Source organism: Simochromis diagramma, unplaced genomic scaffold, assembly GCF_900408965.1.
Source record: "Simochromis diagramma unplaced genomic scaffold, fSimDia1.1 OVJJ01000343.1, whole genome shotgun sequence".
Classification (NCBI taxonomy): Eukaryota; Metazoa; Chordata; class Actinopteri; order Cichliformes; family Cichlidae; genus Simochromis; species Simochromis diagramma.
In genome coordinates, this window is record NW_024386831.1 from 9,367,196 (window position 1) to 9,438,757 (window position 71,562).

Consider the following 71,562-nt stretch of genomic DNA (forward strand, 5'->3'; position numbering starts at 1 on the left):
CCGTTCTTCGTACGTCGCTTACTACATCCAAGATCAATGACACATCCAAGACCAAACCATCGCGCTAACCGTGAGCTCGCTAATCCGGTTCCCCGAACACACCTGCTGTTGACGATCAGTACAGCTGGATGAAGTAATGTGAGATCACTGGGTGTCGTAAAAGGGGCTACGCATCGATAGTAGAAACATTGATCGGCAACCCTCTGATTGGTCGGCGAAAATGTCGAAGGAGCGCGCTCGGTATTTTTCGGCAGCAGAGCAAGAACTCTTGAGTGAGGGATTTCAGGAGTTTCAGAGTTTAATCAGAACGCAAGGGAACACTGCAAGGCTGCAAAAGCAAGGAGAGAGGGCTGGCAGAAAGTTGCTGACAAATTAAACTCGTAAGTAATTTAATAATAACAATAATGGAGTGGATTGATATAGCACTTTTCAAGGCACCCAAAGCGCTTTACAATGCCACGATTCAGTCACTCTCACATTCACACACTGGTGGAGGGCTACGGTTGTAGCCACAGCTGCCCTGGGGCAGACTGACAGAAGCGAGGCCGCCATATCGCGCCATCGGCCCCTCTGGCCAACACCAGTAGGCGGTAGGGTAAATTTATTATATTATATTACATTATATCCTCTTTCACATTAGAGCCACGACAGGACCCACTAGAACATGGGAACAAGTAAAAGTGAAATATAAGAATATTCTACAGAATGGTAATATTTATCACTTATATTGCTTTTCGTCTCTCTGAAAGAGACCCTGGAATAATCTGTTTGTTTGTTCATAACAGCAACCAAGAAAAGGGCAGAGCACAAAAAGACAGGTGGTGTCCTGCACCCCCTCGTCAACAAGTTGGTTAAGTAAATAATACCCTCACGGGAATATCGATATCTCTCAATGAGCACACTGTCGCGCTGAGGCTAAAGGATCCTGTGTATCCCGCAATGTACGCTGAATTCTGATAACTCTCTTATCAATCTTGCACCTTCCGCAATGGGCTGCTCGCGTAAACGGACAGGACATGGCTGCGACAGGACTTCCCAAATCCACCTTCGCTTTTATAGCCGTGGTCTCTCATCTTGATTACACAAAGTAATTTGCAATTACTACTCGACATATGAATTACATCTGTAATAATCACATACATGTAATAGAATGTTAATAGTACATTTCCTGTTTTAGGAAATGACCTGTATGTATCTGTGTGAAATCAATAAATGGATCAAGTGCTGCATTATCTTTAGTTTACATTGATAATTATTTATTTATGGTTGAAACAGTGGTGGAATATCGCTGTTGCTTCGGATACATGAAGCGGACATACCTGCGTGGCCGCGATCTAATCCTGTTTACATGAAGTAAACCTGCTCCCGAGCAGGTTTACGCTTACGGCTCTGTTGCTATGGCAGCAGGTCCCGGATGAGCTTCGGGGAACCGAACGATCCAAGATCACGCGAAATCGTCAACAATCAAATCCAGCTAACTTACTTAGCGAGGTATGAAGAACGGGCCCCAGGTGGGGCACACAGGTCTGCGTAAACTTTAACCTGTCCTCTCTGGCCCTCGCACATGTTTTAATAAGATATATGTAAGTCCAAATTATAAAAAGCCAATGACACAGATAAACAATAAGTGTTTACATTTGCACTGATGTTTTTTCTAAAGGTGTCAACATCAGGACAAGCAAGTTTAATTATTACCAGTTTAGATACAAGACTCTCTGAATGTTTATATCACACAACTTGAGTCTTGATGTTAGCAGGACATTGATGGAGAAAAGGCAGAAAGGTGTTAGCCAGGAGAAACACACCAGCTGAGAGAGCCTCCTTCCTAGTTAAGGCGAGGAAGGAGTAGAAGAGAAGGGAGTTACTGTTAAATATACTATTATTGCATTGTTTTTTGTTGTTGTTGTTTTTTTTTTAATTTATGCTATGGGATTGAAAAAACTTCAAAAAACAACAACAGCACAATTTTATGCTTGATATGATAAACAAAACTTTAATTTTAAAGTAGTAAATACTACAGTATGTCAAGCAATGGAGGATATATGATCAGATTTCAAAAAGTACAGAATTATGGTGTCATTAATGTCCAGAGAGAAATTTACTATAAATTTAAAAACAAAAAAAAATGCCAAATAAAAGTAGGTAACAGTTCAATTACTATTACTATTTTTCCAAAATAATAATAAAAAAAACCTATATATATAAATAAATAAATAAATAAATACTACTGAAAAAATACAACCTAATAACACTGATCCTTATATTTATACATGTAACGTGTTTATTGAAAAAAAAGAAACATTAACATTGTTAACTGATCTTTGTGATAACTGAGAAATGTAACACTACAGGGATGCCTGCACTAACCAGCCATTTACAACAGAATATTTCATACAATATTTTGTTTACTTTAAACCTAAAACACTTTGAAATAAACCTGTTTAATCAACTTGCATATATATCAGCTAATATACCTTGAACATCAAGACACAGCAAGGCAAAGAAATGAAATATCAATTTGTGATGATTTCTGAATGGTATATAGATGAATTTTACAACAGTACTTAAAAATCATGCAGAATCCTTTTTCAAATGAAATTCTTAGTCAAAAACATGAAAAAAATGTTGTTTTCATTTAACGTTCGTGCTGGATTGAGCAAATATGACATATATGACAATATATGTCATATTATGACAAAATAACAAAGAATATTAGTAAAATTAGTCTAGTCCAAATATATGTTTGCCTTAGACAAGGCAAACATGACTAAATGTTTCTGAATCAGTGCCTTCAGAAAGACTTGTATTATATTGCTGCATCTGTTTTGAATATTTTTGAATTATTTTAAATAAGGAAATCTAACCTTAATGGAAATCATTTCCCTTTCATAAATAAACTCAAGATTCTGTTTCGTATTTTGGTGAGTTTAAATCCATACATGAGAGGATTCATAACTGGACGGATGATGACAAATTCAAGAGTGATGAAGTTTTGGAGGCTTTGGGATAAATCCCTGGAGCCAAAGCGCAAGTACATCGAATCAAAAACAATTACAGTGAAATTTATGATCACAGAAGTCAGATGGGGCACACAGGTCTGCGTAAACTTTACTCTGTCCTCTCTGGACCTCACACATGTTTAATAAGATATATGTAGTCCAAATTATGAAAGCCAATGAGATACATTAATGACAAGTATCACATAGGCACTGATGTTATTTTGAAAAAAGTGTCAGCTTCAGGACAAGCAAGTTTAACAATTAACCAGTTTAGACATAAGACTCTCTGAATCTTTATACCACATAACTTGAGTCTTGCTGTAAGCACAACATTGATGGCAAAAACACAGAAAGGTGTCAGCCAGGAGAAACACACCAACTGTGAAAGCCTCCTCTTAGTCATGAAAGAGTGGTAGTGCAGAGGTCGACATATAGCCAGATACCTGTCAAAGGCCATGACAGTTAAAATAGAAAAATTACAGCACACAAATGAATACATGATAAAAGCTTGTAAAAGGGCACCCTTCATAGGAGATTCTGTGAGAAGACGACAGTAAATCTGAAAGGAATTTTGGGTAGAAAACCTGTGGTCCCATAAAGTGCATTAATGCAAAGGCTACTCAGGAAAATGTACATAGGTTCATGGAGGCTTTCATCCAAGACAATGAGCAGCACAAGAGAAATATTGAAGAACAAAATCCCACAGTAATACAGTAAAGTAACTGAGAAGAGGGGTACTGTGAAATTCATCGTCTCATTAAATCCTGACAGAATGAAACTGTCTTTCATTAGACTGATTATCCATGATCAGAGGGCACATCTACCTTTTTAAAATAACAACATAACAGAGCACTGAGCTGCTGCGTCTGTACCTGACTAATGCCTGCTGTCCCTCTTCACCTCCCTTAATTATAGAATAAAATAAAAATACTATATACAGTACAATAAATAGAATAAAATATACAATAGGATAGAAATAGAATGCAAATGCTTTATACAACTGAGTAAAAATACAACTTTGTCAGAAAAAGAGTATTGCACTCAGTGTGTGTGGATGTGTGTGTTTGATCAGTTAAAGTCTTTGTTGTGGAGTCTGACAGCAGTGAGGAGGAAAGACCTGCGAAATCTCTCCGTCCACACCGTGTGTGCCGCAGCCTGCCACTGAAGGAGCTGCTCAGTGCTGTCACAGTCTCCTGCATGGGGTGGGAGATGTTGTCCAGCAGGGATGAGTGTATGTTTCTGTTCTGTGTCCTGTTTGTTTCTATATGTGTCTTTCTGGCTGCTGTTACAAACCAAATTTCCCCTTGTGGGACAATTAAAGGATTATTCTATTCTATTCTAATGCTGTTTCTATCAAACTATTTTTCTCCTACAGTTACACAGAGGCCTGACAACAATATTATACATTCACATTATAATGCAGCAACCTAATGTTATCACATCATATCACAACTCCATACTGTGTATTTAAGCCCTCAGTTCCCAGTCTTGACATTCCGTCCATTCCTCATGTGTTGTTTTCAGTTCAGTCCATCCAGTCAGCCAGCCAACCATTAATTTATTAATTCACTCACTCCCTCACTCATTCGTTCATTTATTCAATTGGTATAGTCAGTCCGTCTTCTCATGTTCTGTTCATCCTGGCTTCACAACAAACATCATCCACATCCTTCACCAGCCTGCGAGTCCTGAGTTTGAGTCCTCTCTTCCTTCCACACATTACATTGTGTCACATATATAGAGACTGTTTATACATAGGGCCCAGAATTCTGTGCTAACATGAACCTTGTACAATCTGTGGTGCCAACTCATAAACAAAAACACACTTGCTGTGTATATAGTACTGTCAGGCCTTTATTTTTTAACAGCAGCTCTGTGGAAAGAAGGTAGTTTTAAAGCAGCATGAATCTATAACCTACTAAGCAATCACTTCTTTCTTCCCCTGTCTTTGAATTAATTTGCAAACTGTGAAACTGATATTCTGTTAAATATAGACATCATCATGTCAGTTATATTTTCTGAATTAGCTTTGTGATATAAGTGTACAATGAGCGAGACTACAGAGGCACCCGAAAAACTGGCTAAACTTTGAGCCACAGTAAACACGTCACTCATGAGACTCAAACATTTTATGCTTGAAAAAAGGATATAAATATGAGTCTGTTACTTGAGAAACAAAAACCTATTTACTGTAAATGACAATAAATTGACCAATTTACATCTTAATGGAACGTGTTAGAGATATGGCATTATGACACCTTAAGTTCAAACGATAAGATGACCTGGATTAAACCTAAAACCAGAAGTGGAAATGCATTTTAGTTTACATCTGAAAAAATGTAAAAAAACAAAAAACAATAATAATAAATTTTTAAAAGGTAAAATATGTGTTAGTTGTCTTTAGATCTTGATAGTCTAAAGGTCAAATTTAAGTAAACAATATGCTTTTTACTGAGACTTGGTTGTCTTGGTGCATTTATAGTTAATGTTATGAGGCCTTCATTTGCTGTCATGTACAAGAGAATAATGTACATTTTTGAAATTTTATTTTGCTCTATTTTTATTTGGTGAACAAGAAACTCTTAATTTTGAAGTTCTTTTAAAATAAAATAAACCCAATATCCTGTTTTCGTATTTTGGTGAGTTTAATCCATATATGAGAGGATTCATAACTGGAGGGATGATGAGAAATTCAATAGTGATGAAGTTTTGGAGGCTTTGAGGTAAACGTGTAGAGCCAGATATCATGTACACGGGATCAAGAAAAAACAGGAAAGTCATCAAAGAGATCAGGTGGGGGCACACAGGTCTGCATAAACATTAACCTGTCCTCTCTGGCCCTCGCACATGTTTTAATAAGATATATGTAAGTCCAAATTATAAAAAGCCAATGACACAGATAAACAATAAGTGTTACATTTGCACTGATGTTTTTTCTAAAGGTGTCAACATCAGGACAAGCAAGTTTAATTATTAACCAGTTTAGATACAAGACTCTCTGAATGTTTATATCACACAACTTGAGTCTTGATGTTAGCAGGACATTGATGGAGAAAAGGCAGAAAGGTGTTAGCCAGGAGAAACACACCAGCTGAGAGAGCCTCCTTCCTAGTTGAGGCGAGGAAGGAGTAGAAGAGAAGGGAGTTACTGTTAAAATACTATTATTGCATTGTTTTTTGTTGTTTTTTTATTTATTTTATGCTATGGGATTGAAAAACTTCAAAAAACAACAACAGCACAATTTTATGCTTGATATGCTAAACAAAACGTTAATTTTTAAAGTAGTAAATACTACAGCATGTCAAGCAATGGGGATATATGATCAGATTTCAAAAAGTACAGAATTATGGTGTCATTAATTAATGTACAGAGAGAAATTTACATATAAATTTAAAACAAAAAATGCCGAATAAAAGTAGGTAACAGTTCTATTACTATTTTTCCAAAATAATAATAAAAAAACCTATATATATATAAATAAATAAATACTACTGAAAAAATACAACCTAATAACACTGATCCTTATATTTATACATGTAACGTGTTTATTGAAAAAAAAAAAAGAAACATTAAGCATTGTTAACTGATCTTTGTGATAAACTGAGATGTAACACACATGGATGCCTGCACTAACCAGCCCTTTACAACAGAATATTTCATACAATATTTTGTTTACTTTAAACCTAAAACACTTTGAAATAAACCTGTTTAATCAACTTGCACATATATCAGCTAATATACCTTGATCATCACGACACAGCAAGGAAAAGAAATGAAATGTCAATTTGTGATGATTTCTGAATGGTATATAGATGAATTTTACAACAGTACTTAAAAAATCATGCAGAATCCTTTTTAAAATGAAATTCTTAGTCAAAAACATGAAAAAAAATGTTGTTTTCATTTAACGTTCGTGCTGGATTGAGCAAATATGACATATATGACAAATATGTGTCCTATTATGACAAATATAACAAAGAATATTAGTAAAATTAGTCTAGTCCAAATATATGTTTGCCTTAGACAAGGCAAACATGACTAAATGTTTCTGAATCAAGTGCCTTCAGAAAGACTTGTATTATATTGCTGCATCTGTTTTGAATATTTTTGAATTATTTTAAATAAGGAAATCTACCTTAATGGAAATCATTTCCCTTTCAAATAAATTAAACTCAAGATTCTGTGTCGTATTTTGGTGAGTTTAAATCCATACATGAGAGGATTCATAACTGGAGGGATGATGAGAAATTCAAGAGTGATGAAGTTTTGGAGGCTTTGGGGTAAATCTCTGGAGCCAAAGCGCAAGTACATCGAATCAAAAACCATTACAGTGAAATTTATGATCACAGAAGTCAGATGGGGCACCACAGGTCTGCATAAACTTTACTCTGTCCTCTCTGGACCTCACACATGTTTTAATAAGATATAAGTAAGTCCAAATTATGAAAAGCCAATGAGACACATTAATGACAAGTATCACATATGCACTGATGTTATTTGAAAAAGTGTCAGCTTCAGGACAAGCAAGTTGAACAATTAACCAGTTTAGACATAAGGCTCTCTGAATCTTTATACCACATAACTTGAGTCTTGCTGTAAGCACAACATTGATGGCAAAAAAACACAGAAAGGTGTCAGCCAGGAGAAACACACCAACTGTGAAAGCCTCCTCTTAGTCATGAAAGAGTGGTAGTGCAGAGGTCGACATATAGCCAGATACCTGTCAAAGGCCATGACAGCTAAAATAGACAAATCACAGCAAGCAAATGAATACATGATAAAAGCTTGTAAAAGGGCACCCTTCATAGGAGATTCTGTGAGAAGACGACAGTAAATCTGAAAGGAATTTTGGGTAGAAACCTGTGGTCCCATAAAGTGCATTTAAGCAGAAGCTGCTCAGTAAAATGTACATAGGTTCATGGAGGCTTTCATCCAAGACAATGAGCAGCACAAGAGAGATATTGATAATAAAATTACACAATAATACAGTAAGGTGGTTAACAAGAGCGGGTACTCTATAATTCATTGTCTCATTAAATCCTGACAAAATAAAAATTCTTACAATAGACACATTATCCATGATCAGAGAACACATCTACCTTCTTTGTGTAACAATATGTAAGTGTACAGAGCACAGAGCTGCTGTATCTAGATCCCTAACAGTATCTGTTCTCCCTCGTCACCTTCCCTTAAATGCTGCCTTTGGCTCAACAACAAACACACACCTGGGAATTTGACCTCTGTTGATTGAAGGGCAAAAAAGTTATAAAATTGATGATGGCACAAGTTTATATAATATAATATAATATAATATAATATAATATAATATAATATAATATCGTCTTCATGAATGCTCAATCGTCCAGGTAAGTAAATCTCCAAAAGTTGATTCTGTTTATCTGGACGTTGCGTTTTTCAGTGGGAGAAATGTTTTGTCAGTGGGATGAATGAAACATTTCTCTCATCTCACTTGGATGAGGCTGGACGGGCGACTCGGCCCTCCAGCAGACGACACTTGAGGCTGGATGGGCGTCTCGGGCCCTCAAGGCAGGACGACACTTGAGGCTGGACGGGCGACTCGGGCCCTCTAGAAGACGACACTTGAGGCTGGACGGGTGACTCGGGCCCTCCAGCAGACGACACTTGAGGCTGGCTGGGTTCACCTGAACCCCCAGCTAACATGGCTTGAGACTGGATGGGCTCCTCTGGCCCTCCAGTGGAAACAGACACTGAAGCAGCAGGTACAGAGTGGACACTGGCTGGGACTAAGCAGCACAGTGGCTAGACTCAGGCAGCAACAGTGGGATGCAGTCCTCAGAGGGCTGAAAGTGTTCCCCAATACACTCAGCAGAGGACGGAGGCGGACGGGTGAACTCACTTGAGCTCTCAGGGGGTGCTGAGAGCTGACACTGTTCTGGTGAGTTCTCCGGTGAGGCTGCTGGCGCTGGCGTCTTGACCTCTAGGGGTCCAGAGTTGGCTGTTGACTGACACCCAGCCTCTGGGGAGGCCCTAGAGGAAGCAACTGTCTCTGACATGGCCAGCTTAAGAGAACCAGCAGATATTGTGGTGAAGTGTGTTCCCTGCTTTGAATGAGACAGTGAGGATGGTGGCTGAGTAAATGAGCGGGCAGACAGCTGAACTGGTGGCAACAGAGCAATAGGCAGCGAAGCGGCTACAGACTGACCTACAAGTAGCGGAGACGATTGTAGTGGAGTTGTAATAAGTGGTGGAGTGGCTGACTGAACTGAGGGCAGCGCGGCTGCTGACTGAACTGAGGGCAGCGCGGTTGCTGACTGAACTGAGGGCAGCGCGGCTGCTGACTGAACTGAGGGCATCACGGCTGCTGACTGAACTGACTGAACTGAGGGCAGCGTGGCATTTGACTGGGATGGAAGTGAGGATGAGACAATGGAGCGGACACGGTCATAAACATGGAACGAGGGTTCAGAACAGGCAGTCTTACAAGCTATGGCCATGGGTGAGAAATCATTGTTATCCTCAGTAGAAACACAAAAAACAGCTCCAGAAAACACAGTCACAGAGTCTGACGCAGCAGAAAAAGCTTTCCTTTCACTCACCACAGCCAATTGCTTACATGTCCCGACATCCGGCTGTGGGGTGCCACGCCGACGGCGCAAACGTCGCTTCTTTCTTGGAGACGGCTCCGACAGGCCGGGTAATCCCTCGTCCGGCGATTCGGACGGCACGTCCTCCGTTGAAGCGAGCAGGCGAGCGGTAGCGGCGGGGGGGTGTAGGTGAAGCTCGTGGAGAACGAAATTCTGCACGAGCGGATGCAGAGAGTCCAATAGCCAGGGATAACCGGAAATAAGGTATTGTAGGTTGGCTTCCACAGTGTAAAGAGAGGCTTCTCCCTCATGCTCTAACCACTGGTTAATTAATCTAGAAGCAGAGTCGATAACGGCCTCCCAAAGCTCCCTGGGTGGACTGAATGCCGCTGGATCCATAGCTGGCTGGTCCGTACTGTCACGGCGAGTGAGATAAGCCGTATAAAAATAATAAATGAGGATCTAATCGCAGGCCGAAGTGGAGGAGTGAAGGTGGTTTATTGAACACAATGCGCCAGTGGAAAAACGGAAACAGAGATCACGCTAAACTATACTGGAGACAACTAAACTACTGGATACAACCAGAACTCAAACATGAAGCAAGGTGGACGACGGTACAAGATGGTGACGGCAGGGAACACACGGATGAAACATGTTGAATACGCAGACGGACCAGCAACTACAATGACAGAGGACACGACTTAAATACACACAGAGAAACACAGGGGAATTACACACAGGTGGAGACGCAGACCCGACACTGAGAGACAGACAAAATGACACATGGAACCTGAATTAAACTAAACGTGGGATACAACCAAGAACAAATCCTTAACATGAATAAACAGAAACATAGAATTCTAATAATAATAATCATACTCATAGCGCCCAAAACCACAACAATCATTCAAAATAAACTAACAATCAAAACTCAAACTACTGGGTCGAACGGACCCAGAACCGTGACACCAATATCCTGTTTCGTATTTTGGTGAGTTTAAATCCATATATGAGAGGATTCATAACTGGCGGGATGATGAGAAATTCAATAGTGATGAAGTTTTGGAGGCTTTGAGGTAAACGTGTAGAGCCAGATATCATGTACACTGGATCAAGAAAAAACAGGAAAGTCATCAAAGAGATCAGATGGGGCACACAGCTCTGCTTAAACTTTAACCTGTCCTCTCTTTCCCTCGCACATGTTTAATAAGATATATGTAAATCCAAATTCTAAAAAGCCAATGACACAGATAAACAATAAGTGTTACATTTGCACTGATGTTTTTTCTAAAGGTGTCAACATCAGGACAAGCAAGTTTAATTATTAACCAGTTTAGATACAAGACTCTCTGAATGTTTATATCACACAACTTGAGTCTTGATGTTAGCAGGACATTGATGGAGAAAAGGCAGAAAGGTGTTAGCCAGGAGAAACACACCAGCTGAGAGAGCCTCCTTCCTAGTTAAGGCGAGGAAGGAGTAGAAGCGAAGGGAGTTACTGTTAAAATACTATTATTGCATTGTTTTTTGTTGTTTTTTTTTTGTTTTTTTTTATGCTATGGGATTGAAAAACTTCAAAAAACAACAACAGCACAATTTTATGCTTGATATGCTAAACAAAACTTTAAATTTTAAAGTAGTAAATACTACACTCCTCCTTGAATTGCTACCTTATCGTGGTGGAGGGGTTTGTGTGTCCCAGGGATCCCAGGGGCTATGTTGTCTGGGGGCTTTTGCCCCCTGGTAGGGTCTCCCATGGCAAATTGGTCCTGTGTGAGGGACCAGACAAAGAGCGATTCAGAAGACCCTTATGAAAAGAATATCGAAGGAACAGTTTACCCTGCCCGGGATAGGGTTACCGGGGCCCCGCCCTGGAGCTAGGCCCGGGGAGGGTGCCCGAGGGCGAGCGTCTGGTGGCCAGGCCTTAGTCCATGGGGCCCGGCCGGGCACAGCCCGAAACGGAGACATGGGCCCATCCTCCCGCAGGCCCACCACCCGCAGGAGGCGCCATAGGGTTCGGGTGCATTGTGTGCTGGGTGGCGGCCAGGAGCGGAGACCCTGGCGGACTGACCCCCGGCTGCCAAGACTGGCAATAGGGACATGGAATGTCACCTCTCTGGTGGGGAAGGAGCCTGAGTTAGTGCGTGAGGTTGAGAGGTACCGACTAGATATAGTCGGGCTCACCTCTACGCATGGCTTGGGCTCTGGAACCAGTCTCCTGGAGAGGGGCTGGACTCTGTCTCAGTCTGGAGTTGCCCCTGGTGAGAGGCGGCGGGCTGGGGTGGGTATTCTAATATCCCCTCGGCTTGCTGCCGGTGCGTTGGGGTTTTTCCCGGTGGACGAGAGGGTTTGTTCCCTGCGCCTTAGGGTCGGAGAACGGGTCCTGACTGTCATCTGCGCTTTTGCGCTGAGTGGCAGTTCGGAGTACCCAGCCTTCTTAGAGTCCTTGGGGGGGTGCTGGAAGGTGCTCCACCTGGAGACTCTGTTGTCCTGCTGGGGAGACTTCAATGCTCACGTGGGTAATGACAGCAAGACCTGGAGGGGCGTGATTGGGAGGAACGGCCTCCCTGATCTGAACCCGAGCGGTGTTTTGTTATTGGACTTCTGTGCTAATCACAGTTTGGCCATAACGAACACCCTGTTTGAACATAAGAGTGTCCATAAGTGCACGTGGCACCAGGACGCTCTAGGCCGTAGGTCGATGATTGATTTTGTAATCGTATCACCAGACCTGCGACCATATGTTCTGGACACTCGGGTAAAGAGAGGGGCTGAGCTGTCAACTGATCACCACCTGGTGGTGAGTTGGATCAGGTGGCGGGGGAGGACTGGTGGACAGACCTGGTGCACCTAAACGCGTAGTGAGGGTGTGCTGGGAACGTCTAGCAGAGGCCCGAGTCCGCAAGATCTTCAACGCACACCTCCGGCAGAGCTTCAACAGCATTCCGAGGGAGACTGGGGACATTGAGTCCGAATGGACCATGTTCAGCGTCTCCATTGCCGAAGCTGCTGCATTGAGCTGCGGCCGCAGGATGGTTGGTGCCTGCCGTGGTGGTAATCCCCGAACCAAATGGTGGACACCAGAGGTGAAGGGAGCCACCAGGCTGAAGAAGGAGTCCTATTGGGCTTGGTTAGCCTGTGGGACTCCGGAGGCAGCCGACAGGTATCGACAGGCCAAGCGGAATGCGGCTCGGGCAGTGGCTGAAGCAAAAACTCGGGTGTGGGAGGAGTTCGGAGAGGCCATGGAAAAAGACTTTCGGACTGCCTCGAAGAGATTCTGGAAAACCGTCAGGCGTCTCAGGAGGGGAAAGCGGTGCTCTACCTGCACTGTGTATAGTGCTGGCAGAGCGCTGCTGACGTCGACTGAGAAAATTGTCAGGCGGTGGAAGGAATACTTCGATGACCTCCTTAATCCCACTGACACGTCTCCCGAGGAGGAAGCAGAGTCTGGGGATGAGGGGAATGACCCGCCAATTTCCGGGGGTGAGGTCACTGAGGCAGTTAAACAACTCCTTGGTGGCAGAGCCCCTGGTGTTGATGGGGTCCACCCCGAGTTCCTGAAGGCTCTGGACATTGTAGGGCTGTCCTGGTTGACACGCCTCTGCAATGTTGCATGGAGATCAGGGGCAGTACCTGTGGACTGGCAGACCGGGGTGGTGGTCCCCATCTTTAAGAAGGGGGACCGGAGGGTGTGTTCCAACTACAGGGGGATCACACTCCTCAGCCTCCCTGGGAAAGTCTATGCCAGGGTGCTGGAAAGGAGAGTTCGTCCACTAGTCGAACCTCGGATACAGGAGGAACAATGCGGTTTTCGTCCTGGTCGTGGAACACTGGACCAGCTCTTATCCTCTCGAGGATACTTGAGGGTGCATGGGAGTTTGCCCAACCAGTCTACATGTGTTTTGTGGACTTGGAGAAGGCATTCGACCGTGTCCCTCGGGGTGTCCTGTGGGAGGTGTTGCGGGAGTATATCCCACCGGGAGGAGGCCCCGTGGCAGACCCAGGACACGCTGGAGAGATTATATCTCTCAGCTGGCCTGGGAACGCCCATTGCTACGGGCCATTCGATCCCTATACAACCGTTGTAAGAGCTTGGTTCGCATTGCCGGCAATAAGTCGGACTTGTTCCCGGTGGGTGATGGGCTCCGCCAGGGCTGCCCTTTGTCTGCCTTTGTGTGAGAAGTTCGGCCATCCGGGAGGGGCTCAGAGTAGAGCAGCTGCTGCTCCGCATCGAAAGGAGCCAGCTGAGGTGGTTCGGGCATCTGACAAGGATGCCCCCCGGGCGCCTTCTGGCTGAGGTGTTCCGGGCATATCCCACCGGGATGAGGCCCCGGGGCAGACCCAGGACACGCTGGAGAGATTATATCTCTCAGCTGGCCTGGGAACGCCTTGGTGTTCCCCCGGATAAGCTGGAGGAGGTGGCTGGGGAGAGAGAGGTCTGGGCCTCTTTACTTAGGCTGCTGCCCCCGCGACCCGGCCTCGGATAAAGCGGATGAAGATGGATGGATGAATGGATAAATACTACAGTATGTCAAGCAATGGGATATATGATCAGATTTCAAAAAGTACAGAATTATGGTGTCATTAATTAATGTACAGAGAGAAATTTACATATAAATTTAAAAACAAAAAATGCCAAATAAAAGTAGGTAACAGTTCAATTAGTATTACTATTTTTCCAAAATAATAATAAAAAACCCTATATACATACATAAATACTACTGAAAAAATACAAACTAATAACACTGATCCTTATATTTATACATGTAATGTGTTTATTGAAAAAAAAGAAACATTAAGCATTGTTAACTGATCTTTGTGATAAACTGAGATGTAACACACATGGATGCCTGCACTAACCAGCCATTTACAACAGAATATTTCATACAATATATTTGTTTACTTTAAACCTAAAACACTTTGAAATAAACCTGTTTAATCAACTTGCACATATATCAGCTAATATACCTTGAACATCAAGACACAGCAAGGCAAAGAAATGAAATGTCAATTTGTGATGATTTCTGAATGGTATATAGATGAATTTTACAACAGTACTTAAACAATCATGCAGAATCCTTTTGGAAATGAAATTCTTAGTCAAAAAAATGAAAATACATGTTGTTTTCATTTAATGTTCGTGCTGGATTGAGCAAATATGACACATATGACAAATATCTGTCATATTATGACAAATATAACAAAGAATATTAGTAAAATTAGTCTAGTCCAAATATATGTTTGCCTTAGACAAGGCAAACATGACTAAATGTTTCTGAATCATGTGCCTTCGGAAAGACTTGTATTTATATTGCTGCATCTGTTTTGAATATTTTTTAATTGTTTTAAATAAGGAAATCTAACCTTAATGGAAATCATTTCCCTTTCAAATAAATTAAACTCAAGATTCTGTTTCGTATTTTGGTGAGATTAAATCCATACATGAGAGGATTCATAACTGGAGGGATGATGAGAAATTCAAGAGCGATGAAGTTTTGGAGGCTTTGGGATAAATCTATGGAGCCAAAGCGCAAGTACATCGAATCAAAAGCTATTACAGTGAAATTTATGATCACAGAAGTCAGATGGGGCACACAGGTCTGCATAAACTTTACTCTGTCCTCTCTGGACCTCACACATGTTTTAATAAGACATATGTAAGTCCAAATTATGAAAAGCCAAAGAAAATGATAAATGACAAGTATCACATATGCACTGATGCTATTTGAAAAAGTGTCAGCTTCAGGACAAGCAAGTTTAACAATTAACCAGTTTAGACATAAGACTCTCTGAATCTTTATACCACATAACTTGAGTCTTGCTGTAAGCAGGACATTAATGGCAAAAAACACAGAAAGGTGTCAGCCAGGAGAAACACACCAACTGTGAAAGCCTCCTCTTAGTCATGAAAGAGTGGTAGTGCAGAGGTCGACATATAGCCAGATACCTGTCAAAGGCCATGACAGTTAAAATAGACAAATCACAACAAGCAAATGAATACATGATAAAAGCTTGTAAAAGGCACCCTTCATAGGAGATTCTGTGAGAAGACGACAGTAAATCTGAAAGGAATTTTGGGTAGAAACCTGTGGTTCCATAAAGTGCATTAATGCAAAGGCTACTCACGAAAATGTACATAGGTTCGTGGAGGCTTTCATCCAAGACAATGAGCAGCACAAGAGAAATATTGAAGAACAAAATCACACAGTAATACAGTAAAGTAACTGAGAAGAGGGGTACTCTGAATTTCATCGTCTCATTAAATCCTGACAGAATGAAACTTCTTTCATTAGACTGATTATCCATGATCAGAGGGCACATCTACCTTTTTAAAATAACAACATAACAGAGCACTGAGCTGCTGCGTCTGTACCTGACTAATGTCTGCTGTCCCTCTTCACCTCCCATTAATTATAGAATAAAATAAAATACTATATACAGTACAATAAATAGAATAAAATATACAATAGGATAGAAATAGACTGCAAATGCTTTATACAACTGAGTAAAAATACAACTTTGTCAGAAAAAGAGTATTGCACTCAGTGTGTGTGGATGTGTGTGTTTGATCAGTTAAAGTCTTTGTTGTGGAGTCTGACAGCAGTGATGAGGTATGACCTGCGAAATCTCTCCGTCCCACACAGTGTGTGCCGCAGCCTGCCACTGAAGGAGCTGCTCAGTGCTGTCACAGTCTCCTGCATGGGGTGGGAGATGTTGTCCAGCAGGGATGAGTGTATGTTTCTGTTCTGTGTCCTGTTTGTTTCTATATGTGTCTTTCTGGCTGCTGTTACAACCAAATTTCCCCTTGTGGGACAATTAAAGGATTATTCTATTCTATTCTAATGCTGTTTCTATCAAACTATTTTTCTCCTACAGTTACACAGAGGCCTGACAACAATATTATACATTCACATTATAATGCAGCAACCTAATGTTATCACATCATATCACAACTCCACACTGTGTATTTAAGCCCTCAGTTCCCAGTCTTGTCATTTCACAAAACCTTTATTCATCTTTATTCATCTTCATTTAAGCATGCACTTCTAGAAGGGAAGACGAGGCCCGTGTGTCCCTCTGCAAAAAATCTTCACTCCTTTGTGTGTGAAACACAGTTTTGTAGGGGTGACCCTATCATAAAACCCCCCACGGTGTGCTGCAAACTCTGTGTCTTGTCTATGTGCACGAGCACATGAATGCCTACATGTGCGCGTTCCCACGTGTCTATGTGAGTGCTCGTGTGTGACTGTGTACGCATACCTGTGTGTATGTGTGAGTGCACATGAGTCAGTGTGCGTGTGGATGTGTGAGTGCACGTGAGTGAGTGTGCGTGTGGATGTGTGAGTGCACATGAGTGAGTCTGCGTGTGGATGTGTGTGCGTGACAGTTTTAAAACACTGTGGGTGTAGGTGACTCCCTAGGTCATAGAATCCATCTCCCTTCCAGACCACAGTTATCCAGTTACAAATGTTGAGACCCCCACCCAAACATTCTCTGGGGAATTTCCACTCAGCATTAACTCCTCTCTGTTTTACTTTCACAGTTCAAGTGGGGGAGGGGTCTCCTACAATCTACTCCTAAGTTCACGACACAGTGAGGCCTTTATTATATTGACGGCAGTGTCAGTATCTCTACAATAGTTCTACATTCTATGTTAACACATTTCTAAACTCTAAAATAAGCTAAACACTCCTACACCGGTCAGCCAGCCAACCATTAATTTATTAATTCACTCACTCCCTCACTCATTCATTCATTTATTCAATTGGTATAGTCAGTCTGTCTTCTCATGTTCTGTTCATCCTGGCTTCACAACAAACATCATCCACATCTTTCACCAGCCTGCGAGTCCTGTGTTTGAGTCCTCTCTTCCTTCCACACATCACATTGTGTCACATATATAGAGACTGTTTATACATAGGGCCCAGAATTCTGTGCTAACATGAACCTTGTACAATCTGTGGTGCCAACTCATAAACAAAAACACACTTGCTGTGTATATAGTACTGTCAGGCCTTTATTTTTTAACAGCAGCTCTGTGGAAAGAAGGTAGTTTTAAAGCAGCATGAATCTATAACCTACTAAGCAATCACTTCTTTCTTCCCCTGTCTTTGAATTAATTTGCAAACTGTGAAACTGATATTCTCTCAAATATAGACATTATGTCAGTTATATTTTCTGAATTAGCTTTGTGATATAAGTGTACAATGAGCAAGACTACAGAGGCACCCGAAAAACTGGCTAAACTTTGAGCCACAGTAAACACGTCACTCATGAGACTCAAACATTTTATGCTTGAAAAAAGGATATAAATATGAGTCTGTTACTTGAGAAACATAAACCTATTTACTGTAAATGACAATAAATTGACCAATTTACATCTTAATGGAACGTGTTAGAGATATGGCATTATGACACCTTAAGTTCAAACGATAAGATGACCTGGATTAAACCTAAAACCAGAAGTGGAAATGCATTTTAGTTTACATCTGAAAAAATGTAAAAAACAAAAAACAATAATAATAAATTTTTAAAAGGTAAAATATGTGTTAGTTGTCTTTAGATCTTTGATAGTCTAAAGGTCAAATTTAAGTAAACAATAATGCTTTTTACTGAGACTTGGTTGTCTTGGTGCATTTATAGTTAATGTTATGAGGCCTTCATTTGCTGTCATGTACAAGAGAATAATGTACATTTTTGAAATTTTATTTTGCTCTATTTTTATTTGGTGAACAAGAAACTCTTAATTTTGAAGTTCTTTTAAAATAAAATAAACCCAATATCTGTTTCGTATTTTGGTGAGTTTAAATCCATATATGAGAGGATTCATAACTGGAGGGATGATGAGAAATTCAATAGTGATGAAGTTTTGGAGGCTTTGAGGTAACTGTGTAGAGCCAGATATCATGTACACTGGATCAAGAAAAAACAGGAAAGTCATCAAAGAGATCAGGTGGGGCACACAGGTCTGCATAAACATTAACCTGTCCTCTCTGGCCCTCGCACATGTTTTAATAAGATATATGTAAGTCCAACTTATAAAAAGCCAATGACACAGATAAACAATAAGTGTTACATTTGCACTGATGTTTTTTCTAAAGGTGTCAACATCAGGACAAGGAAGTTTAATTATTAACCAGTTTAGATACAAGACTCTCTGAATGTTTATATCACACAACTTGAGTCTTGATGTTAGCAGGACATTGATGGAGAAAAGGCAGAAGGGTGTTAGCCATGGAGAAACACACCAGCTGAGAGAGCCTCCTTCCTAGTTAAGGCGAGGAAGGAGTAGAAGCGAAGGGAGTTATTGTTAAAATACTATTATTGCATTGTTTTTTGTTGTTTTTTTATTTATTTTATGCTATGGGATTGAAAAACTTCAAAAAACAACAACAGCACAATTTTATGCTTGATATGCTAAACAAACTTTAATTTTTAAAGTAGTAAATACTACAGTATGTCAAGCAATGGGGATATATGATCAGATTTCAAAAAGTACAGAATTATGGTGTCATTAATTAATGTACAGAGAGAAATTTACATATAAATTTAAAAACAAAAAAAAATGCCAAATAAAAGTAGGTAACAGTTCAATTACTATTACTATTTTTCCAAAATGATAATAATAAAAACCTATATAAATACATAAATACTACTGAAAAAATACAAACTAATAACACTGATCCTTATATTTATACATGTAACGTGTTTATTGAAAAAAAAAGAAACATTAAGCATTGTTAACTGACCTTTGTGATAAACTGAGATGTAACACACATGGATGCCTGCACTAACCAGCCCTTTACAACAGAATATTTCATACAATATTTTGTTTACTTTAAACCTAAAACACTTTGAAATAAACCTGTTTAATCAACTTGCACATATATCAGCTAATATACCTTGAACATCAAGACACAGCAAGGCAAAGAAATGAAATGTTAATTTGTGATGATTTCTGAATGGTATATAGATGAATTTTACAACAGTACTTAAAAAATCATGCAGAATCCTTTTTCAAATGAAATTCTTAGTCAATAACATGAAAGAAATGTTGTTTTCATTTAATGTTCGTGCTGGATTGAGCAAATATGACAGATATGACAAATATATGTCATATTATGACAAATATAACAAAGAATATTAGTAAAATTAGTCTAGTCCAAATATATGTTTGCCTTAGACAAGGCAAACATGACTAAATGTTTCTGAATCATGTGCCTTCAGAAAGACTTGTATTTATATTGCTGCATCTGTTTTGAATATTTTTGAATTGTTTTAAATAAGGAAATCTAACCTTAATGGAAATCATTTCCCTTTCAAATAAATTAAACTCAAGATTCTGTTTCGTATTTTGGTGAGTTTCAATCCATACATGAGAGGATTCATAACTGGAGGGATGATGAGAAATTCAAGAGCGATGAAGTTTTTGAGGCTTTGGGATAAATCTCTGGAGCCAAAGCGCAGGTACATCGAATCAAAAGCCAGTACAGTGGCATTTATGATCACAGAAGTCAGATGGGGCACACAGGTCTGCATAAACTTTACTCTGTCCTCTCTGGACCTCACACATGTTTTAATAAGATATATGTAAGTCCAAATTATGAAAAACCAATGAAACAGATAAAAGATAATTATCACATATGCACTGATGTTATTTGAAAAAGTGTCAGCTTCAGGACAAGCAAGTTGAACAATTAACCAGTTTAGACATAAGGCTCTCTGAATCTTTATACCACATAACTTGAGTCTTGCTGTAAGCAGGACATTAATGGCAAAAACACAGAAAGGTGTCAGCCAGGAGAAACACACCAACTGTGAAAGCCTCATCTTAGTCATGAAAGAGTGGTAGTGCAGAGGTCGACATATAGCCAGATACCTGTCAAAGGCCATGACAGTTAAAATAGACAAATCACAACAAGCAAATGAATACATGATAAAACCTTGTAAAAGGCACCCTTCATAGGAGATTCTGTGAGAAGACGACAGTAAACCTGAAAGGAATTTTGGGTAGAAACCTGTGGTTCCATAAAGTGCATTAATGCAAAGGCTACTCAGGAAAATGTACATAGGTTCATGGAGGCTTTCATCCAAGACAATGAGCAGCACAAGAGAAATATTGAAGAACAAAATCCCACAGTAATACAGTAAAGTAACTGAGAAGAGGGGTACTCTGAAATTCATCGTCTCATTAAATCCTGACAGAATGAAACTTCTTTCATTAGACTGATTATCCATGATCAGAGGGCACATCTACCTTTTTAAAATAACAACATAACAGAGCACTGAGCTGCTGCGTCTGTACCTGACTAATGTCTGCTGTCCTTCTTCACCTCCCATTAATTATAGAATAAAATAAAATACTATATACAGTACAATAAATAGAATAAAATATACAATAGGAAAGAAATAGAATGCAAATGCTTTATACAACTGAGTAAAAATACAACTTTGTCAGAAAAAGAGTATTGCACTCAGTGTGTGTGGATGTGTGTGTTTGATCAGTTAAAGTCTTTGTTGTGGAGTCTGACAGCAGTGAGGAGGAAAGACCTGCGAAATCTCTCCGTCCCACACCGTGTGTGCCGCAGCCTGCCACTGAAGGAGCTGCTCAGTGCTGTCACAGTCTCCTGCATGGGGTGGGAGATGTTGTCCAGCAGGGATGAGTGTATGTTTCTGTTCTGTGTCCTGTTTGTTTCTATATGTGTCTTTCTGGCTGCTGTTACAACCAAATTTCCCCTTGTGGGACAATTAAAGGATTATTCTATTTTATTCTAATGCTGTTTCTATCAAACTATTTTTCTCCTACAGTTACACAGAGGCCTGACAACAATATTACACATTCACATTATAATGCAGCAACCTAATGTTATCACATCATATCACAACTCCACACTGTGTATTTAAGCCCTCAGTTCCCAGTCTTGTCATTTCACAAAACCTTTATTCATCTTTATTCATCTTCATTTAAGCATGCACTTCTAGAAGGGAAGACGAGGCCGGTGTGTCCCTCTGCAAAAAATCTTCACTCCTTTGTGTGTGAAACACAGTTTTGTAGGGGCGACCCTATCATAAAACCCCCCACGGTGTGCTGCAAACTCTGTGTCTTTGTCTATGTGCACGAGCACATGAATGCCTACATGTGCGCGTTCCCACGTGTCTATGTGAGTGCTCGTGTGTGACTGTGTACGCATACCTGTGTGTATGTGTGAGTGCACATGAGTCAGTGTGCGTGTGGATGTGTGAGTGCACATGAATCAGTGTGCATGTGGATGTGTGTGCGTGACAGTTAAAACACTGTGGGTGTAGGTGACTCCCTAGGTCATAAAACCCATCTCCCTTCCAGACCACAGTTATCCAGTTACAAATGTTGAGACCCCCACCCAAACATTCTCTGGGGAATTTCCACTCAGCATTAACTCCTCTCTGTTTTACTTTCACAGTTGAAGTGGGGGAGGGGTCTCCTACAATCTACTCCTAAGTTCACGACACAGTGAGGCCTTTATTATATTGACGGCAGTGTCAGTATCTCTACAATAGTTCTACATTCTTTGTTAACACATTTCTAAACTCTAAAATAAGCTAAACACTCCTACAAATCCCCCCTTTTATCTGCCCTATGGCAGATAAAACTAAACTAAATCTCTCACCATAATGTTTTCATACTGTGACTCCCCATTTCCCAAAAGTGGCATCATGGTGTCTGCCTTTGTATCAGATTCTCCCACAGCACGATTGATGAGTCTTACGAACAAGGCTCTGATACAAAGCACACAACAACACCCACATGTCACTAATACTGCAATAAAAACAGACAAAGAAACCATAATTGACATAATTAAATCTTTCCATTGCCCAAAGACAGAGGTCATCCACGCTTCCAGCGGGTCATCTAATCCCGATTGCTCAGACATTGTGGTGGACAACGTCTTTAGGCCTTCCAGAACTCGGGTCAGAGCCGTCGGGAACTGTGTTTTTTGGAATGAAAGTACAATACATATCCCCAAACATCGCACAACCGCCTTTTTCTCCCAACAACATACCTAACACCATCCGATTTTGTACTGCCATTAAAGATGTTGGACTCAACTGTTCAGCAAGCACTTGCATTTAATGACAGCACAAAGATCAAATGTATACGAGATTGTGGACCCTTTAACGTAGTCCAACTCTATACCGCCATAATAATCAAAACACTCATCTGATTTACCTGTTTCACTACGTTTGGTTTGCTTCACCGTGGCCTGTGACGTTGGAGTCGCTGGAATGGATTCAGGTCTGTCTCTGGGCAATTCACTTATAAAAAAAAAAAATCACAGTTACAATAACCACAGTCACACCTAACACTACCGTTTCTCTCCAATTCCGCCTCAACCAGCCTAGAGAAGTTGACATAAATTAAATGTAGATAAAAGGCTCGTCTGTTTACATCTCTCCCTCACAGAAGGCTTCTCTGCAGAGCATCAAATCTGCATGGCAAAGTGACACACTTTAGGTGATCTTCATCCTTGGGAAAAGTGGTGTCAACTATTTCCCAGTCTCCTAGTATTTGTGCCTCACACAGAATCACAATTCCATCGCTGGAGTTCCTCTGCGCTGTCACTTTTGGAGCTTGGCACGCTCTCTCCATCCCTCAGGTTCTCATGTTCCAACGCTGCTGAAGATTTAAGGCAGAGCACGTCGTACACCTTAGTTGTCTTCCTCAGCGTCAACATTGAATCTTTCATTTTATTTAAAATCTTGCTGTGGGAAGTCTCCTCTTGATCTCCTGGAAGCTCAGCAACACAGCTCTCTGTGTGATGTCCGCTGTGCTGAAGATGATCTCTGATCCTCCTGAAGCCTCTCTCCTGGCCTCAGCTCCCATCTAGTGGACGATCCTCTCAGCCACTCCTTCTCGTCATGGCACCTCACGACATCTACAGATTAAAAAATAACACTCCTCTTGCCTCATGGCTTTCACCATGTGTCAACTCCCCAATGAGACATGCACAAGAATGTTGCACATTCTCTCTAAAACAATCTCCAGGGTTTCCCACTTGGAGCAGCCATACTCCAACCTGTAACCCTGTGTAAAAACATTAACCAGCGGTCACATGTTAAGCTTGTTTAATTCCCAGCTCCACCTGGAGCCTATAACCTGGAAGACAAATCTGTTAAATCAAACTTCACATTTGCAACCAACTATAGATCATAAGAGTGATAAAGTACTCAGCATAACAGACAAGTATCATGTGCAGGTTTTCTCCAATCATTAAATCACTATTATTACCATAATTTGTCCCAAATCATGAATCATCCCAATTTATTCCACAATTTAATCTGTGACTTTCCTTAAACAATTTCACTCCACCCATTTTATCACTTTGAGTTCAATAGTGGCAGGCTAATGAGCCCATATTCAACTATTCCATAAACACTGCATCCCTTATTTGTTTTTCTCATGTCACTTGTCCGCTTCTGCTGAATCCTCCACATGCACTCTTAAAGAAAAAACAAACATTAGCAACACACATGGATCGTGTGGTGGGCAGGCGTCGGCCATCCACATTCCAGAGGTGCCGTAAAAGGCCATAAAATTAAGCCTGCTGTAAAAGGAATGACACTGGTTTCAACACAGAAAATTTCTCACATGTTATTCACATTGTCAAAGTAACCTTCAACATTTTCCCAACAACACAGTGTAACAGCATCACCAACTCATAACCTGTAGTAGAGAAACAAACATCCACCAATTGTTCTGTTAGAAATCACATCATCAAATCACATGAAGAACTGTAATGCTGTAGAAAAGAGAATGCAAATGTTAGCGCTGCGCAGGTGTGTACACACTTTCTCACAGTAACTTCTGTGAGCAACACACCCCTGGTAGATTCACAAACATAGAAAATTTAAAAGGTTAAACCATCATGCAACCTCAGATGTTGCTGTCATCTTTCTGCTCCTGTAAAAGGAAACACATAAATTCATCCACCCTTTTATCCTGTCTAGGTGGAGGTTAACCTTGAGTCGTGGTCAAGTCTTGTCAGCTTTTACCAGTCAGTCAGTTTGTTTTTATTTCCATTCATTCATTCATCCATTCTTTCTTTCTTTGCTGATAGTGGAACCTATCGTCGCATTTAGTTTCCACTCTCAGCAAAATGACGTCATTTCAAAAGAAAAGAACTTTAGATCGGATTACTTCGCTGAATCCTTTTTAGGCAGGGACTCTCATTTTCTAATTGTCCCAAATAAGTGGCTTTCTCCAGAGCCCATTTTAATGTGGAGAAACTCACTTGCAACAATTTTCTCGACGACGTGTAGCACTTTTAATTCCCGACATGCAGATCTGCTTAAAGAAAAGAGATTCACAAACAGAAATCAGTGCACTCTTCAAAAAATAAAAATAAAATGAAAAATGACAAATAAAACTGAAAAACAAAAGAAAATAAAAAATACAGAAGCCCGGTCTTAAGACTTGTCACAGAATATTCTCTCTCTTATAGGTGAGAAAACACCAAATCTAAAACTTGGTGGCATGGTAAAACCTTCCCCATACTTCAGAAACAAAAACAAAACAAAAAACAAAACAAAACAAAAAAAATCTGCTAGTTTCATTCATTTAAACTCTGGCTGCAGGATTCTGTTCACCCCTGCTATCATGTTCCCCAAAATAATACTAATTCAGTCGTCTATGTATCAGTTCTCAACCCACTCAATAAACCAGACAGGATGATGGTAATAGTATTACCCACTTAAAATTGTGTTTGATCTTCATTACGTGTGTGTGTGTCTGTGTGTTAGTCGGGTTAATACATTTTCTGTTTTTATGTATCCTTTTATGTACCTTCCCCCTTTTTTCTGAAACAAAACTCCGTTCACTCCAAATTTTGTTTCAGAAACATCTAAATGAAAAACTCTGTCATAGGCAGGCACAGCTAAACCCCAAATGCTTGCAGGTTACCATAGGCAACCACGCTGAGTGTTGTCAACCCCTTCTACAAATACCCTCTTTTAATGTGTAACACTTTGTGTATGATTTTTTGTTATCTCTGGTGCATATTATCTGCATGTGTGGTGTCACCTTTCCATTTTTCTAACAGTACACTTGCATACCTCAGTGCTTGTCTTCCTCCCCCTTTTGTGGTGGTCTGGACACTGTGTCAATCCTCCACTTCCAGGCAGTCGCTTGTCTCCCCAGATGCTTTAACCCAATTTGATTCCCCACACTAAAACAGCAGCCTCAGCCCTCTTCTGCTCCTTTTCTTCTCTCCCACTTTTCAGTCCAATGGCAGTCAGTTTTCTTCAGCTTTGTCCCGTGTATCTCTTTGTCCCACTGTCTCTTTCATTGCCATCTCACTCCAAACATGGCAAATGTCAAACTCAGACAGTCTTCTCAAAAGTCCTTCACACACAGTGAGGTTGCAGCTTGCTGGAAACGCATCTCCATCCATCCAATCTAGATGGTGGGTCTTCTCTTTCTGATGCCGTTTGCCCATAGTGCTGCTGGACCTCTCTGCTCAGAATTCTGGTATTGTCTCTTGGACTCCTGTCCACTGTTGATGTTCATGCTCGTGCTTCTGAAACTGCACTCTGTGTCTTCAAGGAGAGATTAGTTTCCTTGGAGCTTGCTCGTTCAGGATGAGAACGGGAAGCTGCAAAACAATTCTGCCTGGGTGTTTCTATTTTTTTCCTAATAATTTTAACCTATAATTTTTGTCCGACTGCTGCCCATGGAGAATTGATCCAGGTCCGTTCCCCACCTGTAATCGACAGACTGAGAGACTTTCATTATTCACTGTGACTGCATATGTTTTCATCACTCCTAAAGCAACACATCTCTACTTATTTTGTTTTGAACTCTACTGACTTTAAACCCCAAAAATGAAATTTTTATTTGGTCTTAACCGCAAACACAAAATCTTCTTGATGTTGTTGTTAATTATTTTCATCCACAACACTCCAAATTATGTTTTCTTTTGTGTCCAGCAGGGGAAGAAGGTGACCTGTAGTGTCACTGCTTCCCCCAGTTGGAGACAATTTCCCACTCACACTTCCACACTTTTTATTTTCTTTGTTTTCATGATTTTCTTTCTCTTTTTTTATTACCCCATTGTTTTACACCCACACATTAACCTGTTAACTCACTCCTCCAACCTCATTTTCCTTTCACCCCAACAGCTCTCATACCTTCAGCAATCAAATTCTCCATTCATCCTTGAGTACTTGATCACCTTTAAATGTCACTGTTAATTTTATCAATTTATTTATCATTACTTTAACACTAATCCACTGTTTATTTTTTATTTACTTTAGTTCATTTTTCTCCTATTTGATCACTACGATTTCTTGACTATTTATTATTTCACAAAAAATCAACTAATGTACTTTGTCTCCCTCTTTGTCATCAAGGAATTCACACACACTCACAGGCTGGTCACTAGCCCCCACCTTTTCTTTCTCTCTCACACACACGCACATTTTACTCTTCGTTCGTTCCACCTGTGAACCCGCCCTCGAGGCTGGCTCACACACACCTCATGCTTCTAGCAGTCCCATTCAAACTTTCTGCGAGACACTTCTGCTGATTCAGGACAACGCCCTAATCAGAAAAAAGAGCGGGTGCCGTCCGCTCTTATACACCTCAACCTAACTAGGACAATTTAGGCTCACGATCTTCAGATCGCGCCACATTTGCCTCACGAATTATTCAAACTGCGCCACGGACTGGATACCGCAGTTTCTCTTCCCCATAAAAATAAAACCAAATTAAACCCCCCAATTGACTTCACAGTTTGCAACAATTCGCAACACGGTCTCCTGCCGTAATTTCTGCACACCACAAACACACACTTTTAGACACAAATTCTTTTTGTTACTTTAATTGACTCCCGTACTTCAGACGAGACGCCGACTCTAACGGCACTTTCACACACACTACACCGTCCTCCTTCTGCATCAGGCACTGGTTCAACTCAGCTCGGAATCTAACCGGCGAAAGCAACCGATGCTGCTTTTATGCATACTTCAGACTGTGACAGGGACCTCTCCCCGACTTAGTTATTTAAGGAGCCACAAATCCCCAGGTCACCACCCTGGATCTCCTGCCTTCAGGTCCTGGCCCCGCGTCCGAGACTAGGTGGGGTAACCAAACCCATGACGCACACAGCCCTCAGCTGGCGACGAGGCCTTTCAGCCCCGCTTTCTAACTAATAGTAACACAAGTTTCCTGCTTTAACGCACGGGGACGGATCACACACTGCCACATTTTTCCTAATAACTAAAGACGGATTACACACCGCCACGGATGAAACACCCATGCTATTATTTACACTGAGATACATTCAACTTAGCGAACAGATAATTTAGGCTTTAAACAATATGCACGGTTCGAAAATAATTAGGTCGTGCTTACCTGTTCGCCTCGTTTCACGATCTCAGCTCTGCCAATTCATCCTCTCTGGGCCTCGAACGAATCCTGGGTTTCGGCACCAAAACTGTTACGAAATCAGTTTTACCCCGGTTCTTTTATTCGTCGAAACTTCCAGAGACGCCACCGGAACTCAGTAGTCATTTCACAAAACCTTTATTCATCTTTATTCATCTTCATTTAAATATGCACTTCTAGAAGGGAAGACGAGGCCCGTGTGTCCCTCTGCAAAAAATCTTCACTCCTTTGTCTGTGAAACACAGTTTTGTAGGGGCGACCCTATCATAAAACCCCCCACGGTGTGCTGCAAACTCTGTGTCTTTGTCTATGTGCATGAGCACATGAATGCCTACATGTGCGCGTTCCCACGTGTCTATGTGAGTGCTCGTGTGTGACTGTGTACGCATACCTGTGTGTATGTGTGAGTGCACATGAGTGAGTGTGCGTGTGGATGTGTGTGCGTGACAGTTAAAACACTGTGGGTGTAGGTGACTCCCTAGGTCATAAAACCCATCTCCCTTCCAGACCACAGTTATCCAGTTACAAATGTTGAGACCCCCACCCAAACATTTTCTGGGGAATTTCCACTCAGCATTAACTCCTCTCTGTTTTACTTTCACAGTTGAAGTGGGGGAGGGGTCTCTGTGACAAAGCAGTTGCAATTCTCTCCATTTGTCCCATATGTGTTTACCTTGTTTTTTGCACATTGTACACATTATTCTGTTTCTATGTATTTGCTATGATTTGCTATTTGTCAAGTAACATTGCTTCACTCACTATCCCGGGTTTGTTTGTGTAAGCGTTTTGTTGCCGGCAAATCAAACATTCTGCAAATTAAGACAAATACTAAGTTATGTTTCTTTATACTTTATTATGTTACAGATTAAGTCATTTGTTCATACTTACTCTGTTTGTCTTTTCAGTCATCATGAGTGTCAGGTGTGGGGAAACGCCCGCCTGGCATTTCCTCATTTTAAAGTCCTGATCATGTCACACATGACATCATCAGGTCAAACCAAGTGGAGGGGTTTCTTTTTCCAGAGAGATGCTTCCTTTTGTTTGTGTTCATGTTTAAAGGGATTTGTTGAATGTTTTTCCTTTAGTTAATGACTGCCATTTAGTTGTGTAAATGTGCATATTAGAAGTGAGTAGAGGTTTTGTGTTTTTAGATAATCTGTGTAGAGTTTTAGATCCCTCAGTTGAGTGAGTGGTACTGGCTGGGCAATTGGAGGGAAATTGATGGCCCTATTTAAAGCCAGTCTCTACCAGATGCAGGAGAGAGGAGAGGTGAGCTGTGTCACCAGAGCCATGTTATGTTGAGTTTTGTTAATTGAATTGATTTGGGGGAGGTTTTGTTAAGTTATACATTAAATTAAGTTCACTGCAAATAAATTGCTCACCTTGGAAACCAAAATGTCTGCATAGTCTGCTTCTCTACCACCTTCCTTGACGTTCGAGTCTGACTACTTCACAGTCTCCTACAATCTACTCCTAAGTTCACGACACAGTGAGGCCTTTATTATATTGACGGCAGTGTCAGTATCTCTACAATAGTTCTACATTCTATGTTAACACATTTCTAAACTCTAAAATAAGCTAAACACTCCTACACCGGTCAGCCAGCCAACCATTAATTTATTAATTCACTCACTCCCTCACTCATTCATTCATTCAATTGGTATAGTCAGTCCGTCTTCTCATGTTCTTTTCATCCTGGCTTCACAACAAACATCATCCACATCCTTCACCAGCCTGCGAGTCCTGTGTTTGAGTCCTCTCTTCCTTCCACACATCACATTGTGTCACATATATAGAGACTGTTTATACATAGGGCCCAGAATTCTGTGCTAACATGAACCTTGTACAATCTGTGGTGCCAACTCATAAACAAAAACACACTTGCTGTGTATATAGTACTGTCAGGCCTTTATTTTTTAACAGCAGCTCTGTGGAAAGAAGGTAGTTTTAAAGCAGCATGAATCTATAACCTACTAAGCAATCACTTCTTTCTTCCCCTGTCTTTGAATTAATTTGCAAACTGTGAAACTGATATTCTGTTAAATATAGACATCATCATGTCAGTTATATTTTCTGAATTAGCTTTGTAATATAAGTGTACAATGAGCGAGACTACAGAGGCACCCGAAAAACTGGCTAAACTTTGAGCCACAGTAAACACGTCACTCATGAGACTCAAACATTTTATGCTTGAAAAAAGGATATAAATATGAGTCTGTTACTTGAGAAACATAAACCTATTTACTGTAAATGACAATAAATTGACCAATTTACATCTTAATGGAACGTGTTAGAGATATGGCATTATGACACCTTAAGTTCAAACGATAAGATGACCTGGATTAAACCTAAAACCAGAAGTGGAAATGCATTTTAGTTTACATCTGAAAAAATGTAAAAAAACAAAAAACAATAATAATAAATTTTCAAAAGGTAAAATATGTGTTAGTTGTCTTTAGAGCTTTGATAGTCTAAAGGTCAAATTTAAGTAAACAATAATGCTTTTTACTGAGACTTGGTTGTCTTGGTGTATTTATAGTTAATGTTATGAGGCCTTCATTTGCTGTCATGTACAAGAGAATAATGTACATTTTTGAAATTTTATTTTGCTCTCTTTTTATTTGGTGAACAAGAAACTCTTAATTTTGAAGTTCTTTTAAAATAAAATAAACCCAATATCCTGTTTCGTATTTTGGTGAGTTTAAATCCATATATGAGAGGATTCATAACTGGAGGGATGATGAGAAATTCAATAGTGATGAAGTTTTGGAGGCTTTGAGGTAAACGTGTAGAGCCAGATATCATGTACACTGGATCAAGAAAAAACAGGAAAGTCATCAAAGAGATCAGGTGGGGCACACAGGTCTGCATAAACATTAACCTGTCCTCTCTGGCCCTCGCACATGTTTTAATAAGATATATGTAAGTCCAACTTATAAAAAGCCAATGACACATACACAATAAGTGTTACATTTGCACTGATGTTTTTTCTAAAGGTGTCAACATCAGGACAAGCAAGTTTAATTATTAACCAGTTTAGATACAAGACTCTCTGAATGTTTATATCACACAACTTGAGTCTTGATGTTAGCAGGACATTGATGGAGAAAAGGCAGAAAGGTGTTAGCCAGGAGAAACACACCAGCTGAGAGAGCCTCCTTCCTAGTTAAGGCGAGGAAGGAGTAGAAGAGAAGGGAGTTACTGTTAAAATATTATTATTGCATTGTTTTTTGTTGGGTCTTTTTTTTTTTTTTTTTTAATTTTATGCTATGGGATTGAAAAACTTCAAAAAACAACAACAGCACAATTTTATGCTTGATATGCTAAACAAAACTTTAATTTTTAAAGTAGTAAATACTACAGTATGTCAAGCAATGGGGATATATGATCAGATTTCAAAAAGTACAGAATTATGGTGTCATTAATTAATGTACAGAGAGAAATTTACATATACATTTAAAAACAAAAAAAAATGCCAAATAAAAGTAGGTAACAGTTCAATTACTGTTACTATTTTTCCAAAATAATAATAAAAAGACCCTATATAAATAAATAAATACTACTGAAAAAATACAAACTAATAACACTGATCCTTATATTTATACATGTAACGTGTTTATTGAAAAAAAAGAAACATTAAGCATTGTTAACTGACCTTTGTGATAAACTGAGATGTAACACACATGGATGCCTGCACTAACCAGCCCTTTACAACAGAATATTTCATACAATATTTTGTTTACTTTAAACCTAAAACACTTTGAAATAAACCTGTTTAATCAACTTGCACATATATCAGCTAATATACCTTGAACATCAAGACACAGCAAGGCAAAGAAATGAAATGTCAATTTGTGATGATTTCTGAATGGTATATAGATGAATTTTACAACAGTACTTAAAAAATCATGCAGAATCCTTTTTCAAATGAAATTCTTAGTCAAAAACATGAAAAAAAATGTTGTTTTCATTTAACGTTCGTGCTGGATTGAGCACATATGACATATATGACAAATATATGTCATATTATGACAAATATAACAAAGAATATTAGTAAAATTAGTCTAGTCCAAATATATGTTTGCCTTAGACAAGGCAAACATGACTAAATGTTTCTGAATCAAGTGCCTTCAGAAAGACTTGTATTTATATTGCTGCATCTGTTTTGAATATTTTTTAATTCAAATCATTTCCCTTTCAAATAAATTAAACTCAAGATTCTGTTTCGTATTTTGGTGAGATTAAATCCATACATGAGAGGATACATAACTGGACGGATGATGACAAATTCAAGAGTGATGAAGTTTTGGAGGCTTTGGGGTAAATCTCTGGAGACAAAGCGCAAGTACATCCAATCAAAAGCTATTAAAGTGAAATTTATGATCACAGAAGTCAGATGGGGCACACAGGTCTGCGTAAACTTTACTCTGTCCTCTCTGGACCTCACACATGTTTTAATAAGATATATGTAAGTCCAAATTATGAAAAGCCAATGAGACAGATAAACGACAAGTATCACATATGCACTGATGTTATTTGAAAAAGTGTCAGCATCAGGACAAGCAAGTTTAACAATTAACCAGTTTAGACATAAGACTCTCTGAATGTTTATACCACATAACTTGAGTCTTGCTGTAAGCACAACATTAATGGCAAAAATGCAGAAAGGTGTCAGCCAGGAGAAACACACCAGCTGTGAAAGCCTCCTCTTAGTCATGAAAGAGTGGTAGTGCAGAGGTCGACATATAGCCAGATACCTGTCAAAGGCCATGACAGTTAAAATAGACAAATTACAGCACACAAATGAATACATAATAAAAGCTTGTAAAAGGCACCCTTCATAGGAGATTCTGTGAGAAGACGACAGTAAATCTGAAAGGAATTTTGGGTAGAAACCTGTGGTCCCATAAAGTGCATTAATGAAAAGGCTACTCAGGAAAATGTACATAGGTTCGTGGAGGCTTTCATCCAAGACAATGAGCAGCACAAGAGAAATATTGAAGAACAAAATCACACAGTAATACAGTAAAGTAACTGAGAAGAGGGGTACTGTGAAATTCATCGTCTCATTAAATCCTGACAGAATGAAACTTCTTTCATTAGACTGATTATCCATGATCAGAGGGCACATCTACCTTTTTAAAATAACAACATAACAGAGCACTGAGCTGCTGCGTCTGTACCTGACTAATGTCTGCTGTCCCTCTTCACCTCCCATTAATTATAGAATAAAATAAAATACTATATACAGTACAATAAATAGAATAAAATATACAATAGGATAGAAATAGAATGCAAATGCTTTATACAACTGAGTAAAAATACAACTTTGTCAGAAAAAGAGTATTGCACTCAGTGTGTGTGGATGTGTGTGTTTGATCAGTTAAAGTCTTTGTTGTGGAGTCTGACAGCAGTGAGGAGGAAAGACCTGCGAAATCTCTCCGTCCCACACCGTGTGTGCCGCAGCCTGCCACTGAAGGAGCTGCTCAGTGCTGTCACAGTCTCCTGCATGGGGTGGGAGATGTTGTCCAACAGGGATGAGTGTATGTTTCTGTTCTGTGTCCTGTTTGTTTCTATATGTGTCTTTCTGGCTGCTGTTACAACCAAATTTCCCCTTGTGGGACAATTAAAGGATTATTCTATTCTATTCTAATGCTGTTTCTATCAAACTATTTTTATCCTACAGTTACACAGAGGCCTGACAACAATATTATACATTCACATTATAATGCAGCAACCTAATGTTATCACATCATATCACAACTCCACACTGTGTATTTAAGCCCTCAGTTCCCAGTCTTGACATTCTGTCCATTCCTCATGTGTGTTTTCAGTTCAGTCCATTCAGTCATCCAGCCAACCTGTCACGGTTCTGGGTCAGTTTTTACCCAGTATTTTGAGTTTATTACGTTTTGGTTTAAGTTTGCATCAGGGATTGTTTTCTTGTTCTCTTGTTGTGTTAATGATGATTATGATGTTTATTATTAGAGTTTCATGTTTCTGTTTGTGTTTAGGATTTGTTCTTCGGTTGTGTCTGCTTAGTATTTGTCTAGTTCCATGTGTCATTTTCTGTCTGTCTCTCTATGTCGAGTCTGCGTCTTAGTGTGATGGTTTCTTGTTCCTGTTTTATTGTGAAGGTCTGCGTCTCATGTGAGTGTGTTCAGTTTTACCTCTGTCTCGTCTTGTTGATTATTCCCAGCTGTGTCCACCATCTGTCTGTATTTACGTCGTGTCCTCTGTCATTGTAGTTGCTGGTCCGTCTGTGTATTCACCATGTTTCATCCGTGTGTTCCCTGTCGTCAACATCATGTACCATCGTCTTCCTTCCTTCCTTTATGTTCAGGTTCGTGTTCTTGTTCATGCTCTGTAGTTTAGTTGTCCCAGTATAGTTTAGTTCTCCGTTTTGTCGTTTGCCTCTCTATATTTTTGTGTCAATAAATCACCTTCACACCTTCACGACTGCCTGCGCTTGGATCCTCTTTTTCCTTTTTTTCACATGGCTCTTCTCACTCGCCGTGACAGTACGGACCAGCCAGATATGGATCCAGCGGCAGTCACCCCACCCAGGGAGCTTCAGGAGGCCGTTATCGACTCTGCTTCTAAATTAATTTACCAGTGGTTAGAGCATGAGGGAGAAGCCTCTCTTTACTCTGTGGAAGCCAACCTACAACACCTTATTTCCAGTTATCCCTGGCTATTGGACTCTCTGCATCCGCTCGTGCAGAATTTAGTTCTCCACGAGCTTCACCTACACCCCCCTGCCGCTACCGCTCGCCTGCTCGCTTCAACGGAGGATGTGCCGTCCGAACCGCCGGACGAGGGATTACCCGGCCTGTCGGAGCCGTCTCCAAGAAAGAAGCGACGTTTGCGCCATCGGCGTGGCACCCCACAGCCGGATGTCGGGACATGTAAACAATCGGCTGTGGTGAGTGAAAGGGACACTTTTGTTGACTCTGTTGCTTCTGTGACTGTTGTTTCTGGGGCAATTTTTTGTGTTTCTACTGAGGACAACAATGATTTCTCGCCCATGGCCATAGCTTCTAAGACTGCCTGTTCTGAACCCTCGTTCCATGTTTATGACCGTGTCCGCTCCATTGTCCCATCCTCACTTCCATCCCAGTCAAATGCCAGGCCTGTAGCGCTGCCCTCAGTTCAGTCAGCAGCCGCGCTGCCCTCAGTTCAGTCAGCAGCCGCGCTGCCCTCAGTTCAGTCAGCAGCCGCGCTGCCCTCAGTTCAGTCAGCCACTCCACCACTTATTACGACTCCACTACAATCGTCTCTGCTACCTGTAGGTCAGTCTGTAGCCGCTTCGCTGCCTAATGCTCTGTCGCCACCAGTTCAGCTGTCTGCCCGCTCATTTACTCAGCCACCATCCTCACTGTCTCATTCAAAGCAGGGAACACACTTCACCACAATATCTGCTGGTTCTCTTAAGCTGGCCATGTCAGAGACAGTTGCTCCCTCTAGGGCCTCCCCAGAGGCTGGGTGTCAGTCACCAGCCAACTCTGGACCCCTAGAGGTCAAGACGCCAGCGCCAGCAGCCTCACCGGAGAACTCACCAGAACAGTGTCAGCTCTCAGCACCCCCTGAGAGCTCAAGTGAGTTCACCCGTCCGCCTCCATCCTCTGCTGAGTGTATCGGGGAACACTTTCAGCCCTCTGAGGACTGCATCCCACTGTTGCTGCCTGAGTCTAGCCACTGTGCTGCTCAGTCCCAGCCAGTGTCCACACTGGCAGAGGTCTCTGTACCTGCTGCTTCAGTGTCTGTTTCCACTGGAGGGCCAGAGGAGCCCGTCCAGTCTCAAGCCATGTTAGCTGGGGGTTCGGGAGAACCCAGCCAGCCTCAGGTTTTGTCAGCTGGAGGGTCCGACGAGCCCGTCCAGCCTCATGCCACGTCTGCTGGAGGGTCCGAGGAGCCCACCCAGTACCACGCCTCGTTAGCTGAGGGTCCTGGAGGACCCAGCCAGCACATCGCCTCGTTAGCTGAGGGTCCTGGAGGACCCTGCCAGCACATCCTCACATCTGCTGACGGTCCGGGGAAGTCTGTTCAGCCGTCACCTGCTGAATCATCCCCGCGACTTCTGCATCACCACTGTCTGGTTCCGCAGCCGTCCCGCTGCCGTCAGGTTCCGCAGCCGTCCCGCTGCCGTCTGGTCCAGCCTCCGTGCCTTCATCTACGCCTGGTCCAGCCTCCGTACCTTCATCTATGCCTGGTCCAGCTTCAGCTCCGCCTTCGTCTTCGCCTGGTCCAGCTCCGCCTTCGTCTTCGTCTGGTCCTGCGGTTACCACACCGCCATCAGAGCCAGCTCGATCTGTTCCGCTTCGCCTCTGCCGGCCGTTTTCAAGGCCTCTAAGTTGGAATCATGGCCTTCGGGGACGGCCTCCGGAAAGAGTTCGTCGCCGCCGCTGGCATCGCGGCTGACCTCCGGACCTGCTCAGTGGCCGCCACTGCCTTCCAAGTGGTCGGCCTCCTGATTGGTTTTGCCTGCGCCGTTGCCGTGCGCACGGTCGGCCTCCTGAACTGTTTGCCCGTCGCCCCGTTGTCGTGTGCACGGTCGGCCCCCGGAACTGTTTGCCCGTTGCCGTGTGCACGGACGGTCCCCGGAACTGTTTGCCCGTCGCCGTCGTTGCCGTGTGCACGGTCGGCCCCCGGAGCTGTTTGCCCGTTGCCGTGTGCACGGTTTGGCCCCCTGAACTGTTTTGGCTCTTGTGTTGTCGACCTCCGGGTCGACCCCCAGACTTTACTGTGGATTCATGAATAGTCTTGTTTTGTGTTGACCTGTTTTTGGTTTGTTCTGGACTCTTGTGCTCCTTGTTTTTTGTTTCGGACCCTCCTTCGTGGACCCCCTCCGTCCGCCCTGGTCTGGTGCTCGGTTTTGTTGTTCTGTTTTCTGTTTGGGGCTGTCGGGAACCAGCCCTTGGAGGGGAGGTACTGTCACGGTTCTGGGTCAGTTTCTACCCAGTATTTTGAGTTTATTATGTTTTGGTTTAAGTTTGCATCAGGGATTGTTTTCTTGTTCTATTGTTTTGTTAATGATGATTATGATGTTTATTATTAGAGTTTCATGTTTCTGTTTGTGTTTAGGATTTGTTCTTCAGTTGTGTCTGCTTAGTATTTGTCTAGTTCCATGTGTCATTTTCTGTCTGTCTCTCTATGTCGAGTCTGCGTCTTAGTGTGATGGTTTCTTGTTCCTGTTTTATTGTGAAGATCTGCGTCTCATGTGAGTGTGTTCAGTTTTACCTCTGTCTCGTCTTGTTGATTATTCCCAGCTGTGTCCACCATCTGTCTGTATTTAAGTCGTGTCCTCTTTCATTGTAGTTGCTGGTCCGTCTGCGTATTCACTATGTTTCATCTGTGTGTTCCTGTCATGGTCCTGGGTCATTTTGACCCAGCATTTTGTGTTTCCTTGAAGTTCCTTTTTGTGCCTTGTGTTTATTCTGATTTTGTATTTCTTTTAGGGTTGAACCTGAAGTTTGGTGTATATTCAGCCCTACCTGTGTCTGTCCTTGGTGCTCTGTTCATGTCCCCGTATTGTGTTGTAAATCAGTCTGTGTGTTTCCTGCTTTACTTTGAAGGCTCGTGTTCTGGATTTCCTGTTCTATTCTGAAGGTCTGTGTCTGTTGTCATTGTGTTCAGCTTGTGTCCTCCAGTCATCATGTGTATTCAGATCAGCTGTTCTTCCCTCCTGTGTGCGATTACCCGATTACCTTGTGTGTGTATATATAGTGGGTGTCGGTCTGTGTTCGTTGTCGGCTCGTCTGCGTTCTATGGTGTTCCGTTCCTGTCTCTGTGTCTCTCTGCCCCACACCCCTTTTGTATGCTCTCAGGTTTGTCATTTAGTTCTCCCAGTTTAGGTTTCTTCAGTTGTTTTCTCATGCTTCGTTGTCTGTTCTGCCACTGTCACCTGTAAATAAACCCTCACTCATATCATCAGTCGGCTGCCTGCATTTTGGGTCCTCCTTTTCTTCCAACACCACACGGCTCACCCCGCCAGCCGTGACAGTACAAGCCGACCAAACATGGACCCAGCAGCATCCGCACCTTCCCAGGAGTTTCGGGAGGGATTGATTGACTCCGTTTCAAGGTTGGTTAACCTGTGGCTCGAACGTGAGGGAGAGGAATTTCACCGCGCTGTAGAAGCCAGGCTACAACAATTAATCTCTGCTCACTCCTGGCTTTTTTTTTTTTTTTTCCTTTGCGCCTGTCCCGTTTGGCTCTTTTGCCATCAGAATTGTTGTCTAAAGGCAAAGAAAGATGCCCAACGGATTTACTTTACCAAATTGACCATCCCAGCCTTGCCGTAATGGTCCATTTGATTCACCTTTTATCGTTTATTTTATTTTCATTTGCTGAATACGGGACAGACTTGACTGGGGGAAAGAAGGGGAGAAAGAAAGAGGGAAAGAGAAAACAGCTGAGAAGAGGGACGGGGGAGAAGGGCAAAAGACAAAAACCAACAGAACGGGCAGAAAAAAAAAGAAAAAGAAAAAAAATGCATATATCAATCACCTGGATCACCTGCTGAGAAAGAAAAAACAAAACAAGCAGAAGAGAACAAGAGTAATAGAATAAACAACATCACAATGATATATGGGAATATGACAGTAAATACTAAATATTAAACATTATTGTGCAGCACATAAGATCAACAGAACACAGTGTGCTCACTCCTGGCTACTGGACTCTCTTCACCCGCTCGCACAGAATTTCATACTTGACGAACTTCACCTTCACCCTCCAGCTGCTACCGCTTCCCGACCCAGCCCGGCGGTGAATGTTTTGCACTGCCCGCCGGGCAATCTGCGGCCCGGCCTGCCGGACGAGGAATTACCCGGCCAGTCGGAGCTATCCCCGAGAAGGAAGCGACGTTCACGCCGCCGCCGCCCATTGCCACAGCCAGGTCCCGAGACTCTGAGTTGCCGGCTGTGGTGAGTGGAAAAGACACTCTGTCTGTTTCGCCAGACCTTGTGACTGTTTATACCGGGGCTGTGTTTTTTTTGAGTCAGCTGCCCAGCCGGTAGCTCAGTTAGCTGCCCAGCAGCCACTAGCTCAGTTAGCGGCTCAGTCGTCACCTCCATCACATTCAGCCTCACGACCCATAGCTCAGTTACTACCACAGCCAGACTTATTACAAACTATGTTACAATCCATAGCCCAGTCACTAGCTCAGTTGGTAGAATACTCATCAGCCTTATCATCAGCTCAGCCACCTACTCAGCCTTCATCTTCACCAACTCCTCCGGTACAGCAAGCCATGACAGTTCAACCCATAAAGGACAGGTCAACAACTTCCTATTCTAAGCAGAGAGACAAACCTAATAACTATGAAAACATTCCTCAAGAGCTGGCCAGTTCTGAGACTGAGACGCACTCCAGGGCCTCCCCAGAGGCTGGGTTTCAGCCCCCAGCAGACTCCGGACCCCTGGAGGTTAAGAAGCCAGCTGAGGACTGCACCCGGCTGTCGCTGCCTGAGCAGGGTCAATGCTCTGCGCAGCTGCAGTCTGCTATGTGTTTGCCAGAGGCCACCGTGCCTGCTGGTTCTGATCTGTTCCTGCCAGAGGCCCGTGCGCCTACTGGTTCTGATCTGTGTTTTCCAGAGGCCCGTGTGCCTGCTGGTTCAGCCCTGCGTGTGCCAGGGGCCCCTGTGCCCGCTGGTTCAGTGATTATTTCCACTGGGGGTTCTGGAGAGCCCGGCCAGCACTTTCCTGTCTCCGCTGGAGGGTCCGAGGGGCCCGTTCAGCCGCCTGTCTCCGCTGGAGGGTCCGAGGGGCCCGTCCAGCTTCCTGCCTCGTCAGCTGGAGGGCCGAGGAGCCCGTCCAGCCCCAAGACTCGTCAGCTGGAGGTTCAGGGGAACCTAGCCAGCTTTCTGCCTCGTCAGCTGGAGGGCCCGAGGAGCCCGTCCAGCCGCCAGCTGCAGCCTCATCATCCTCGCCGGCTGCAGCTTCATCCACGCCGCCGGCAGCAACAGCAGCTTCATCCACGCCGCCGGCAGCAGCAGCAGCTTCATCCATGCCGCCGGCAGCAGCAGCAGCTTCATCCTCGCCTGCTGCAGCTTCATCATCTTTGCCTGGTCCAGCTCCGGCTTCATCTCCATTGCTGTCCGCACGGTTGGCCGCCTGAACTGTTTCCCCGTCGCAGCCGTTGCTGTCCGCACGGTCGGCCGCCTGAACGGTTTCCGCGTCGCCGCCGCTGCCGTGTGCACGGCCGGCCTCCTGAACTGTGTTTTGGACAATTCACTTGGTTCGCTGGAGCTTGTTTTTGTTCGGTGTTCGGAGTAGAAGAGAAGGGAGTTACTGTTAAAATACTATTATTGCATTGTTTTTTGTTGGGGTTCTTTTTTAATTTTATGCTATGGGATTGAAAAACTTCAAAAAACAACAACAGCACAATTTTATGCTTGATATGCTAAACAAAACTTTAATTTTTAAAGTAGTAAATACTACAGTATGTCAAGCAATGGGGATATATGATCAGATTTCAAAAAGTACAGAATTATGGTGTCATTAATGTACAGAGAGAAATTTACATATAAATTTAAAACAAAAAAAAAAAAGCCAAATAAAAGTAGGTAACAGTTCAATTACTATTACTATTTTTCCAAAATAATAATAAAAAAAACCCTATATAAATACATAAATACTACTGAAAAAATACAAACTAATAACACTGATCCTTATATTTATACATGTATACATGTGTTTATTGAAAAAAAAAAAAGAAACATTAAGCATTGTTAACTGATCTTTGTGATAAACTGAGATGTAACACACAGGGATGCCTGCACTAACCAGCCCTTTACAACAGAATATTTCATACAATATTTTGTTTACTTTAAACCTAAAACACTTTGAAATAAACCTGTTTAATCAACTTGCACATATATCAGCTAATATACCTTGAACATCAAGACACAGCAAGGCAAAGAAATGAAATGTCAGTTTGTGATGATTTCTGAATGGTATATAGATGAATTTTACAACAGTACTTAAAAACTCATGCAGAATCCTTTTTCAAATGAAATTCTTAGTCAAAAACATGAAAAAAATGTTGTTTTCATTTAACGTTCGTGCTGGATTGAGCAAATATGACATATGACAAATATAACAAAGAATATTAGTAAATATAACAAAGAATCATGTTTGCCTTAGACAAGGCAAACATGACTAAATGTTTCTGAATCAAGTGCCTTCAGAAAGACTTGTATTCATATTGCTGCATCTGTTTTGAATATTTTTGACTTCAAATCATTTCCCTTCCAAATAAATTAAACTCAAGATTCTGTTTCGTATTTTAGTGAGATTAAATCCATACATGAGAGGATTAATAACTGGACGGATGATGACAAATTCAAGAGTGATGAAGTTTTGGAGGCTTTGGGGTAAATCTCTGGAGCCAAAGCGCAAGTACATCGAATCAAAAGCTATTAAAGTGACATTTATGATCAAAGAAGTCAGATGGGGCACACAGGTCTGCATAAACTTTACTCTGTCATTGCTGGACCTCACACATGTTTTAATAAGATATAAGTAAATCCAAATTATGAAAAGCCAATGAGACACATTAATGACAAGTATCACATATGCACTGATGTTATTTGAAAAAGTGTCAGCTTCAGGACAAGCAAGTTGAACAATTAACCAGTTTAGACATAAGGCTCTCTGAATCTTTATACCACATAACTTGAGTCTTGCTGTAAGCACAACATTGATGGCAAAAATGCAGAAAGGTGTCAGCCAGGAGAAACACACCAGCTGTGAAAGCCTCCTCTTAGTCATGAAAGAGTGGTAGTGCAGAAGTCGACATATAGCCAGATACCTGTCAAAGGCCATGACAGCTACAATAGACAAATTACAGCACACACATGAATACATGATAAAAGCTTGTAAAAGGCACCCTTCATAGGAGATTCTGTGAGAAGACGACAGTAAATCTGAAAGGAATTTTGGGTAGAAACCTCATGCCCAATGTTTGTTCACATCTTCCAGTTCAGGTTCAGGAGAACCGCTCCAGCACATCCTTGTGTCCGCTGATGGCTCTGAACTCATTCAGCCACCTCCTACTCTACCATCAGCAGTATCTACGTTGTCACCTGCAGTGCCACTATCACCAGTTCCACCGCCTGTGGCTGCCATTCCGCCAGTGGTCAGGGCGCTGCCTGCTCCTGGATCACCTGGTCCTGCCTCTGCCAAGCCCCGTAAAATACCGCTAGCACCTGCAAAACTGCCTGATGGTCTGCAGGTCTGGGCCTGCAGCTGTATCCCACGCGGTTGGCATTTGGACCTGCTTTACCGCCACCACTGGCTACATGGTCGGCCCCCTGAACTGTCTGGCCTGCATTGTCGACCTCTAGGTCGACCCCCTGAACCTATATCAGACCTGTAGCATGTCTGATTCCTCTGCCCCCGCTTTGAGAAAAGGAGCATCTCTAATCCTTTGAACATATTTCTCAGTAGAAATATGGGGGCGGCTGTTGTAAAGGCTCACCTTTTAGCACATTCACTTCACCAGATGCACCTTGTTTCTTTTTGTCACCTTTGATTGGGTGTGGTGCTTGGCCTTAATTGCACTCACCTGTCACTCGTTATATAAGGACTGCACTCACCTACCCCTCACTCTTTCTTCACTCCCACATGGGGCGGCAGCTGAGAGAGAGCAGTCCATGTGTGTCTTTCTTTCCTTTACCTGTTATACAATAAAACGACAAAACCTGCAAATGATGACTGCTTATTCTCATTCTAATCCGATGAGCCCATGATGATGACTACTGAAACCCTGAACCTTCCTTCCTCCAAAACAGAGTGCTTATCAGTATCAGTATATGTATGTGTGTGCGTGTCCATAGTTCAGCTGAGATAGTGTCCTTCGCCCTGCCAGGCTAAGTAAACAGTCTTCCAGCCAACCCAGGTGGCCTTGTAGGGAATGGGAAGGAACAGACTCAACACAGTCGTTATCAGGGAGTTGTTGTTCGGCTCCAGCCTTGAGCTGGCGCCGAAGGGGTAGCCGGGTTATGATGGTAATTGAGAATTTCAAGCTGTTTTTTAACACTCCGACACTGGTCTCTCAGTCTCCCGTTAATAGCTGCGAGCTTCTCCGTGATGTTATTAGCCGTCGATTCTGTGGTCTTGTCACTCTTTTTGCTCACATAGCAGATTCTGAGACCTCACGACCGCAGCCAACTGATCCGAGGTGTAATCCAGCTCCGCCCAGAGATGTTGTTCTGAGTTGATTCTTTCCTGATGTAATCCAACATACATACGCTCAAAGGTGTTATTCTGAGCATTCACTGCAGTCGTAAGCGCATCCAAGCTCTTAACCATGCTGCCTTCAGTGAGCCCTTTCTGAGAAGTCGCACCTGTCGTTCCAATCCCAGCGGGCAGCCTTGTGGGGGTTTGAACAGCCGGTTCCGCTCTCTTAATTCTCCGATAAGCCAGGGCCAAGCCAGCTCCGATCAGCAAGAACCCTGTTATCATGGTTCCGAATAGGTAGATATCTTCAGCGTCCTCGATCGACAGTCCCGCCAGGCACACGATCCTCTGCCACCCGTCCATCGTGTATCTGGCAGGGAAAGTCCCTCCAGGGCACCCGGGTTCTCCCGAGCCCAGACTTCTCGTTAAAGGGTGTCAATAGCATTCAGAGACCAGTTGATCAAATCCATAATTCTCTTTTAGGTTTTAGACACAGACTGTGAGAGAGTGTTCCAGGGAAAGTAATACAAAAAAATGAGTCTGTTACTTGAGAAACATAAACCTATTTACTGTAAATGACAATAAATTTACCAATTTACATCTTAATGGAACGTGTTAGAGATATGGCATTATGACACCTTAAGTTCAAACGATAAGATGACCTGGATTAAACCTAAAACCACAAGTGGAAATGCATTTTAGTTTACATCTGAAAAAATGTAAAAACAAGAAACAATAATAATAAATTTTCAAAAGGTAAAATATGTGTTAGTTGTCTTTAGATCTTTGATAGCCTAAAGGTCAAATTTAAGTAAACAATAATGCTTTTTACTGAGACTTGGTTGTCTTGGTGCATTTATAGTTAATGTTATGAGGCCTTCATTTGCTGTCATGTACAAGAGAATAATGTACATTTTTGAAATTTTATTTTGCTCTATTTTTATTTGGTGAACAAGAAACTCTTAATTTTGAAGTTCTTTTAAAATAAAATAAACCCAATATCCTGTTTCGTATTTTGGTGAGTTTAAATCCATATATGAGAGGATTCATAACTGGAGGGATGATGAGAAATTCAATAGTGATGAAGTTTTGGAGGCTTTGAGGTAAACGTGTAGAGCCAGATATCATGTACACTGGATCAAGAAAAAACAGGAAAGTCATCAAAGAGATCAGGTGGGGCACACAGGTCTGCGTAAACTTTAACCTGTCCTCTCTGGACCTCGCACATATTTTAATAAGATATATGTAAGTCCAAATTATAAAAAGCCAATGACACAGATAAACAATAAGTGTTACATTTGCACTGATGTTTTTTCTAAAGGTGTCAACATCAGGACAAGCAAGTTTAATTATTAACCAGTTTAGATACAAGACTCTCTGAATGTGTCATGGTCCTGGGTCGGTGACCCAGCGCTTTTAGTTTATTATGATGATGATTATTATTGTTCGAGTTCTATGTGTTATATTCGGTCTGTCTCTGTCTGTCTATGGTGTCACCCCCACTGTTTGCGAATCTGTCTGTTTAGTTCTGTGTCTTGTTTGGTTCCCTGTGTCAGAGTTTCCTGTCTTATTGTGAAGGTCTCTGTCTGATGTGAGTGTGTTCAGTTTACGTTTCCCCTGTCCCGTCAGCTCTGATTTCTCCCAGCTGTGTTGCCCTTCTGTCTCTCATCCCCTGATTACTGGTGTGTGTATTTAAGCCCTGTGTGTTCTCCTGCCTGTTGCCGGTTCGTCTTTGTTACGCCGTGTCAGTCTGCGTTACTCTGTGGTCCACGGTGTCCTGTTCCTCGTCCGTGTCTCTCTGCCTCTCACCCCATTCTGGTACCCTCTCAGGTTTGTCATTTAGCTTTCCCAGTTTAGGTCTTTAGTTTTGTCTTCCCTCTTGCCTGTTTTGTCATCTCACCACTGTGTAAATATAACATCACCAGCATTATCATCTACTGCCTGCGATTTGGGTCCTTTCTCCCGTCAATACCACACGGCTCGCCTCGGCAGCCGTGACAGTACGAACCAGCCAAACATGCACCCAGCGGCATTCGCACCTTCCAAGGAGCTTCGGGAGGAATTAACCGATTCAGTTTCAAGATGGACTAATCTGTGGCTAGAGCATGAGGGGGAGGAACTTCGTCATGCTCTGGAGGCCCGACTACAGCGGCTTGTTTCCAATCACTCCTGGTTGCTGGACTCACTTAACCCACTCGTACAGGACTTCATCCTCAACACGCTTCATCTTCACCCCCCAACTGCGACAGCTGACCTGCCTGGCTTACCGGAAGATCCTCTCCCCAGTCCACCAGAGGACTCTCAGCCGGACAAAATGCCGCCCGTTCAGTCGGCTTCTCCCTCCTTCTGGGCAAAACGGCGGTCACGCTGTCGTCATCCTTCGCTCGCCAAGCAAGCCCTCGGGGTCAGCTAGAGTGACTGTTTCATGTACATGCAGCCCCCCAGTGGCCAGCTCACACCAGCCCAGGCTTTTTACAAAGCACTGGGAATCATCCTCATTCCACCCAGCCTATCCACCCCACAGCAGGAGCAGCCACTTCAGAGCTGCCTCATATCACCGCCCGCTTCCCCTGCCGCTCTAGCCCCTTCTCCCAGGTGGAAGTGACGTCCACGCGGCCGTCAGTTACCGGCAGATTCTGTGAGTCAGGAACACAGTGTTTTTTCTGTTCCATCTGAGCTTGCATTCATGACCACTCTGTCAGTTGATCCTGAGTCTAGTAGTTCAATGCCAGTCAACTCAGGTTTATTCAAATGTGAAAAGATTAATTCAGAAACGGTTAATTCTTTGTCAGATACTCCAAGGTCCGTTAACACGTGCTCTGAGGATTTAAAGGACTGCTTTCATTCTGCCTCTTCCGAGTCCTGTGTTATGCTAACCAGGACTTTTAATCTGGAATCTGAAAATAAAAAAGACTATCTACTAGAAGCTCGGTTAGCCGCCCGGCCAGAAGCTCGGTTAGCCGCCCGGCCAGAAGCTCGGTTAGCCGCCCGGCCAGAAGCTCGGTTAGCCGCCCGGCCAGAAGCTCGGTTAGCTGCCCGGCCAGAAGCTCAGTCGCCACCTCCACCACATTCAGCCTCACCACCCGTAGCTCAGTTACAGTCACAGCCAGACTTACTGCAAACTATGTTGCAATCCCTAGCCCAGTCAGTAGCCCAGTTGGCAGAAGAATCATCAGCCTTATCATCCGTTCAGTCTCCCACTCCACCACCATTGTCATCACAACCATTATGTCAGTCACCCTCAGTTCAGCCTCCTGTTCAGCAGCCACCAGCCCTGCATCCTGTGTCAGTTTCTCCACCTGTACAACAATACAAGTCAATTCAACCTGAAAAACACTGTTCTTCGCCCATCCATTCCAAGCAGAGAGACAAATTTAATAATGTCAGCATTCCTCAAAGGCTGGCCAGTTCTGAGACTGAGATGCACTCCAGGGCCTCCCCTGAGGCTGGGTTTCAGCCCCCAGCTGACTCTGGACCCCTGGAGGTTAAGAAGCCAGCTGAGGACTGCACCCGGCTGTCGCTGCCTGAGCAGAGTCAATACTCTGTGCAGCTGCAGCCTGCTATGTGCTTGCCAGAGGCCCGTGCGCCTGCTGGTCCGGTTCTGTGCCTGCCAGGGGCCCGTGCGCCTGCTGGTTCTGTTCTGTCCCTGCCAGAGGCCTGTGCGCCTGCTGGTTCTGTTCTATGCCTGCCAGAGCCCACTGGTCCTGAGACTGTTCTTGCTGGAGGGCCCGAGGAGCCCGTCCAGCCTCCTGCCTCGTCAGCTGGGGGGCCCGAGGAGCCCGTCCAGCCTCCTGCCTCGTCAGCTGGGGGGCCTGAGGAGCCCGTCCAGCCACCAGCTGCTCCACCAGCAGCCTCATCCACGCTTGCAGCAGCAGTTTCATCCTTGCCGCCGCCTGCTCCACCAGCAGCCTCCTCATCAGCTTCAGCGTCACCTGCAGCAGCCTCCTCATCAGCATCAGCCTCCTCATCAGCATCAGCGTCGCCTGCAGCAGCCTCCTCATCAGCATCGTCAGCGTCGCCAGCTCCGGCTTCATCCTCGCCTGGTCCAGCTCCGGCCTCAGCTTTGCCTGGTCCGGCCTCAGCTTCGCCCGGTCCGGCCTCCGCCTCAGCTTCGCCCGCTTCGCTCGGTCCGGCCTCCGCCTCAGCTTCTCCCGCTTCGCCTTCGTCTGGCCCGGCCCCCGCTTCAGCTGCTTCGCCTTCGTCTGGCCCAGCCTCCGCTTCAGCTGCTTCGCCTTCGTCTGGCCCAGCCTCCGCTTCAGTTGCTTCATCCTCGTCTGGCCCAGCCTCCGCTTCAGCTGCTTCGCCTTCGTCTGGCCCAGCCTCCGCTTCAGCTGCTTCATCCTCGTCTGGCCCAGCCTCCGTGTCTTCGCCTTCGGCGTCGCCTGGTCCAGCCTCGTCTGGGTCTGTGGTTTATTGGCCGCCTTCCAGGCCACTGGTCGGGCGTCATCTCCGTCGTGGGCGGCCCCCAGACCCCTTTCGCCTGAATCGCCGCCGCTGCATTCCGCACGGCCGGCCTCTGGACCCCTTTCGCCTGAGTCGCCGCCGCTGCCTTCCGCACGGCCAGCTCCCTGAACTGTTTCCACGTCGCCACCGTTGCCGTCCGCACGGCCGGCCACCTGAACTGTTTCCACATCGCCGCCGTTGCCTTCCGCACGGCCGGCCCCCTGAACTGTTCTTTTTTGGACTCCTGTTTTGTTTTGGGACTTTCTTGTGCTTCGGTGTTTTGTTTCGAGCCCTCCTTCATGGACCCCCGCTGCCCGCCCTGGTCGGGTTGTTTTCTGTTTTGGGCGGTTTTTGTGTTTTTCTTTCATTTTCTTGTGTTGGGCTGTCTGGTGCCAGCCCTTGAGGGGGGGGGGTACTGTCATGGTCCTGGGTCGGTGACCCAGCGCTTTTAGTTTATTATGATGATGATTATTATTGTTCGAGTTCTATGTGTTATATTCGGTCTGTCTCTGTCTGTCTATGGTGCCCCCCCCCACTGTTTGCGAATCTGTCTGTTTAGTTCTGTGTCTTGTTTGGTTCTCTGTGTCTGAGTTTCCTGTCTTATTGTGAAGGTCTCTGTCTGATGTGAGTGTGTTCAGTTTACGTTTCCCCTGTCCCGTCAGCTCTGATTTCTCCCAGCTGTGTTGCCCTTCTGTCTCTCATCCCCTGATTACTGGTGTGTGTATTTAAGCCCTGTGTGTTCTCCTGCCTGATGCCGGTTCGTCTGTGTTACGCCGTGTCAGTCTGCGTTACTCTGTGGTCCACGGTGTCCTGTTCCTCGTCCGTGTCTCTCTGCCTCTCACCCCATTCTGGTACCCTCTCAGGTTTGTCATTTAGCTTTCCCAGTTTAGGTCTTTAGTTTTGTCTTCCCTCTTGCCTGTTTTGTCATCTCACCACTGTGTAAATATAACATCACCAGCATTATCATCTACTGCCTGCGATTTGGGTCCTTTCTCCCGTCAATACCACATGGCTCGCCTCGGCAGCCGTGACAGAATGTTTATATCACACAACTTGAGTCTTGATGTTAGCAGGACATTGATGGAGAAAAGGCAGAAAGGTGTTAGCCTGGAGAAACACACCAGCTGAGAGAGCCTCCTTCCTAGTTAAGGCGAGGAAGGAGTAGAAGAGAAGGGAGTTACTGTTAAAATACTATTATTGCATTGTTTTTTGTTGTTGTTTTTTTTTTTAATTTTATGCTATGGGATTGAAAAACTTCAAAAAACAACAACAGCACAATTTTATGCTTGATATGCTAAACAAAACTTTAATTTTTAAAGTAGTAAATACTACACTCCTCCTTGAATCGCTACCTTATCGTGGTGGAGGGGTTTGTGTGTCCCAGGGATCCCAGGGGCTATGTTGTCTGGGGGCTTTTGCCCCCCTGGTAGGGTCTCCCATGGCAAATTGGTCCTGGGTGAGGGACCAGACAAAGAGCGATTCAGAAGACCCTTATGGTTCTAGGTTCTAGGTTCTTTATTATTTGTCACATGCATAGTTATACAAGTATAACACACAGTGAAATGTAGCCTGACATGCTCCTCGACATGTGCAAAAATGGGGGGGGGTGTAGAGGAAGAACATTATATATATATATATATATATATATATATATATATACACACACATATAGTATATACACTGGGTGAATGTGCAGTAGTAGCAGCAAGCAGGTGAATTCTGTACATTAATATGAATAGACATCTGACTATTTTACAGGATAGTCAATATAAACATATTTAAAATTAAAGGAATTGAAATGTACATTGTGCCTTGGTTTAGTGTCTGGAAGAGTCCTGTCTCAGTCAATTATAGATGATGTGAGAGGGCGGGTGTGTGTGTTTAGGGCACGGATGGCTTGGGGATAGAAGCTCCTCTTGAGTCTCTCTGTCCTTGCCCGGAAGATGCGGAACCTTCTACCAGATTGCAGAAGTTGGAACAGTTTGTTGCCAGGATGGGACGGGTCCTTCATGTCCTTTATGAAAAGAATATCGAGGGAACAGTTTACCCTGCCCGGGATAGGGTTACCGGGGCCCCGCCCTGGAGCTAGGCCCGGGGAGGGTGCCCGAGGGCGAGCGTCTGGTGGCCAGGCCTTAGTCCATGGGGCCCGGCCGGGCACAGCCCGAAAAGGAGACATGGGCCCATCCTCCCGCAGGCCCACCACCCGCAGGAGGCGCCATAGGGTTCAGGTGCATTGTGTGCCGGGTGGCGACCAGGAGTGGAGGCCCTGGCGGACTGACCACCGGCTGCCAAGACTGGCAATAGGGACATGGAATGTCACCTCTCTGGTGGGGAAGGAGCCTGAGTTAGTGCGTGAGGTTGAGAGGTACCGGCTAGATATAGTCGGGCTCACCTCTACGCATGGCTTGTGCTCTGGAACCAGTCTCCTGGAGAGGGACTGGACTCTGTCTCAGTCTGGAGTTGCCCCTGGTGAGAGGCGACGGGCTGGGGTGGGTATTCTAATATCCCCTCGGCTTGCTGCCGGTACGTTGGGGTTTTTCCCGGTGGACGAGAGGTTTTGTTCCCTGCGCCTTAGGGTTGGAGAACGGGTCCTGACTGTCATCTGCGCTTATGCGCTGAGTGGAAGTTCAGAGTACCCAGCCTTCTTAGAGTCCCTGGGGGGGTGCTGGAAGGTGCTCCACCTGGAGACTCTGTTGTCCTGCTGGGAGACTTCAATGCTCATGTGGGTAACGACAGCGAGACCTGGAGGGGCGTGATTGGGAGGAACGGCCTCCCTGATCTGAACCCGAGCGGTGTTTTGTTATTGGACTTCTGTGCTAATCACAGTTTGGCCATAACGAACACCCTGTGTCCATAAGTGCACGTGGCACCAGGACGCTCTAGGCCGTAGGTCGATGATCGATTTTGTAATCGTATTATCAGACCTGCGACCATATGTTCTGGACACTTGGGTAAAGAGAGGGGCTGAGCTGTCAACTGATCACCACCTGGTGGTGAGTTGGATCAGGTGGTGGGGGAGGATGCTGGACAGACCTGGTGCACCTAAACGCGTAGTGAGGGTGTGCTGGGAACGTCTAGCAGAGGCCCCAGTCCGCGAGATCTTCAACGCACACCTCCGGCAGAGCTTCAACAGCATTCAGAGGGAGACTGGGGACATTGAGTCCGAATGGACCATGTTCAGCGTCTCCATTGCCGAAGCTGCTGCATTGAGCTGCGGCCGCAGGGTGGTTGGTGCCTGCCGTGGTGGTAATCCCCGAACCAAATGGTGGAGACCAGAGGTGAAGGGAGCCACCAGGCTGAAGAAGGAGTCCTATTGGGCTTGGTTAGCCTGTGGGACTCCGGAGGCAGCCGACAGGTATCGACAGGCCAAGCGGAATGCGGCTCGGGCAGTGGCTGAAGCAAAAACTCGGGTGTGGGAGGAGTTCGGAGAGGCCATGGAAAAAGACTTTCGGACTGCCTCGAAGAGATTCTGGAAAACTGTCAGGCGTCTCAGGAGGGGAAAGCGGTGCTCTACCTGCACTGTGTATAGTGCTGGCAGAGCGCTGCTGACGTCGACTGAGAAAATTGTCAGGCAGTGGAAGGAATACTTCGATGACCTCCTTAATCCCACTGACACGTCTTCCGAGGAGGAAGCAGAGTCTGGGGATGAGGGGAATGACCTGCCAATTTCCGGGGGTGAGGTCACTGAGGCAGTTAAACAACTCCTTGGTGGCAGAGCCCCTGGTGTTGATGAGGTCCGAGTTCCTGAAGGCTCTGGACATTGTAGGGCTGTCCTGGTTGACACGCCTCTGCAATGTTGCATGGAGATCAGGGGCAGTATCTGTGGACTGGCAGACCGGGGTGGTGGTCCCCATCTTTAAGAAGGGGGACCGGAGGGTGTGTTCCAACTGCTGCGAGATCGATCAACTTTAGACCAGACAACAAACTACGGAGGCTCTGGAAAAGTGCAATCAAACGATGAGTTTTATTATCACAGGAGAACAACCAACCGTCAGCATACGGAATGGGTTGCTCTGACAAGAATACATTGGGTTCTGGTTTTATAGGACAAAATATCACACCTACGTCAATACAGTTCAAAAATACATGGTGACAGACGGGCAAAAGTTCAACTCGTGCAGACAAGGGTACATCACGTACATATAACCTTACACCGACATATAACTTCTCCTTTCTACATTACTTGCCTTTTAAGGTAATAACTTCAGGTCTTAGCATCTCTGAGAGCTAATAATGGACCCTCGTCATTAATCACTAAGTAGAGTACTTTGCAGCCAGTCTCAAACTGAAGCAGAAGACGCTTAGGCCTTCGCTCAGACCTGCTACTAGATTAATATGTGTATCGTAAGCGTGCATGCAATTAACCTGCTATGTTCTCATCTCCCCTCAGCATGTATCATCTGGACACTTTCACCAGTGAAGCTTAAAACCTTCTAGAATGGAACATCAACTCTAACCAAGCACATTTATGCATTGTGTATAAAATGAACTCAACCTATAAAAATAGAAAGGTCAATGTGATGACAGACATATTCAATGCAATATAAACCCTGTAGGAAATATTACTGATAAATGATACTGTGAAACATGTTATTAATACATTCTTCATAAGGCAAATTATATGGTAGCAATAAACGAATCTCTGAATCCCAACACAACTACAGGGGGATCACACTCCTCAGCCTCCCTGGGAAAGTCTATGCCAGGGTGCTGGAAAGGAGAGTTCGTCCACTAGTCGAACCTCGGATACAGGAGGAACAATGCGGTTTTCGTCCTGGTCGCGGAACACTGGACCAGCTCTTTATCCTCTCGAGGATACTTGAGGGTGCATGAGAGTTTGCCCAACCAGTCTACATGTGTTTTGTGGACTTGGAGAAGGCATTCGACCGTGTCCCTCGGGGTGTCCTGTGGGAGGTGTTGCGGGAGTATGGGGTGTCTGGCCCATTGCTACGGGCCATTCGATCCCTATACAACCGTTGTAAGAGCTTGGTTCGCATTGCCGGCAATAAGTCGGACTCGTTCCCGGTGGGTGATGGGCTCCGCCAGGGCTGCCCTTTGTCTCCGGTTCTGTTCATAATTTTTATGGACAGGATTTCTAGGCGCAGCCAAGTGGCGGAGGGCTTTCGCTTTGGTGGCCTCAGAATCTCATCTCTGATTTTTGCAGATGATGTGGTTCTGTTGGCTTCATCGGGTGAGGGCCTCCAGCTCGCAATGGAATGGTTCGCAGCTGAGTGTGAAGCAGCGGGAATGAGGATCAGCACCTCCAAATCTGAGGCCATGGTTCTCAGCCGGAAAAGGGTGGAGTCCCCACTCCGGGTCGGGGATGAGTTCCTGCCCCAAGTGGAGGAGATCAAGTATCTCGGGGTCTTGTTCGCGAGTGATGGGAGAAGGGAGCCGGAGATCGACAGACGGATTGGGGTGTTCCGGGCATATGACACCGGGAGGAGGCCCCGAGGCAGACCCAGGACACGCTGGAGAGATTATATCTCTCAGCTGGCCTGGGAACGCCTTGGTGTTCCCCCAGATAAGCTGGAGGACGTGGCTGGGGAGAGAGAGGTCTGGGCCTCTTTACTTAGGCTGCTGCCCCCGCGACCCGGCCTCGGATAAAGCGGATGAAGATGGATGGATGAATGGATAAATACTACAGTATGTCAAGCAATGGGGATATATGATCAGATTTCAAAAAGTACAGAATTATGGTGTCATTAATTAATGTACAGAGAGAAATTTACATATAAATTAAAAAAAAAAGCCAAATAAAAGTAGGTAACAGTTCAATTACTATTACTATTTTTCCAAAATAATAATAAAAAAAAACTCTATATAAATAAATACAGACTACTGAAAAAATAAATACAAACTAATAACATTGATCCTTATATTTATACATGCAACGTGTTTATTGAAAAAAAAAGAAACATTAAGCATTGTTAACTGACCTTTGTGATAAACTGAGATGTAACACACAGGGATGCCTGCACTAACCAGCCCTTTACAACAGAATATTTCATACAATATTTTGTTTACTTTAAACCTAAAACACTTTGAAATAAACCTGTTTAATCAACTTGCACATATATCAGCTAATATACCTTGAACATCAAGACACAGCAAGGCAAAGAAATGAAATGTCAATTTGTGATGATTTCTGAATGGTATATAGATGAATTTTACAACAGTACTTAAAAAACTCATGCAGAATCCTTTTTCAAATGAAATTCTTAGTCAAAAACATGAAAAAAATGTTGTTTTCATTTAATGTTCGTGCTGGATTGAGCAAATATGACACATATGACAAATTTATGTCATATTATGATAAATATAACAAAGAATATTAGTAAAATTAGTCTAGTCCAAATATATGTTTGCCTTAGACAAGGCAAACATGACTAAATGTTTCTGAATCAAGTGCCTTCAGAAAGACTTGTATTTATATTGCTGCATCTGTTTTGAATATTTTTGAATTGTTTTAAATAAGGAAATCTAACCTTAATGGAAATCATTTCCCTTTCAAATAAATTAAACTCAAGATTCTGTTTCGTATTTTGCTGAGTTTAAATCCATACACGAGAGGATTCATAACTGGAGGGATGATGAGAAATTCAAGAGTGATGAAGTTTTGGAGGCTTTGGGGTAAATCTCTGGAGCCAAAGCGCAAGTACATCACATCAACAGCCATTACAATGGCATTTATGATCACAGAAGTCAGATGGGCCACACAGGTCTGCATAAACATTACTCTGTCCTCTCTGGACCTCACACATGTTTTAATAAGATATATGTAAGTCCAAATTATGAAAACATAATGAAAATAACAGATAGCAATTATCACATATGCACTGATGTTATTTGGAAAAGTGTCAGCTTCAGGACAAGCAAGTTTAAGAATTAACCAGTTTAGACATAAGGCTCTCTGAATGTTTATACCACATAACTTGAGTCTTGCTGTAAACAGGACATTAATGGAAAAAAGACAGAAAGGTGTCAGCCAGGAGAAACACACCAGCTGTGAAAGCCTCCTCTTAGTCATGAAAGAGTGGTAGTGCAGAGGTCGACATATAGCCAGATACCTGTCAAAGGCCATGACAGTTAAAATAGACAAATCACAAAAAGAAAATGAATACGCGATAAAAGCTTGTAAAAGGCACCCTTCATAGGAGATTCTGTGAGAAGACGACAGTAAATCTGAAAGGAATTTTGGGTAGAAACCTGTGGTTCCATAAAGTGCATTAATGCAAAGGCTACTCAGGAAAATGTACATAGGTTCGTGGAGGCTTTCATCCAAGACAATGAGCAGCACAAGAGAAATATTGAAGAACAAAATCCCACAGTAATACAGTAAAGTAACTGAGAAGAGGGGTACTGTGAAATTCATCGTCTCATTAAATCCTGACAGAATGAAACTTCTTTCATTAGACTGATTATCCATGATCAGAGGGCACATCTACCTTTTTAAAATAACAACATAACAGAGCACTGAGCTGCTGCGTCTGTACCTGACTAATGCCTGCTGTCCCTCTTCACCTCCCATTAATTATAGAATAAAATAAAATACTATATACAGTACAATAAATAGAATAAAATATACAATAGGATAGAAATAGAATGCAAATGCTTTATACAACTGAGTAAAAATACAACTTTGTCAGAAAAAGAGTATTGCACTCAGTGTGTGTGGATGTGTGTGTTTGATCAGTTAAAGTCTTTGTTGTGGAGTCTGACAGCAGTGAGGAGGAAAGACCTGCGAAATCTCTCCGTCCCACACCGTGTGTGCCGCAGCCTGCCACTGAAGGAGCTGCTCAGTGCTGTCACAGTCTCCTGCATGGGGTGGGAGATGTTGTCCAGCAGGGATGAGTGTATGTTTCTGTTCTGTGTCCTGTTTGTTTCTATATGTGTCTTTCTGGCTGCTGTTACAACCAAATTTCCCCTTGTGGGACAATTAAAGGATTATTCTATTCTATTCTAATGCTGTTTCTATCAAACTATTTTTCTCCTACAGTTACACAGAGGCCTGACAACAATATTATACATTCACATTATAATGCTGATATTCTCTTAAATATAGACATCATGTCAGTTATATTTTCTGAATTAGCTTTGTGATATAAGTGTACAATGAGCGAGACTACAGAGGCACCCGGAAAACTGGCTAAACTTTGAGCCACAGTAAACACGTCACTCATGAGACTCAAACATTTTATGCTTGAAAAAAGGATATAAATATGAGTCTGTTACTTGAGAAACATAAACCTATTTACTAGGGGTGCAACGATACACAAAATTCACGGTTCGGTTCGGTTCGATACTTTGGTGTCACGGTTCCATATTTTTTCGATACAAAAAAATGTTCATGCATTTTTAATTTGTCATTTATTAAAATTATAAATATATATTTTAACTCAAAAGTACAGTTTTTAAATTTAACCCTAACCCTTGTGCGTGTTTTTTATTTTGACAGCGAATACGCACCTGCGGACCACTTATGTGCAGCCCTGGTTATTTAGCTCGTCATATTGCAGCCACAGAAATTCTTTTGTCCATGAAACCATAAAGCTGCACTTTCTTTTTGCCTTATAGTCTGATTTGTCATAACTTCTCCGTTTTGTGGTAAGCTTTTCTTTGGCTGCCACTTCTTCACCCTGACCTGTCTTATTTGGCTCAGCAGAACTAAAATATATATCTGTCTGTGAAGGTTCTCAGTCATCCAGGTCATCGTAGTCAAATATATATCCTGCTGCTTTTACACACGCACTCACATAAGCTCAGCGATTCTCTGCGCGATCAACCTCTCACATGTTTATGCTTGCTGCGGGAGATTTCACTTGTCATGTTTGCATAGTAAGCTAACAATTAATAAGACTATGTCATAGGAATTGGTGCACAAATTATCATCACTCACAGATCAGTGCTGTCGCTCTCGCGATTGCAAAGTGAAAGCAAAAAAACAAGCGCAAATTCAAACGCGATTTCAATATGTCACATATTGACAGTGGCTCACCGATGCCAATGACATAATTACCCAGCTACATTTCCGAAAGAATGCAAAAGCATTGACATATATTTTTCCTTCCTACAATAGCCCGACGGGCAGGGCAGAGATAGATTTTGGTAGCCCGACTGAAAAAATCGCTAGCTCCGGGACGTCGGGCTAGCGATATTGCGAGCCCTGTATCTGATTGAGGAATCACTCATCTTTGGAAAAGAGAGTTTATTACAGAGAAATGTCTCTTTCCAAAATAAAAGCTATACTATACGCTTCTTCTGGGCTATATTCTCAGCAGCATAAGGAGAATCCTGTGCTAACAGCTGTCTAAATGACTCGGCTAAAGTTAGTAGCATGCTTGCTTGTTTCTTTTCTGCTTCCACTTGTCTTTGCACTAGGATGATGTCGGCGTAAATGTGCAGTCATATTCGTTGTGTTCCCACTAGTGCTTTCAGGTTAATCTCGTTGAAATGACCTTAACGCCACAACACGGCAAATCTCCGTTAACGAGCTACCGCCGATCGCCCCGTGCATGGGGCTAGACGGCCAACACGTTAACGAGCTAACTGCGCTAACACACTAGTTCCCACCCATGTAATTGAGCATTGCATGGCACATCCAACATACTGTTTTACTTTAGTCCATGACTCGCTTACCTTCAGGGTCATACGTCACATGAAAAATAATTCCAAACGCCAGATCTGAATGAGGGTGGGGGAGGTCCATGTTGTAAGGAGAGCTTAACTTCTGTCTCGCTAGCTTGCCCTGCGCTCTTCCTTCTGACGATGCTGTCTGTGTTGAGCGCTCAGTGAATCTGCGTTCGACTACTCCGCCTAGGCTGCACTGTTGACCCTAGGCGGAGTAGTCGAACGCATATTCACTGAGCGCTCAACACAGACAGCATCGTCAGAAGGAAAGTTGATAAAATAAATTACAAATTTTGTATTGTTCGATACATATGCGTACCGAACCGAAAGCACTGTATCGAACGGTTCAATATCGATACGAATATCGTTGCACCCCTACTATTTACTGTAAATGACAATAAATTGACCAATTTACATCTCAATGGAACGTGTTAGAGATATGGCATTATGACACCTTAAGTTCAAACGATAAGATGACCTGGATTAAACCTAAAACCACAAGTGGAAATGCATTTTAGTTTACATCTGAAAAAATGTAAAAAACAAAAAACAATAATAATAAATTTTTAAAAGGTAAAATATGTGTTAGTTGTCTTTAGATCTTTGATAGTCTAAAGGTCAAATTTAAGTAAACAATAATGCTTTTTACTGAGACTTGGTTGTCTTGGTGCATTTATAGTTAATGTTATGAGGCCTTCATTTGCTGTCATGTACAAGAGAATAATGTACATTTTTGAAATTTTATTTTGGTCCATTTTTATTTGGTGAACAAGAAACTCTTAATTTTGAAGTTCTTTTAAAATAAAATAAACCCAATATCCTGTTTTGTATTTTGGTGAGTTTAAATCCATATATGAGAGGATTCATAACTGGAGGGATGATGAGAAATTCAATAGTGATGAAGTTTTGGAGGCTTTGAGGTAAACGTGTAGAGCCAGATATCATGTACACTGGATCAAGAAAAAACAGGAAAGTCATCAAAGAGATCAGGTGGGGCACACAGGTCTGCGTAAACTTGAACCTGTCCTCTCTGGACCTCACACATGTTTTAATAAGATATATGTAAGTCCAAATTATAAAAAGCCAATGACACAGATAAACAATAAGTGTTACATTTGCACTGATGTTTTTTCTAAAGGTGTCAACATCAGGACAAGCAAGTTTAATTATTAACCAGTTTAGATACAAGACTCTCTGAATGTTTATATCACACAACTTGAGTCTTGATGTTAGCAGGACATTGATGGAGAAAAGGCAGAAAGGTGTTAGCCAGGAGAAACACACCAGCTGAGAGAGCCTCCTTCCTAGTTAAGGCGAGGAAGGAGTAGAAGAGAAGGGAGTTACTGTTAAAATACTATTATTGCATTGTTTTTTGTTGTTTTTTTGTTTTTTTATTTTATGTTATGGGATTGAAAAACTTCAAAAAACAACAACAGCACAATTTTATGCTTGATATGCTAAACAAAACTTTAATTTTTAAAGTAGTAAATACTACAGTATGTCAAGCAATGGGGATATATGATCAGATTTCAAAAAGTACAGAATTATGGTGTCATTAATTAATGTACAGAGAGAAATTTACATATAAATTTAAAAACAAAAAAAATGCCAAATAAAAGTAGGTAACAGTTCAATTACTATTACTATTTTTCCAAAATAATAATAAAAAAAACCCCTATATAAATACATAAATACTACTGAAAAAATACAAACTAATAACACTGATCCTTATATTTATACATGTAACGTGTTTATTGAAAAAAAAAAAAGAAACATTAAGCATTGTTAACTGACCTTTGTGATAAACTGAGATGTAACACACAGGGATGCCTGCACTAACCAGCCCTTTACAACAGAATATTTCATACAATATTTTGTTTACTTTAAACCTAAAACACTTTGAAATAAACCTGTTTAATCAACTTGCACATATATCAGCTAATATACCTTGAACATCAAGACACAGCAAGGCAAAGAAATGAAATGTCAATTTGTGATGATTTCTGAATGGTATATAGATGAATTTTACAACAGTACTTAAAAAACTCATGCAGAATCCTTTTTCAAATGAAATTCTTAGTCAAAAACATGAAGAAAATGTTGTTTTCATTTAACGTTCGTGCTGGATAGAGCAAATATGACACATATGACAAATTTATGTCATATTATGATAAATATAACAAAGAATATTAGTAAAATTAGTCTAGTCCAAATATATGTTTGCCTTAGACAAGGCAAACATGACTAAATGTTTCTGAATCAAGTGCCTTCAGAAAGACTTGTATTTATATTGCTGCATCTGTTTTGAATATTTTTGAATTGTTTTAAATAAGGAAATCTAACCTTAATGGAAATCATTTCCCTTTCAAATAAATTAAACTCAAGATTCTGTTTCGTATTTTGCTGAGTTTAAATCCATACACGAGAGGATTCATAACTGGAGGGATGATGAGAAATTCAAGAGTGATGAAGTTTTGGAGGCTTTGGGGTAAATCTCTGGAGCCAAAGCGCAAGTACATCACATCAACAGCCATTACAGTGAAATTTATGATCACAGAAGTCAGATGGGCCACACAGGTCTGCATAAACATTACTCTGTCCTCTCTGGACCTCACACATGTTTTAATAAGATATATGTAAGTCCAAATTATGAAAACATAATGAAAATAACAGATAGCAATTATCACATATGCACTGATGTTATTTGGAAAAGTGTCAGCTTCAGGACAAGCAAGTTTAAGAATTAACCGGGTTAGACATAAGGCTCTCTGAATGTTTATACCACATAACTTGAGTCTTGCTGTAAACAGGACATTAATGGAAAAAAGACAGAAAGGTGTCAGCCAGGAGAAACACACCAGCTGTGAAAGCCTCCTCTTAGTCATGAAAGAGTGGTAGTGCAGAGGTCGACATATAGCCAGATACCTGTCAAAGGCCATGACAGTTAAAATAGACAAATCACAAAAAGAAAATGAATACGCGATAAAAGCTTGTAAAAGGCACCCTTCATAGGAGATTCTGTGAGAAGACGACAGTAAATCTGAAAGGAATTTTGGGTAGAAACCTGTGGTTCCATAAAGTGCATTAATGCAAAGGCTACTCAGGAAAATGTACATAGGTTCGTGGAGGCTTTCATCCAAGACAATGAGCAGCACAAGAGAAATATTGAAGAACAAAATCCCACAGTAATACAGTAAAGTAACTGAGAAGAGGGGTACTGTGAAATTCATCGTCTCATTAAATCCTGACAGAATGAAACTTCTTTCATTAGACTGATTATCCATGATCAGAGGGCACATCTACCTTTTTAAAATAACAACATAACAGAGCACTGAGCTGCTGCGTCTGTACCTGACTAATGTCTGCTGTCCCTCTTCACCTCCCATTAATTATAGAATAAAATAAAATACTATATACAGTACAATAAATAGAATAAAATATACAATAGGATAGAAATAGAATGCAAATGCTTTATACAACTGAGTAAAAATACAACTTTGTCAGAAAAAGAGTATTGCACTCAGTGTGTGTGGATGTGTGTGTTTGATCAGTTAAAGTCTTTGTTGTGGAGTCTGACAGCAGTGAGGAGGAAAGACCTGCGAAATCTCTCCGTCCCACACCGTGTGTGCCGCAGCCTGCCACTGAAGGAGCTGCTCAGTGCTGTCACAGTCTCCTGCATGGGGTGGGAGATGTTGTCCAGCAGGGATGAGTGTATGTTTCTGTTCTGTGTCCTGTTTGTTTCTATATGTGTCTTTCTGGCTGCTGTTACAACCAAATTTCCCCTTGTGGGACAATTAAAGGATTATTCTATCTATTCTAATGCTGTTTCTATCAAACTATTTTTCTCCTACAGTTACACAGAGGCCTGACAACAATATTATACATTCACATTATAATGCTGATATTCTCTTAAATATAGACATCATGTCAGTTATATTTTCTGAATTAGCTTTGTGATATAAGTGTACAATGAGCGAGACTACAGAGGCACCCGGAAAACTGGCTAAACTTTGAGCCACAGTAAACACGTCACTCATGAGACTCAAACATTTTATGCTTGAAAAAAGGATATAAATATGAGTCTGTTACTTGAGAAACATAAACCTATTTACTAGGGGTGCAACGATACACAAAATTCACGGTTCGGTTCGGTTCGATACTTTGGTGTCACGGTTCGATATTTTTTCGATACAAAAAAATGTTCATGCATTTTTAATTTGTCATTTATTAAAATTATAAATATATATTTTAACTCAAAAGTACAGTTTTTAAATTTAACCCTAACCCTTGTGCGTGTTTTTTATTTTGACAGCGAATACGCACCTGCGGACCACTTATGTGCAGCCCTGGTTATTTAGCTCGTCATATTGCAGCCACAGAAATTCTTTTGTCCATGAAACCATAAAGCTGCACTTTCTTTTTGCCTTATAGTCTGATTTGTCATAACTTCTCCGTTTTGTGGTAAGCTTTTCTTTGGCTGCCACTTCTTCACCCTGACCTGTCTTATTTGGCTCAGCAGAACTAAAATATATATCTGTCTGTGAAGGTTCTCAGTCATCCAGGTCATCGTAGTCAAATATATATCCTGCTGCTTTTACACACGCACTCACATAAGCTCAGCGATTCTCTGCGCGATCAACCTCTCACATGTTTATGCTTGCTGCGGGAGATTTCACTTGTCATGTTTGCATAGTAAGCTAACAATTAATAAGACTATGTCATAGGAATTGGTGCACAAATTATCATCACTCACAGATCAGTGCTGTCGCTCTCGCGATTGCAAAGTGAAAGCAAAAAAACAAGCGCAAATTCAAACGCGATTTCAATATGTCACATATTGACAGTGGCTCACCGATGCCAATGACATAATTACCCAGCTACATTTCCGAAAGAATGCAAAAGCATTGACATATATTTTTCCTTCCTACAATAGCCCGACGGGCAGGGCAGAGATAGATTTTGGTAGCCCGACTGAAAAAATCGCTAGCTCCGGGACGTCGGGCTAGCGATATTGCGAGCCCTGTATCTGATTGAGGAATCACTCATCTTTGGAAAAGAGAGTTTATTACAGAGAAATGTCTCTTTCCAAAATAAAAGCTATACTATACGCTTCTTCTGGGCTATATTCTCAGCAGCATAAGGAGAATCCTGTGCTAACAGCTGTCTAAATGACTCGGCTAAAGTTAGTAGCATGCTTGCTTGTTTCTTTTCTGCTTCCACTTGTCTTTGCACTAGGATGATGTCGGCGTAAATGTGCAGTCATATTCGTTGTGTTCCCACTAGTGCTTTCAGGTTAATCTCGTTGAAATGACCTTAACGCCACAACACGGCAAATCTCCGTTAACGAGCTACCGCCTATCGCCCCGTGCATGGGGCTAGACGGCCAACACGTTAACGAGCTAACTGCGCTAACACACTAGTTCCCACCCATGTAATTGAGCATTGCATGGCACATCCAACATACTGTTTTACTTTAGTCCATGACTCGCTTACCTTCAGGGTCATACGTCACATGAAAAATAATTCCAAACGCCAGATCTGAATGAGGGTGGGGGAGGTCCATGTTGTAAGGAGAGCTTAACTTCTGTCTCGCTAGCTTGCCCTGCGCTCTTCCTTCTGACGATGCTGTCTGTGTTGAGCGCTCAGTGAATCTGCGTTCGACTACTCCGCCTAGGCTGCACTGTTGACCCTAGGCGGAGTAGTCGAACGCATATTCACTGAGCGCTCAACACAGACAGCATCGTCAGAAGGAAAGTTGATAAAATAAATTACAAATTTTGTATTGTTCGATACATATGCGTACCGAACCGAAAGCACTGTATCGAACGGTTCAATATCGATACGAATATCGTTGCACCCCTACTATTTACTGTAAATGACAATAAATTGACCAATTTACATCTCAATGGAACGTGTTAGAGATATGGCATTATGACACCTTAAGTTCAAACGATAAGATGACCTGGATTAAACCTAAAACCACAAGTGGAAATGCATTTTAGTTTACATCTGAAAAAATGTAAAAAACAAAAAACAATAATAATAAATTTTTAAAAGGTAAAATATGTGTTAGTTGTCTTTAGATCTTTGATAGTCTAAAGGTCAAATTTAAGTAAACAATAATGCTTTTTACTGAGACTTGGTTGTCTTGGTGCATTTATAGTTAATGTTATGAGGCCTTCATTTGCTGTCATGTACAAGAGAATAATGTACATTTTTGAAATTTTATTCTGCTCTATTTTTATTTGGTGAACAAAAAACTCTTAATTTTGAAGTTCTTTTAAAGTAAAATAAACCCAATATCCTGTTTTGTATTGTTATGTTTTTAGTCTAGGCAAATAATTAAACGCAACAAGAAGTTTGCCCATTCAGACCCCACCCAAGCAAGAACACCAACAACGATACCTTTTAAAGTGCTAAGCAGCCATTTATTTACTTCGGCAGTGAGCAATGCCAAAAATAACAAACAAAACTCCCTAGTGGTCCCTACGCTTCCCTACACAAAAATGAAAGAAACCAAACAAAAGACAATTCACTTACCTAGCTTTCTAATGAAAAAACAGGAGAAAACTTATTCAACAAAAATGGCTTCTCACGCCTACTACGCTGCTGCAGTGAAGGATATATACAAAGTGAACAAAGCGTACGATCGCTACTTGACAAATCTATTTACAGCTATTTACAAAATGGACATAATAACGCCAGACATACACACGAAAACTCTACACTGCAATAAATCAACACACAGGTTCTTGGTTAAGTGGTGGAGGTTCGGAGAGAGGGGGCCAGGTGGCTGTCATCCGGTAGTTAAGTACTGGAGGTGATCCATCAATTATCCAATCCGAGGATAGGCAGAGATTCCACCCAGATACCTAGCAGCCACGCCCAGGTGTCCACCTCCTAGGAGAGAAAAGGGGAAAGATACCAACAGCCATCCTCTGGTGGGAGGAGTAACACAAAACAAACACATCACTGGATCATAACATTTCCCCCCACCCAAAAAAAATCAAACATTTAACCCCACACAAAAATGTTTGATTCAAGACCTAGAGAGGGCATCAGCCATGACATTCTCTAAGCCCTTTTTGTATCGGACTTCAATGTTGAAGTCCTGGAGGAGTAAGGACCAGCGCATAAGGCGCTGGTTGCTGTTCTGCATCCGAGTTAGGAACTGGAGAGGGTTGTGGTCAGAGAACACGACGGTTGGAACAGGACTGGATCCAAGGTACACTTCAAAGTGCTGCAAGGCCAGCAATAAGGCTAAGTGTAACACAGTAAGGGGAATTGTTGAAAAGAATATATCAATGGGCCAATAGGATCGACTATAGGAGCACAGGGGTGTGTTCAAATGAGACACAGAGACAAGAATGTAACTCAAAAGAACCGGCCAACTTTAGTGACATAAACCATAAGGTTGACAAGCACAGGTTAAAGACACTTTACAATGGTAGAAAGGAAACTTACAAAAATTAAAAGAAAAGTAAAACACAAACTACTAAAGCAATGACTTGGCCAAGTGTTATTTTTGGTTTTCAATGTTCGGGTTTCAATGCTCGGGTGCACCCTAGTAACCTGACTCCTTAACTCTTATAGAAACAGATTACACAAATCCAATGTACATTCAAATGAAAATCTCACACTCTTTTCACATGTGGAGAATGTTCTACACAACAGCTCATTATTTAAAGTCCCAAATAAAAAATGTCCAAGGGGTAAAGTCCAAAAAATTCCCAGGGTGTGAAAGAAAATAGGGATGAGAGAATGTCAGTCAGTGGTCTTATGTATAACCAGCTGTGCGTGAAAGTGTGAGTGATACAGTCCTACCACACCGCAAGGTGCAGCAGATCATCAAGTGGAAAAGAAGCGAATCTCAGTCTCTCTAAGTCCAGGTGGGAAGGCTCGCCATCTATTTCACCGGAGGAATCCACCTCAGGAACAATTCAGCACACAAAAAAAACCTGACCTGTCCTCGGACAGGGTCAGAAGAGCAATTCAAATATTAATTATGCTGTTCTAGCTATAATTCACAATTTAGGATTTTGTTTAAATCACATTCAACATAAATTTGCAATAAAAATACTCAAAGTTGCAAAAATAAAACATTTCTCTTACACAAACTATGCATTAAACCAAGTAAAGTCAGTGCATATGCATATATCTTGCATAGTCGACAATTATTAATCAAACAATTGAGATTAATTCAGTTTCTCAACGATAAAATGTGAAACAGACGTGAACTAACTGAGACATACAACATGTGCTCACCGATCTCAGCGCATCACGGCCGAAGACAATGGCATGGTGTCTCTCGGTCGGAAAATGCAGGGCTCTAAATAACGTAACAGGACATGTTGTTTTCTCTTTAATAACCGTAATACGACATGAAGAAAAAATAAACATAAGTTGCGCTTCAAGTGTTACCTTACTTCTGGAAGCAGATTGAGATGAACTTTCAGGCAGTTGATAGCAACCAGAGCTAACAAAGGCTAACAGTTTAGCTCCACGCGGTACTTTCTAAAGTCACCAGAAAAATGCAGCAGTTGCCTGTTTACTCACTGCGGCTACTTCTAACATGAAAGGTAGCTGATAACCAGTGACCTTATGTGCAACAGTTGGTTGCAACTTATATCTAATACTTTTTTCCAGCTCAAAAGCTTCAGTCTCTCTTTTCTCCTGCCAGCACGCGACTACCTCCACACATAGCAGCAAACACAGAGCACGTAGGTGGGACATACAGCGGCAGACTGCTCTCCCATTGGTCAAAACATACTGGGACCTGTGCATTTCGATTGGTTGGGCAGGCTGTCCATCTCTCCTCATATCAGTCCTTAAAGTGGTACCCTCATTGCATGTGGGTTACACCCTCCCCTCTTGATGGTATGCCCGTCCCTGGGCATCTGCAGGGTGGCACTGAGTTACACTGCTTTGACCTTTCCAACATAATTACTAGTTGGATCTTCAAATCCATTTAAAGAGCTAGTCAATGCCTCACTTAGGCCTTGAAAAAGAGAATTCACCACCGTTATCAGAGGATTCCCAAGTGTCACATAATGCAGTCTCTTGGGCTTTGCTTGCAATCTGTTAGAACGACGAAGAGATGGCTCAGCATCTTGAAGTCCATTATTCTGGATCATCACAGGTTCAGGCTGTTCAGTAACAGGTCTGTTCACATCACTTAATCCTTCTTCACATGCTGCATCAGAGCTCGTCTCATCATCTTGAGGAGCTTCCTCAGACTGCTGCAATTCTGAACTTTGACGAAGTCCTTTGGCTGAGTCAAGCCCATGCAATATGTTTGCTTCAGGTGAGTTGCCATGTCCAGGTGAGTTGCCATGTCCAGGTGAGTTGCCATGTCCAGGTACATCCTGAATCATTCCTTCACCTTCCTCTACAAGGGATTCAGTGGCAGGACGATCAGGTGGAAGTGAAACTGTAGGCACCTCTGGTTCTGCTGATTGTCTGACCACACAAGGAGGTTTACTCAACTTGTGAGTTTCATGTACTGGGACATATACGTCGGACTTTGATGTAATGAGAGGGCGAAATGTCCAATCAGATACATCATCCATATCAGAGGGAATTTCATCTTCACCCTCGACAACGGAACACTGCCTTGTTCTGGGTCTCCTGTTTGGATGGGTTTTGACTGTCTCGGGTTCTGCAGCTGCTGACAGAAATCCACATGGGAGAAGCAAGTCACGATGTAGAGTCCGCACAGGTCCATCTTTACCCTCAGGTTTAACTGTGTAGACCGGCATTTCTCCAGCTCGCTTAAGGACAATGTAGACATCCTTTTCCCATTTATCTGCCAGCTTATGTTTTCCACGCAGCTTCACATTTCGTACAAGAACTCTGTCTCCACTCTGCAATGTTGATTCAACCACTCGTCGGTCAAATCTGGCTTTGTTGCGACCTGCATTCTTTTGTGCATTATTGGTGGCAATCCGGTAGCTTTCTTCCAAGCGAGATTTTAGGTTACCGACGTACTGGGAATGAGTCTGCTTAGTAGCATTTGTGGGCAACCTAAAGATTAAGTCAATGGGCAGTCTTGGTTGCCTCCCAAACATCAATTCATAGGGGGAAAATCCAGTCACGTCACTCTTCGTACAATTATAAGCATGTACCAGAGACTTGACGAAGTCTCTCCAGTGGAGTTTATCTGACCGATCCAGTGTCCCAAGCATCTGGAGAAGAGTGCGGTTGAATCTCTCAACCGGATTCCCTCTAGGGTGGTAGGGGGTTGTACGCACTTTCTTCATGCCAGTAAGTTCACAGAGTTCCTTGATGGTCTTTGATTCAAAGTCAGGACCCTGATCACTAAGAAGCTTTTCGGGAAAACCATAATGGACAATGAAGTTGTCCCAGAGACACTTTGCTACAGTCTGTGCTCGTTGATTTGGAGTTGGCACTGCCACAGCATACTTTGTGAAATGGTCAGTTATGACCAATACATCTTTCGTGTTTGAGCGATCTGGCTCTATTGATAAAAAGTCCATGCACACTAGTTCGAGAGGTCTGCAGGTCTTAATGTTTATCAATGGAGCAGCTTTCTCTGGAGGCGTTTTTTCGACGAATACATCGCTCACAAGATTTGACCATTTTTTCTATGGTCATGTGCATTTTCGGCCAATAAAATCTGGCCCTTGCCAAGTCTACTGTTCGTTCGACTCCAAGATGGCCCATATCATGATGAAGGCTTGTAAGTGCTGTGGCTCTTAGCTCCTCAGGGAGCACAAGCTGATATGAGGTGTTGGGACCATCTTGCCGCTTACGGTAGAGCACTCCGTTCTGTATTTCAAGCCGATTTAACTCTCTGAGTAACAGGGGAAGTTCTGGTAGCTCTAACCTAAGGCTGGGAGGTGGAGTTTCGCCAGTCTCCAAGAGTACAATCACTGCATTGATAGCAGGGTCCAATGTCTGCTTTTGCCTCAACTCCTCCTCAGAAATTGAGTGGACAATGGGAAGCCCATCCACTTGCTCCTGTTGGAAGCAGTCGGGAATAGCTGTGGACTGGTGAGTGAGGGATTCAACTAAGGTCAACCCAGAAGTGGTGGATCCAACATTAGCTATGGCTGAGGTGACCATATGGCGCTCACAAATAGCCTGAATTACATCCAAGGGAACAGTCTCTGGACTCTCAGGGTTGCTCAGATGGTACAGTGTGAACTGCCGGATTCTCTCACTCTCCTTCTTAGATGCATAATCATCCTCTGGTGGACTGTGAGGACGGCGCGAGAGCGCATCAGCATCCAGATTTTGTTTTCCCGCTCTGTACTGAAGACTAAATGAATAGGTGGAAAGACTGGACAGCCACCTATACCCTGTTGCATCAAGCTTTGCAGAGGTCAAAATGTATGTAAGAGGGTTGCTGTCAGTCACTACTACAAAGTCTGTACCATATAGGTAGTCAGAGAATTTTTCCGTGACTGCCCACTTAAGGGCCAAAAACTCCAGCTTATGGGCTGGGTACTTCCTCTCACTCTTTGAAAGACCACGACTTGCAAAAGCTATGACCCTGGACTGTCCATCTTGTACCTGATATAAGGCAGCACCAAGGCCAATGGTACTGGCGTCCGTATGTAAAACATATGGAAGCTGGGGGTCTGCAAATCCCAAGATTGGAGCGGAGGTTAGCTTTGCTATTATTTGGTCAAAGGCCTCCTGACATTGAGGTGTCCAACGCTGACCAAAGGGTTCCTTTGGGTTGCGATACTCTGAATTTGCGTGTGTCCTTGGCTTGTTGTTCCGCTTCCTAATTGGTGGGTAGCCCGAGGTTAGTTCATTAAGTGGTCTGACAATGACAGAGTACCCCTGAATAAACCTTCGATAATATCCAGCAAATCCTAAAAAGGACTGAAGTTCCTTAAGATTTGTGGGGATGGGCCAGGTCTTTAAGGCCTCAACTTTGTCAGGGTCAGTCTCTACTCCTCTTGCGGAAACAATGTGACCAAGGTATTTTACCGAGGTCTGAAAGAATTTGCACTTTTCTGGTGCCAGTTTCAAGCCATATGACATCAGTCGTTGCAGGACATGTTTCAAACGCTGTTCATGTTCCTCCAGGGATGATGAGAAGACAATCAGGTCATCAATGAACACCAGAACCTCTTTGAGATTCATATCTCCTACACACTTCTCCATCAATCTCTGGAACGTCGAAGGCGCATTTGTAATCCCCTGGGGCATCCTATTAAATTCCCAAAATCCAAGTGGGCAAACAAATGCGGTCTTATTCTTGTCTGCTTCCTCCATCTCGACCTGGTAGTATCCAGACTTGAGGTCTAGGACCGAAAACCACTTAGAACCCGCAAGAGCACTGAATGCATCTTCCAATTTTGGAAGGGCATAAGCGTCTTTGATGGTCTGCAGGTTCAGCTTTCTGTAGTCTACACACAGACGAACAGAGCCATTCTTTTTGCGAACGACAACAATGGGGGAAGCAAACGGGGACTCAGATTCTCGTATAACACCAGAATCAAGGAGTTCCTGTAGATGTTGTCTCACAGCATCCACATCATTGGGGTGTATGGGACGCGCTCTCTGTTTAAAGGGTGTCTCATCACTGAGTTTGATATAGTGTTTGACTTTGTCAGCATGCCCAAAATCCAGGTCATTCTGATAGAAGACATTTGGCATGTCGTTTAACATGTTTGTAACTCGCTCCTTCCATTCAGTGGGTAAGGGCGAATCTCCAAAATCAAAGCTCAGTTCTGAGGAGGACTTAGCTTGAAATTTAGAGCAGTCTGGTTCTCTGACAGTTTGCTCTTTGTGTAGCACTTGCAAGATAGCATTAACATCTGCCAAAGGTGTTTTGGGGGGTATGACAATGTCATGGTTGGTTTCATTTCTCACTACGACAGGGAGAAGACACTGACGTTTGCGTGGTAAAGTGACTGCAATTGCTGAAACTAGCAAGCCATTTGGTAGTGAAGAAACTGAAGGATGTTCAAGGACAACATCTCTTTGCATGTTCACGGGATTTACATTGACAGAGGCCTCCAGGACAACAGTCTGTCCTGCAGGAACGACTGCAGGCATCTTACCTGTCAGTTTTGCACAACCAAGGCTACCAGAGTTAAAGTTTCTTTGTCGCATCTCAAGTATTTGGAGAACTGCTTGATACCCATTAAACAAAGGCTGAAAGGGTGAAAGCTTCTGGTAATTAGCATAGAGGACATCAAGGGTGTTTGTGCCTATGAGTACCTGCTCATGGGCTGTAGAGCGGAGATGGGGGATAACCAAGGCCAGAGTGTGAACATCAATATCAGAGCCTACAAACTCTTTAGGAAAGGTGATGGTAAGCTCAACATATCCTAAGTAGGGGACAGACTGGCCATTGGCACCCTCCACTTCAAGCAACTCATTTAAGGGATGAATGGTCAGATCTGCAAGATGTTCTTCATAAAAAGACTGGGGTACAGTTGTGACTTGTGAACCCGTGTCCAAAAGACAGTTTGTGTCTCTTCCTGCAATAGTTACTTGAGCTGTGGTCTTAGTTCCTACAAGGCCATGTGGAAATTTTGATCCTTCCACTTTAACGCTTTTAATGGCAGGTTTCAGGATTTTGGGACTGACATTGCGAGACTCCACTCCCATATGTCCCTCTATGGGAGTAGGCTTCAGTTTAAATGTGCCTCACTTCGAGAAGCATTAGAGGCTTCCCAAGCAGCCTGTTTTTCTTTCAGCTGTTTTTTCTTAGCTGCTACAAGGGAAGGATTTGGCGCTTTATCACAAACTGAGACAACATGGCCATCCTCCCCACACTGGAAACAGTACCATGGACGTGGTCTACTGTTAGCTTTAAATGTGGAGGGATGCTGACTGGCCACTTTTGGTTTCACACCGTGGGTGTCAGGTGTGACGGACCTCGCTTTTTGCTGCTTAGGTTGTTTCGTCTTATGATTCTCAGATACAAGACTGTTAAGCTGAATGCTGAGGTCAGCAACTTGTTGCTTTAGCGTCTCAAGATCAGATTTGTCCACCAGATTATTGGTGGTGTGTGCGAGTTGCACGTGTGACATGGCGTGTTGCTTTCTAGAGGTTTGGGCAGACTTAGCATGACTAAAATGCTGCCTCATGCGGCTCAGTTTTGCAGCCTATTTATCTTCTTCTGTCCTAAGAAGAAGCAGCAGCTCTGCAAAGGAAGGTGGGTTTTCTTTTTTTTGTTCTAGCTGAAGATCGATTATTAGTGCATTCTCCCAACAACCTCGAATGAACTGCTTTAAGAGCTGTTGGTTAAAATCATGAGCGGACACACCACCACGTTTCATGGCTCTACTTAATGCAGTGTGCAGCCTCTGCAGGAAAACAGAAGCTCTCTC

The 71,562-nt window shown here is 42.7% G+C and overlaps 7 protein-coding genes and 1 long non-coding RNA gene across 9 annotated transcripts in view; all 8 read right to left on the bottom strand.

Moving 5' to 3' along the window:
• Positions 1-14,940: 14,940 nt before the first annotated feature.
• LOC120731304 (olfactory receptor 142-like) lies at positions 14,941-16,014 on the bottom strand. Its single transcript, XM_040028281.1, is given in 2 exon segments — positions 14,941-15,417; positions 15,419-16,014. Coding segments are annotated over 2 exon segments (945 nt in total). The 5' UTR covers positions 15,887-16,014.
• A 3,729-nt stretch (positions 16,015-19,743) lies between these two features.
• Positions 19,744-20,878, bottom strand: LOC120731298 (olfactory receptor 10Z1-like). The gene has a single exon (XM_040028276.1). The coding sequence runs from the start codon at positions 20,816-20,818 to the stop codon at positions 19,874-19,876; it is 945 nt and encodes a 314-aa protein (XP_039884210.1). The 5' UTR covers positions 20,819-20,878; the 3' UTR covers positions 19,744-19,873.
• Positions 20,879-23,118: 2,240 nt separating this feature from the next.
• LOC120731386 (olfactory receptor 142-like) lies at positions 23,119-33,384 on the bottom strand. The gene is made up of 2 exons (XM_040028397.1): positions 32,199-33,384; positions 23,119-23,219 (listed from the first exon to the last, which is right to left on the bottom strand). Exons 1-2 carry the CDS (start codon positions 33,115-33,117, stop codon positions 23,119-23,121), a joined length of 1,020 nt encoding a protein of 339 aa, XP_039884331.1. The 5' UTR covers positions 33,118-33,384.
• A 7,846-nt stretch (positions 33,385-41,230) lies between these two features.
• LOC120731387 (olfactory receptor 142-like) lies at positions 41,231-41,941 on the bottom strand (the record flags this gene model as incomplete). Its single annotated transcript, XM_040028398.1, has 1 exon — positions 41,231-41,941. A coding segment is annotated over one exon (711 nt), but the record flags the coding sequence as incomplete, so codon positions are not given.
• Positions 41,942-53,950: 12,009 nt separating this feature from the next.
• Positions 53,951-55,325, bottom strand: LOC120731296 (olfactory receptor 142-like). The gene has a single exon (XM_040028274.1). It carries the CDS (start codon positions 55,056-55,058, stop codon positions 54,114-54,116), a length of 945 nt encoding a protein of 314 aa, XP_039884208.1. The 5' UTR covers positions 55,059-55,325; the 3' UTR covers positions 53,951-54,113.
• Positions 55,326-59,486: 4,161 nt separating this feature from the next.
• LOC120731293 (olfactory receptor 142-like) lies at positions 59,487-60,810 on the bottom strand. Its single transcript, XM_040028270.1, has one exon. It carries the CDS (start codon positions 60,541-60,543, stop codon positions 59,599-59,601), a length of 945 nt encoding a protein of 314 aa, XP_039884204.1. The 5' UTR covers positions 60,544-60,810; the 3' UTR covers positions 59,487-59,598.
• Positions 60,811-63,646: 2,836 nt separating this feature from the next.
• LOC120731320 lies at positions 63,647-65,850 on the bottom strand. Of its 2 annotated transcripts, XR_005695324.1 has the most exons (3): positions 65,666-65,850; positions 65,510-65,573; positions 63,647-65,207 (listed from the first exon to the last, which is right to left on the bottom strand). It is a non-coding gene; the product is annotated as an uncharacterized LOC120731320 (long non-coding RNA). The 2 variants fall into 2 exon arrangements; XR_005695323.1 differs by having other exon boundaries at positions 65,510-65,850.
• A 1,918-nt stretch (positions 65,851-67,768) lies between these two features.
• The window catches only part of LOC120731388, a 6,303-nt gene continuing 2,509 nt past the window's right edge, over positions 67,769-71,562 (bottom strand). Inside the window, exon 2 of the mRNA XM_040028399.1 lies at positions 67,769-71,562. This exon is cut by the window's right edge and continues 1,866 nt beyond it. Within this exon, the coding sequence (XP_039884333.1) occupies positions 67,769-70,837 (3,069 nt within the window). The 5' untranslated portion in view covers positions 70,838-71,562.

What these genes read in the sequence shown, in the direction of transcription:
- LOC120731298 (XM_040028276.1), bottom strand. Translation starts at nt 20,818, where the DNA reads ATGTGCCCTCTGATCATGGATAATCAGTCTAATGAAAGAAGTTTCATT.
- LOC120731386 (XM_040028397.1), bottom strand. Translation starts at nt 33,117, where the DNA reads ATGTGCCCTCTGATCATGGATAATCAGTCTAATGAAAGAAGTTTCATT. An exon ending in AATACGAAACAGAATCTTGA is followed by an intron (nt 23,220 to 32,198) that starts GTTTAATTTATT and finishes TTAAATCTTCAG; the next exon opens with CAGCGTTGGAACATGAGAAC.
- LOC120731296 (XM_040028274.1), bottom strand. Translation starts at nt 55,058, where the DNA reads ATGTGCCCTCTGATCATGGATAATCAGTCTAATGAAAGAAGTTTCATT.
- LOC120731293 (XM_040028270.1), bottom strand. Translation starts at nt 60,543, where the DNA reads ATGTGCCCTCTGATCATGGATAATCAGTCTAATGAAAGAAGTTTCATT.